Source organism: Molossus molossus, unplaced genomic scaffold (genome assembly GCF_014108415.1).
Source record: "Molossus molossus isolate mMolMol1 unplaced genomic scaffold, mMolMol1.p scaffold_m16_p_19, whole genome shotgun sequence".
NCBI lineage: Eukaryota > Metazoa > Chordata > Mammalia > Chiroptera > Molossidae > Molossus > Molossus molossus.
The window spans coordinates 30,505,244-30,573,170 of record NW_023425354.1 but is presented as its reverse complement, the minus strand read 5'-3'; the positions used below and the strand labels follow the sequence as shown (position 1 = coordinate 30,573,170).

Genomic DNA, 67,927 nt, shown 5'->3' with positions numbered 1-67,927 from the left:
CTGTGTGTGTGTGTTTCTCAGACGGAGGAGCTGAACCAGCAGGTGGTGTCCAGCTCGGAGCAGCTGCAGACCTGCCAGGCGGAGATCATCGAGCTGAGACGCACGGTCAACGCCCTGGAGATCGAGCTGCAGGCCCAGCAGAGCATGGTGAGTCCCGAGGCTGCTGAGGACCAAACCTAGCGGCACATGAGCCCCCGACTTCCATGCTCTGCCCATACAGGCAGGCTCTAGTGGTTCAAATTCTCAAGCGCCAGGGATTTTCTGTGCAGAGAAACGGGAATGAGGGCCCAGCCCCCATTCACACATGCCCCAGTGATTAAAGGCCGGAGGCCTGTGCCAACCGACATGTCCAGGCAGCAGCTCCTGTATTTGTGCACGTAGATTCTTTCTGAGTAATTATCAGTTACTCAGAGATATCATTTTTAGGGTTAGATTCTTGAGACCCAGATGGCTACAGGAGCTAATTGGCTCATCCGAAGTGAGAAGTCTGGTTGTGGTTCATCAAAGTGATTCTTTGAGCTTCTGTTCTTGGATTCTGAGACCTCAGTAAAACCCAGATCGATTAGTTGCATCTTTCTTGCTCCTTCTCTGATCTCTAACCATCCTCCTCCCTATATAATCCTTGTTCTCACAGAGAGATGCTTTGGAATCCACCCTGGCGGAGACGGAGGCCCGCTACAGCTCCCAGCTGGCCCAGATGCAGTGCCTGATCGGCAATGTTGAGGCCCAGCTGGCGGAGATCCGGGCCGACCTGGAGCGGCAGAACCAGGAGTACCAGGTGCTGCTGGACGTGCGGGCCCGGCTGGAGTCAGAGATCGCCACGTACCGGGGCCTGCTGGACAGCGAGGACTGCAAGTGAGTACCGGTGCCCTCTTCTCTTCTGAACGCAATCTACAAAGTTCTGGGGAGACAGCGCGGTGCCTGGGCAGAGCCCAGCCAGGAGCCCTGCATTTTTGTTCTGGCCTCTGTTTCCCTCTTGGTAAAACAATGGGGCAGGACTAGACGATTCTTAAGTTGCTCAGAGTTACTGAAAACAGCAACTGGAAAATCATACTAATCTGATCTTTTCCTTTCTCCTAGGCTGCCTTGTAACCCGTGTGCCCCTGACCCCTCGCCCTCCAAGTCATGCCTCCCCTGTCTTCCCGTGGCCTCCTGTGGTCCTGGCGCAGCCCGCACCACCTGCAGCCCCCGCCCCATCTGTGTGCCCTGCCCGGGAGGCCGGTTCTGAGAATGCCGAGCCCAGAAAGCCAAGGTCATTGTGTCCAGGGCTTGGGTTTGGCCTCTGCCTCACCCTCACCCTCACCCCACCCCTTCTCTTCACGCAGAGCCTGGGCCTGGGCCTGGTCCTCAGAGGCCTTGCTGCAAATACTCGCCATCAAGTTTCTCAAAGCTTGTCACCAAAGCTGGCCGCTCCCGAGGGCCTCTGCTCCTCATCATTTCAAAGGGTGTCAGGGCCTCTGTTCTCGGCTGCCTCTTGGGCCAGGATTTTCTTCTGGGTGCTGTTTCAGTGGGTTCTGAAATGCTGTAGAGGGCTTTGGAACAATAAAGTACATTTGCTCTGGCTCCCGACGCCTACGTAGCACCATTCTGGACTGTTCATTCGTGTCTCTGCGTGTGAAGAGGGGTGACTCTTGGGCAGATGAACGGGAGATGTTTGACCATGTACGATGCTGGCGATGATGGGGCCCTATGCTCCTTGTTGGGGTGGGTAGAGGTCTACAGGGGGGCTTTGCGCTCAGCGTTCCTAATGAAGACCTTTCTCTAAGAGTCCAGTGTGGTGACAGATGTCACCAGGCGCCCTGTACTATTTAGTGTCCATGCACCTGGGATCCCAGAGGGGGATGGAGAAATGCGGGACCAGTGCAACAGGAAGCATCTTAGGCCACTTATTAGCGCATGTCTGTGGTCCTCCTAACAGCAGCTGTAGGAAGTCCCACAGCAGGGCACCGTTAGGAGTGTGCTTACCTCCACCCCACCTGTCCACTCAGGCCTCCCCGTCCAGCAAGCTCCCTGAAAACCCACCCTCCATCAAAAGCAGGAGATGTGCGAGTGAGCCGGCCATCATGACTTCCACCCACAATTCAGAGATTCTGGTCCTTAAGAGGCTCATCATGTCTTTTGTGCCCTTGACATCTGACAGGGCACACAGTGACTTGGGTACCAAAGCATTTCACGAAAGTGGGAGCCCCCAGTGTCTTTCCCAAAGGCTCTCACTTCTGTCTGGAACGTCCTCCCCCAACAGACCAGGCAAATGCCAGTTCCGTCATCCCAGTGGGACGTGAGAAGGATGAAGGCAGGACTTGCCGAGAGGGGAAGGCAGGTGTGTTGTCCCCAGATGGCCATGTGCTCTGAGTAAGATGCCAGGAGCACATGCTAAGGGGCTTCAGTGACGGTAAGAGAGTTATAACAACACCCAAGGTGACAAACAGACTGAGGAAGATGCCTGCTGAGGTGACCCTGAGACCCCCCACCTCTCAAGCGTGCCCAGCGCAGCTCAGTCTGACTGAGTTTAGATCCCCCCCTTTCCAATGCCCTGTAAAGGAGGGCCTGGGCCTTTGGTTTCTCCCGGCCCCCTCGCCCTGGCATTCCGCACCACCTCGGCTCCGGGTTCCTTGGACCACCTTGGCCGGTTTGGCTGAGGCCCAGACACCCCAAGCGGACGGTGGTCTCAGGATCATCCAGTTCATTAAACACTGAGCACCTTCCTGGGCCAGGCACTGTGTTAGGTGCCGGGGACAGGATCGACCCTCGTCAGAGGGAGGCCTTGGGCTGGAACAGGAAGGGGCCCATTCTTGGCTTCTTTCCCTTCCTAACTCGGTGGCAGGAGGAAGCCAGCTAAAGGGGGCCATGGCATTCCAATGATGAACATGGGCTCCAAACAGGAGTCCCACTGACCCGCATTCAAATCTCGGCCCCACCTACTGCCTGTGGGAGCTTTAGCAGGTGGTAGGTCTTCAGTTTCATCATCAATAAAAACAAACACGACATTTACTGTGCTGGAAGGTCCCTAAGGCTATGCTGAGCATTTGAAAACTGGTCACTATTGTGGACTCTATTCTAGCTGGGTGCCAGGATTGCTCAGATGGTGGGCATCCACCTTCTTCCTGCCCGTGGCTTCATGGCTGAGGCTTCCTTCCCAGCAGCAATGCCCAGGGTAAATCAGGCCAGCCAAAGTCGATACGTAGTTACACGTCTTATTAGCTAAGTCTGACTCAGGGCAGTGAGTGGGAGAAGCCACAGTCAGCTAGCAGTGCACGCATGCTCTCTTGAGCACCCAGCTCGGTTAACTGTTTTAGATAAACCACACTCTTCCTCTTTACGGTGTTCTTTGTGGTACAAGGCCCTTCCACACCTGCCCTAACTCTCTCCAAGACAGAGCAAACCAGATCTTGTGCAGCCCTGCCTCGAATTACTAGTTAATTTGTTTCTTGTGCTTTTTAATTGTAACGCTGTTTCCATCTGGCGAGAGGTCCTCAGCCTTGGCTGAACATAGAAGGACCCTGAGAGCTTTAAAAAACACCGAAGCCTGGTCTGCAATCCTGAAATCCTGACTTTGTGGGTCTGGAATAGGCTTGGTGGGGGGGTTTTTCAAAGCTCTCCAAGTGATTTCACTGTGCAGCCGGGGTTGAGAGCCCTTCTGGCAAGGAGTTTGGGGCTTGGCAACTCTGATGTCAACCTTAGTATCACCTGCTCCCTGTGTTGTACTTGTTTCTTTATTTTTTATTTACAATATGTTTTTATTTATTGTGTTTTTTATTAGAGAGAGAGGAAGGGGGAGAGAGAGAGAAACATCGATGGGAGAGAGATCCTCCTGCATGCCCCCCACTGGGGATCGAGCCCACAACCCGGCATGTGCCCTGACCTGGAATTGAATCAGCCCATGGGACAATGCTCAGTCCACTGAGCCACACCAGGGGGGGCCCCCGCCTTGTACTTGTGACTATTCTTGGTTCTGGCTTTTCCTCCCTCTCCTTTAATTTCAAACATCTGAATTTTTCATTGCAGTTATCATATATTTAATTCCGAAGAGCTATTTTTAATTCTCTGTTCCTCTTTTATACCAGCCAGCTCTTATTTCAAGGAGGTAACTGCTCTACTTATTTCTGGGGTTATAAAAAGTATATATATATATATATCTCTTAATAGAGTGTTTTAGAGTCTGCATTGTTTTTATTTTCCCCCAAATTCCTCGTTGCTGTTTTGTTTGTTTAGTCTGTTTTTAATGTTGGAAATCTTCAACTGTCTGTCCGGTGATCCTTCTGGTTATATTTAATGACAGGGCATTAAAACATGATGGAAGCGGCCACGTGTATGGGCAGATGGGCAGACTGGCTAGTAGATGATGGAACCACCTAAATTCTGTTTTTATAGGTCTTTTCTCTAGGGTCATTCTGTTTTTTCCAAAGAACGGAGGGAAGGGGACAGTCTTGGGCCAGGCCCCTACATATAGCCTTTCTGTCCCTTGTTTATTTAACTAGGTCCTTCCTCCTGGATCTCCTTAGCCCCAGACACCAGCCTTTCTCCCGTTTCCTCCCATTTCCTTGGCTCTATCTGCATCACTCTCCCTTTTTTTTCCTATTAAACGTATTTGTCCAATAGTTTGCGTTGGCCTCAGAGAGGCTGGGGTACGGTGGAAAGTCTTTGGATTCAGATGGATCCGGGTTTGAAAACCCACTGTGCGCCCTCTTTCCTGGAGCCACCGTTCCCGGCCCCACTCCCTCACTGTGAACCCGACCCAGGTCTGGCGCACTGGCTGGAACCCTGGGCTGCTGTGGCTTTGAATGCTCTGCTCTCCTCTATTGCATCTGAATGTAGGGGCTTTGCAGAAGACCCCCTGGAGACCGCAGGGTGGGACTGCATCCCAGTGCCTCTTGGCACCTTCCTGGTGCCTCTCCCCTAGCTCCATCCCCCTCTCCTCCCACCCCTTCCTGGGAACTTCAAACCCTTCTCCCCTTTCTCCCTCTGATGCCTTGCCAGCCCATATCAAAGCTTGGGGTCTCACCTTTTACCCCAAGAACTTCTTAATGTATTTTTTCACGTAAACACACTTTTATTTTTTTCTGCAAGAGGAACCCTGGTGGCAGGTGTTAAGACATATATGCTCTTGTACTTCAGCAGTTCTCACACCTGCCTGGAGGGCCTATTTAACACAGAGGGCGGGGCCCACGCTCAGAGTTTCAGCTCGTCTGGAGTGGACCTGAGACATGGCATGTCTAACGTGTTCCCGAGGGATGTGGATGCTACTGGTCTGAGACCACACTGAGAACCTTCGCCACACCTTATTACACTTCTAACGATCTTTCAGTCCTTTTACTATAACAGGCAAATTAATGCCAAGCACTCAGCACAGTGCCTGGTACTTGTATACTTTCAACATGTGTTGGTGATGATTGGAAGCTCGATCCGATGAGTCTCACTCCATGTCGCTGGGCTTGCCATGACACCCCTCCATCTGACTCCGCTGTCTTCTCTAAACAGTTCATCCAGACCGAGCGTCTGGAGACCAAATGGAGAGACCATCTAATCTAACCTCTTTGATTTGCAGGAGGAAACTGAGGCCCAGAGAGGTCACACAGCAAGTGAGAAGGTAACATCTCTATCTTGACTGTTCTTAAGCAATACATTTCTGGGAATAGGGCTGGGTAGAGTTTTCTCTTCCCTGCCTCTTCACCAACATTTCTAGAAATGTGTGAAAAACGAGACACGTGCTTGCATTCCAATATTATGTTGAGATTAGTAAGGCGTGGCTAGATAACACACACATTAAACATGGAGTGTGTGAGCTGGCAAGTACTTCAGACAAGGACTGAACACCACTGGGCTTGCCTTTTGCTTTCTTTTTTAAAATTTTTATTTAATTTTTTTTATCCTCACTTGAGGACATTTTTGCATTTATCTTCAGATAGGGTGGGAGGGAGAGAGGAAGGAAGAGAGAGAGAGAGAAACATCGATGTGAGAGAGACACATCGAGTGGTTGCCACCCACACGACCTCAACCGGGGCCAGGGACAAACTGCAACCAAGGTACGTGCCCTTAGCAGGAATCGAACCTGGGACTCTCTGTCCGCGGGCCGACGCTCTAACCACTGAGCCGAACCGGCCAGGGCGCCTGTTGCTTTCTGAAGGAATGCCCACGGCTCCTGAAATCGAAGATACCTGCTCTGGGTCTCCTGGCTTGGTTCATCCCGGGGCTGCACGGTGTCGCTTCTCCAGGGGCTGATTCACACTGCTTCCTGTCTCCGAGGTCCCGAGCAGCCTCCCTGCCCACCACTGCAGCAGTGTCCTCACCTGTCCCACTTCGGTCTCGGCAAACAAGGCTCGGACCTGACAACTCTGCATGTGGAGCAGTGAGAAGTGAAGGGGAGGATCCAGAGACGGTCAGGAGAGAGCATCTCCCCTCGGAGGTGTTCACGACTTGACTTCCTTTTCCCAGAGCGAGGTCCTCACCTCGCTGTCTCAGCCGGGTCCTGCTGAAAACATGTCCTTGGTTCTTAGGCTTTCTGCCTGTGCCCTGAGCTTGTTCTCGTCGCTCAGGTATTTCTGCCCCGGGTAGGAAGATGATTCATGCTGAGAAGCCTCAGAAGTTCTCTTTCCTATCTCTGCGATTTCCAGCACTGCCCGATGCATGCAGCTTCTGTCACCCACACACTTCCTCCCTCGGGGGCCAGGCCTCTCCCCACGGGGATGCTCTCATTAAAAGGAGCTGCTGCGGCCCCACAGACCTGCGGCCTTTCTCAGGGCCGGAGCGGGCGGGGGCGCGGAGGGCAAGGCCGTTGGCAGCACAGGCCCGGGCCCCGTGGTCTCCCGGCGGCCCCACCCTGGTAATGAGGGGCCAGGCACGGAGTTGATCCTTTGAAGTTGTGTCGGGAAACTCTCCCCTGGTGATCAATGACAGGAGCCCAGAGTCCTGTTTTAGCCAAATGACAAGCTTGGCCTCTTTTATGAGGAAAGGAACTCCTTATTGGAAACCAAATTACAAATTAATTAGCAGCTTCCTCTGAGGCTGAGTGTAAACATCAACACCACCCTCCAATGACTTTCTAGTGTGAGCCCCCTCACTCCAAGGGTATAAAAAGGCCTGAGCGGGATTCGGCCTGTAGGTGCTGGCCATCCAGGTAGCTGCAGCCGAGGAGAAAGGGCCTCCCCAGCATGACATCCAGCTGCTCACCCGCCTCCGTCAAGGGCTGCCCCCGGCCCTCCTCTGTGTGCTCCAGCGGCATGAGCTGCCGGCCCGAGCTGTGCCTGGGTTATGTCTGCCCGCCCATGACCTGTGTGCCTTCCGTCATGCCCAACACCTACCGGCCGGCCAGCTGCCTCTCCAAGACCTACTTATCCAGCTCCTGCCGACCCAGCAGCTGCCGGCCGACTGGCGGCATCTCCAGCTCCATGGGTACCTGCGGCTGGTTCTGCGAGGGCTCCTTCAATGGCAACGAGAAGGAGACCATGCAGTTCCTGAACGACCGTCTGGCCAACTACCTGGAGAAGGTGCGGCAGCTGGAGCAGGAGAATGCCAACCTGGAGAGCAAGATCCAAGAGGCCTGCCAGTCTCAAGTGCCCGTCATGTGTCCTGACTACCAGTCTTATTTCAGGGTCATCGAGGAACTGCAGCAGAAGGTGAGGGCAAGCGGTGAACAGTCTCACTGGGAGGCAACGGGAATGGCCGGCATTCTAGATTTGAATCTCACAATTTGCTAAGCTATGTTCAGGGAAAAGAGACTTCCCTAGGGCATAGAATTATCTCATAATTGGAACATTCAGCCAGAGCCCTTAATGTGGAAAGAGGCCTGGGATGCAGTCTTCATTGCATGACTTTGGGAGGTCCCTTTCCTTCCCTAGGTCTCAGTTTCCTCATCTGTAGAATGGGGATAATAATGGTCCTCACCTAATGGGGCTGCCAAGAGAATTCCATGGGTTGATGCAGGTAAAGTGCTTAGCACAGCTCCTGGAACATGGTGCGTTTTCAGTAAATGTTAGCGCTTATTAAGGACCTTTCTAACTGTCACATGAACGACTCCAGACTTCATAAGATTCTTTCCTTCCTTGTTGCTCATTGCATCCAAAATGCGGCATTTGGATTTTTGAAGACCCAAGTGCTTAAAAAATAAAAATCATGTCACCAAGGACGAGAAGTTCACTGAGTATTCCCCAGAGTTCCAGGGAAGAGGGGCTTCTGTAGGGATGGCTGCAAGGCCGTCGAGTCTGATCAGCTACCGTCTTCTCCTCACTTGGGTCCTTTACCCTTCCTATCCTGGACTGACCCCCGCTGTGCGCTTTGGCCTCCAGGTTCTGTGCACCAAGGCAGAGAATGCCAGGATGGTCGTGCAGATTGATAATGCCAAGCTGGCTGCCGATGACTTCAGGACCAAGTGAGTCTGGCCAGGGGATGGGGTGGGGTGGGGTGGCGGTGGGGGCTCTCTCCCTGCACCTGCTTGGGACAGCTTCCCTTTACTTTCATAGAGAGTTGGAAAAGCGTCTGTATTCAGTTTCTCCCCTCACTGTTGACCCTGCCCTTGTGCAGGTACGAGACGGAGCTGGCCCTGCGGCAGCTGGTGGAGGCTGACACCAACGGCCTGCGCAGGATCCTGGATGATCTGACCCTGTGCAAGGCCAACCTGGAGGCCCAGGTGGAGTCCCTGAAGGAGGAGCTGCTCTGTCTCAAGAAGAACCACGAGGAGGTGAGCCCTGAAGTCTGGCTAAGGTGGGGTTTTGGGTTGGTTAGACGTGGGTTGGAATTCCCAGGCCTGCCACACAGTGTTCCCGTGACCGCCCACTTTATTTAACATTTCTGAGCCTCCTTATCTGTAAAATGGGAACAATACTATCAGATAGGGTGGCTTGGAGAATTAAATGAGGTCTGGGGTTTGAAACACCGGTCCCTTGGTCCTCTCAGAAATGCTAGCATTTCCTGGACTCGTGTGACTGCCAAAGTTTTCCCCACGAGAGCCGAGAGCCAGGGCAGAGGGGCGCGCTGGAGCCACGTGGGCTGGGTTCCGGAACTCACACCTGTGCGTCTAGGCTGGACTGCTGGGGTGACCCCCGACTTCTAAGGGGGGACTGTGGTGGCTTCCTTCTTTTTCTGTCCCCATCCTCATCTCCCTTCCTCTCTTCTGTTTGCATATAATATACTTAATCCAGGGGCCCCAGGTCAACCCTTTATGTCCTCACCTCTCCTCCTCTCCTGCAGGTCCTTGGAGGGACCCCCCCCACCCCGGGCACCTGTGTGCTGCACCGCCCACCTGGGCTCTGGTGGTGTTTCCTCCTTCCCTGGCTTGACTCTCCACCTCTTGACTTGGCACTTGAAAGAACAAGTGTCTGAATCCTGGCTGGGTTTCCTTAGGCTTAGTAACAATCAGTCACCACATATTTGCCAAGTGCCCGAAGGTACCTGACTCATCTCACCTAATCAGAGAACTGGTCCCTGAAGGAGAAACCACTAATGAGGTGCTATCGCACACTCCAGAGCCTCGGTGACAACTTTCTCTCTTTGGCAGCCAAGCCCGTGGAGGCGCCAAACTTGACCTTGAACCAAGTGGAGCCAGGCTTCTGCTGCCCTTCCCAGATGAACACGGGCAGGGAAGGTGGCCGGGGACACGGGCAAGGCTTCCCCATCTTAGCTTAAATGGACGAAACGAATCCTAGACGCGGCTGCTCTGGATTTCTGCTGACGTGGCCGGAAGTGTTTAGCTGGAGTGCCTCTCCCAGCACGAGGTGTCCAGTTGGGGCTGGAAGACAGTCAGGATACTACAGAGCCGACTGCAGTCCTCAAAGGCCCCCTTTAACGTAGAGATCTCTAGGTCTTGTGCTCTGTCTTTTCACATCACCCGGGGAGATGAGGCCCAGAGTCTGCCACTTCACACTTGCCTGGGGCTCTCGTTCCTCTTCAGGAAGTCAGCGCCCTCCGATGCCAGCTGGGGGACCGCCTTAACATCGAGGTGGACGCTGCGCCCCCTGTGGACCTGAACAGGATGCTGGAAGAGATGCGATGTCAGTACGAGACCGTGGTGGAGACCAACCGCCGGGACGTGGAGCAGTGGTTCAACATGCAGGTGAGCCTCTGGCGGGGGACCGGCCTCCCCGGTGGCCCTGAGGAGGCACTCCGGCCTCTCCTGTCTCCCCCATTGCAGATGGAGGAGCTGAACCAGCAGGTGGCCACGAGCTCGGAGCAGCTGCAGACCTACCAGTCGGACATCATTGATCTGAGACGCACCGTCAACACGCTGGAGATCGAGCTGCAGGCCCAGCACAGCCTGGTGGGTGCACCGCGTGGGCCCCTCTTCCACAGCCCTGACTCCGGGTGGCGCCAAGCGTAGGTGCGGGACTCCCAGAAAGAGGACAGGGAGGAGGCCCGGATTCAGCCACCACGGAGGCCCGCCGACCTTTCTTGGAGGAAGGTTTCTCCCAAGACCCAGCTCAGAGATAAAACGGGCGCCCCAAGTCTGTCGTGGCCACTTAGGTGGCCACTGTCAAACATGACTCCCCAAGAATGCTTGTTCTCTGCTTAGCCTGCCCTTAAACCCATGCTTTCCCACCCACCTGTGGAGATTTAAAAGACCCCACACTCAGGTTCCTCCCCAGGAGAATGAAATCAGAGTCTTGGTGGGGCTTGGGCGGTTTTTCTTGTGTGTTTGTTTTTCTTATCCTCACCCAAGGTCATTTTTGAATTTATCTTCAGATAGAGTGGGAGCAGGGTGGGGGAAGGGGGGAGAGAGAGAGAAACATTGACGTGAGAGAGACACATCGAGGGGTCACCACCCACACGACCCCAACCAGGGCTGGGGACAAACTGCATCCGAGGCACGTGCCCTTAGCAGGAACTGAACCCGGGTCTCTCTGGACCACAGGCCGACGCTCTAACCGCTGAGCCAAACCGGCCAGGGCTTGGGTGTTTATTTAAAGGTGCCGATGTGACTGTAACAAGCAGCCAGGGTTAGAGACCACTGCTCTCCGTGATGCCAGAGGGAAGGAGCCTGGTGAAGCTCAGCTCCATAGCCCGAAGCCGGACTGAGGCTGGAGAAGGAATAAAGGATTTAGGATCTCACAGATCTGTGTTCACAGCCTGGTCTGTCACTTTCCAGCTGTTTAACCTTGAACAGGTCACTCGACCTCTTTGGGCTTTAGCTTCCAGTGATTTAGGTAGGGAGGGGTCATTCTCAATCGCAAAGAGAGACTTGGCTCTTTGTGAATCAGGCCATGGAAAATAGATCTGTTCCTCGGAGTTCTTTCGTCTTTTCCGTTTGCCTAGAGAGACTCGCTGGAGAACATGCTGACGGAGACGGAGGCCCGCTACAGCGCCCAGCTGGCTCAGATGCAGTGCATGATCGGCAACGTGGAGGCCCAGCTGGCCGAGATCCGGGCCGACCTGGAGCGGCAGAACCAGGAGTACAAGGTGCTGCTGGACGTGCGGGCCCGGCTGGAGTGCGAGATCAACACGTACCGGGGCCTGCTGGACAGCGAGGACTGCAAGTACGTGGGCGCAGCTGAGATTGTTCAGGGAGATGTGTGGGAGGGCTGGGGAAGCCATAGGAAGAAGCCGGATCTGCGAGAAGGTAGAACCCTAGCGTAATGAAGAAGCGATGAGGAAGCTGATAGGATCTGGAGAAAGGCAGGCAGGTATTCGTGCTGCCATCCCTGAACCTGGCCCACGGAAGATCATTGTGTTTCATCCCAAGTAAACTCCTTCCAAGGGCCTGGCGTGTGCCAGGCGCCAGGGGCAAAGCCGAGATGGTGAGGATAAAGCATCTCTCTCCAGTGGTTCCCATCTGCTTAGAGAGGCAGGCAGACCGGCGGCTGGAGATCGTGCTGGGAGGACTGTTTTCAGCACTCAGGAGGGAGGACAATGACTGGCTTCATGTGATGAGCTGGGGAGGAGAGCAGGACAGGAAGGGCCGGCGGGCGCCCATTCATGGACAACCATGGAGACCATGCTGGGGAGGCGGGGCTTTACTTTATAGGCAATTAGGGGCCTTGCTTTTTTTTTGAGGAGAAAAATGATGGAATTTGCTTAACTGCCAATCTTCCCCATCGACTGGTTGCTTCCTGTACCGGCCCCAACTGAGAATGAAACCTGCAACCTTTGGGTGTATGTGACAATGCTCCCACCAACTGAGCCATCTGGCCAGGGCTGGATTTCTTTTAAATGTTAAATTCTCTTGAATTTGCAATATTTTGAACAAATTTAAGAAAAAGCACAGCCCCAGCCAAATGAAACACATGCCCCGCTGGATGTGGTGCTGGGCTGCCGGTCTAGTCTCTGGGCCACTTGGTGTCCGTCCAACATCCAGTGTGTTGTTTCTGGTTTTGAGCCACACCTGTCAGTCTCTGAGATCATCCTTTTCCCTCTTGTCATGTGTTTCTTCTCTATTCATTGATTAATCCATCTTTTGTCAATACACTCTTATTAAGAGGCTGCTCTAGGCTAGGTGTGCAGGCGGGCATGTGTCCATGGCTGCTGACTTCACTGCCCAGTGGGGGAGAGGTCAGGATAAACAATCACAGACCCCTCTGGAAGGAGGTACATGGTACCTTGCGGGGTTTGACACAGGGAGATCCAGGGGCGCTTCAAGGAGGGTGTGACAGTTGAGTTGAAGGAAGCTGCTCTTCATCCTGAGTACAACTGGGAGCCACAGAAGGTCTTAGCCAGGGGAAGGCGATGATTAGATGTGTGTTTGTCAAAGATCACTCTGGCCACCAAGTTGAGGCTGGTTAGGGGGGACCAGCAGGGGGTTGGGAGACCCGTTAGGAGGCCACTGGGGTCACACAGGTGAAGACGATGCAGGCTGGGACCAGGGAAGTAAGTGGAGAAGGTGGGCAGTGGGTGACTTTGGGAGGCAGGGGCAGAACCAGCTGAACGTGTTGCCCACTCCAGCTTCTTTAATCCCTTCATGTGCCTTTCTTCCACAGGTTGCCCTGTAACCCATGCTCCACTCCCTCATGTCCCCCCTGTGTGCCCTCCCCAAATGTGCCCCACACGGTCTGTGTGCCCCACATGGTCTGTGTGCCTTGCATGCCCTGCCCCCCGGGCCGCTACTGAAGTCCCTCAGTGCTGGTGGATGGATCCTGGAGGGACCAGAGCTGGGCAGCTGGTGCCTCCCCAGGTCGCGCTTGACCTCAGTTCAGTGGCCACCGAGACGGCGGGGCCGGCGGGGCCAGCAAAGAAGGCTGAGCAGGGCCAGGTGGGCTGTCTGTCTGCAAGGTGCTCTGACACTGCGGGGGCGCCCTGGGCCCCATCTCTTATTTTCATGGGCGAATGGTCTTTGCTGATGTTTCCAGTTCTCTGCTGCCTCAAGAGCTTGTGTTCTTAGCCAAACTGCAAATAAAGCCTCATTCAGTGGCCCTGCAAACATCTCTTTCTCTCTTTGTCGTTGGCTGTGTCCACCAGCCAAGACCATTACTCAGTTGGCCTCAAGAGGCACGTGGCCGAATTCTGTTTGTTTTATGCCCTTCTTCTTGCATAGAAGCTTGAGAGGCTTTTGCCTAAAAGGCCCACATGCTGGAAACCAGTTAAAACCAGGCAATTGGTTCAGAGCCAGGTAATAAAATCATAAAAAGAGGAGGGAGATGATTATGCCAGAAATCTAGGCCTAACAACTGCAAATGAGGATATTACTATGATAACCCCACCCCTATCCCTCATTGCAGCTGGTACAATGGGATCATTCATTCATAATATTCTTACTGATTGCCAGGAGGTATAGGTTCTACCTCATGGGCTAGTTAACCCAGGTGACAGTCCCCTAGACACCTTGTTAATGCTCCAGTAATTCCTTGCAATAATCTATGAAAAAGGGACTATTATTCTCTCCACTTTACAAATGAGGAAAGAGAACCAGAGAGGTTAAGAAACTTGCTCAAGATCACACAGTAAGTGGTGGGCCCGGGACTCAAATATAAGCCTTCAGGCTCCAAGAAGCTCAAACAATTCACATTCTGAGTCCTCATTATTTGAAAACTACAGCTGGGTGCAAGAGAATACCAAAAATGTAAGGGAACCCACCATTAAAATGCTTCTAATTAGAGAGAAGCTAAGACCAGTGTTCAAGGAATTTCCCTCAATAAGGGCCTAATAGTAAAATAATCATAATAACCATTTCTGTCCCCTACTGAGCACGTGTGAAGCCCCTGGCATTGTGTTGAGCATATCACGTAAATGAACTTCTGCAGTTTCCACGAACACCTTGTAAGGTAGGAATTGTGCCCACCTTATAGATGGGAAACTGAGGTGCAGAGAATGGTTTCGTCAGGTGCCCAAAGTTACACGCAAAGATTTGGACCCAGATCTAGCTGCTTCCACTGTGGCGTTATACTAACCACTGTGCTATACTGTCAACTTCCAGAGTATACACACTGACAAAGACTGGGAGAAAGTACTGGCTTGGGGAGAGCAGAGGAGGCTTCATGTAGCTGGTGGCATTTGAGATTAACTTGGAAGGCTGAATAAGATGTCTAAGGAGCCAAAGAGGTGTGTGGGGGAGTCCCGCAGGAAAGTAGAAGTCATGCCTGGGGGGTCGTGAGTGGTCCTGCTGGTGGAGCAGTAGGTTCCTGGGAAAGGCTGGTGGAAATATAGCTGAAATGGTAAGAAGGTGTCATGGGGGGCCTTGGTTACCCCACAAGGAGCCTGGACTCGATCCTGGAGGTAGTGGGAGGGCTGCTACAGGACTTGAGCCCAAGGATGACTTGACCGGCGGGGTATTTTAGAAAGTTTCACAAAGGCGTGTGGACAGGATGGCTGAGAGGCAGGGAGAAAGCTGGGGAACTGTGTGGAGGAAGCTGAAGGGGCCTCAGCTAAGGCGAGGACAGTGGGAATGGCGAAATGGGGCCAATCTGGGGGACTCCGTGAAGGACCCAACTTGGCAATGGCAGCTGAGGAGGAGAAAGCCGGGAACAGGAATCTTGAACACCTTTTTGAACCTCACCCTCCAAATACATAATTCTTCCTTAATGAGCTGAGTGATGTTTCTACTAAGGATCTGTCCTTTGGACCTGCCAAGAAATTATGAGAAATGAATTGGATCCTGAAATTGCCTGGGGCAGTTCAGACATGATTCCACATGCCTGGCAGACAGGGTCATGAGCCTGACTGGAGACACAAACACGTTGCTTAGTGCCTGTGGTTTCTGTGTGTGTGTGTGTGTGTGTGTGTGTGTGTGTGTGTGTGTAAGTTTCAATGAGCTGGAATGCCATGGCGGGGGTGGAGGGGCTCCTGGCTAACGGGGTGTTCTAGTAACTGACTGCAAACCAGCAGCCCCTAATTTCAACCCGTGTGCAAAACTAGTCTAGAATGTGCTTAGCTTGATAAACACAGTAGACTAAACAGAACCAAATCTTTGGTTCTAGACTCCTAGGACCAGTCTGTCCAATATGGCAGCCACTAACTACATGGGGCTATTTAATTTGTAATGAAATAAAATGAAGCAAGATTGGACACTTGGGTTGCTCGGTGGCACCAGCCACAGCTCCAGTGTTCAAGGCCGGCGTGTGGCCGGCGGCGCACCGGGCTGTGCGGATGGGGAGGCTTTCCACCACTGTAGGGGTCTATTGCATGATGCTGTCCAAACTGTCAGAATCCAAAGGAGCCACGGATGGTCTGGCCCAGCCTCTCCATTTGCAGATGAGGAGTCCCAAGGCCCAGGCTGATGGAAAGATGTGCTCACAGACTCACAACCCACGGGGGGTGGGGGACTGGAGCCCGGTGTCCTGACGCCAGGCCTAGCGGTCTCTCCGAGCTTGTTAAGCTTTCTCCAAGCACCCTGGTTTATTATTCTTGCAGGCTGATACATATTTCCTCTTTCCCCCTCTTCCATGTCCCTAAGAGTAGAGACATCCTCGCTGAGATGCGGGCACTCTTTCCCGGGACTGTAATTCCCTTTTAAATACCAACTAGCAACCTCCAGACTCAGAAGCTCCTCATCCTCTGAGCATTTGGCTCAGGAAGAGCACAGATGTCAGGCCGTGGCCAGAGCTGCCGCAGGAACAATCACACCGGAGGTGCGGGTGGGGCGTCCCGGCCCCTGGACCCCATGTGGGCTTCTGCAGGCTCCTTTCTCCCCAGCACATGTTGTCCTGTCCAACCTGGCCCTTGTTCCCACACCTGGGTGTCACTCCGACTTGCCAAGACCTGTCTGACCATCCAAATGCCTGTTAAAACTTTTTATGTGAAACTAAAGCCCACAGCCCAGGGCCAGGAGTGCCGCCCCCTGCTGGGCAGGGGTGGCCATCTTCCGTGTGGGATGGTACTTCCGAGCTAGAGACGGCTCGAGCAACCCTCCTGCTAGCCCATCTCTCTTATTTGACAGATGAGGAAGCTGTGGCATAGACTTTGGAAAATATGTCCACCAGCACCAGGACCTCCGGGAAACCGGACCCAGGGCTACACACTTGGGGGATCCTCAAAGGAACTGTGTCTTCAGATCAAAGCATTTGGCTTTAATTAATGCCGGTTTATAGGAAAACGTGGGCAGGGCTACGGTAAAGTAATAAAACCTCTGGCATATTTGATGTTTGGGAGAAACTCCCACAGATAGCCGGATCCTCTCCAAGGGGGACTGGGAAAGAAAAGAACCTGGATTTCAAAGGCACAACTTTCCCCGAGGCCATTAAAGAGTCTGGGCCGCATGCCTGCCCCTCACTGTCCGAGAGTGAGTCCCCCTTCGGAGCCTGGAGAGGGGCCGCTGGGCAGCCTCCAGGAAGTCGGGGCAGGGGGACAGGTCCGGCAGCGAGGCAGAGTGACTGGGAGATGGTGCACTGTGGAGTGCAATGCACTGAATGAATCCCACCCACCACATTGGGAACACTTACAACATGACCAGAAAAGGATGTGCCAGGAGATAACTGGGAAAATCATCAACAATAAAACAATTCTCTTTCTGGGTTTCATGCATTTTAGCACATGAATACAACAATCTCAATTTTGCTAAACAGAAAGTTCCTACAATCATTTGATGACTTATCTTTTTGAACCATTGGTTGAGATACACTTATTTCCAAATAGTCCCCCCCCCACCCCCCCAGCCATAGTAACTAACCGAGCACACTGGCGAGCATCCTGCCTTAATGGGAACCATCAGTGCTGTTGGCTTCAGAAGACCCGGGCTGGAGCCCCAAGTCTACCTGCAAACACACTGTGTGATTTGGGCAGATCCCCTAACCTCTGTGGGTCTCAGTCTCCCCCCCTTTGGAAAAGAGGAGAATTCTCCCTCCCTCCCAGAGTCGTCAGGGTAGAATGCATCTGCAGTGCCCATCGCAATGCCAGTCTGTTGTAAGTGCTCCATGCGTGGTTGGTTAAGGAAAATCGGCTTTGGTGACAAGAACCTCGTCTTCTGATTCTCCCCAATGACTATGGTAGCTGAGTCGCTTTTCTGAGCTATTTGAAGCTCAAGTTTCAGAAATAACAGCTCTAGTAACAAACAACACAGGCAGCTCTGCTTTGCTCCAAGGTTACAGAACATCTGGCTAGACCTCTGGTCTTGGTCTAAATGCTTCGGTAAAGTGGAGGGTCTAGTCTGAGGCCCAGAGCCCAGGGCTGGAGTCTCCGGGTGCTGCCTTCTCTCTGGCTCCAGAGCCGGCTAAAGCTCTCCCCTCGTGCTCTGAGGGGTCCCGTTTTTAGGCCCCGTTCACTGTGCTGTGTAGAGTGGTGGTCAGCAAACCACGGCTCACAGGTCAAATGCGGCTGCTGCCTGTTTTGGCAAATGCAATTCTACTGGAACACAGCCACAGCCATCGCTCGCATGTTGTCGGTGCCACGAGAGCAGAGTTGAGCAGCTGTAGAGCAAAGAGACAGCCTGGCCTGCAAAGCTGAAAATATTTACCACTTGGCTTCGTACCAGAAAGGGTTTGATGCAGGGGAGAGAGGATGTGCTGGTCAGGAGCCCCAGGCCGCAGTCCTGGCCTTGTGGCTGACTTGCCCTCTGCCCGGAGGAGCTTTCAGGCCCCCCCTTTTCTTCAGCGGAAGCAAGAAGGGGTTGCATTAGCTCTTGGGGTTTAGTTCTAACACCTTAGCCTCCTTTCATTCTACGCCCAGTCTCTCTGGGGCTTCTGCCCTGAGACTAGAGGACCCCTTGCTCAGTGAGCTCTACTCTTCGAGAGGACTGTTTCTTTAAGGCCACGCCACCCAAGAGAGACACCAGATGAAGAGAACTTCTCAATGGGGTGTCTTTAAAGACATGCAACATCCCTTTAGCAACAGAGGGCAGTAATGAGTCCAAAGTGGTTACCTTTCTCTTTTACGCGGTGGGGAGCTACTTATGGAGACTGCATAACTGCCGAACGGCTGTTCTGATGGCAGTGGACATGAGGACATCACGGGGCACTTCTAGGTTGCTCCTGCACCCAGAGTAGGTGGATAAAAGTTCTGGGCAAGGAAACAGTTTCACACTTGGGTGCTTGGCCCCGGTAACAACCTACAACTCAGCTTTCTAGGACCATGGCTTCTAGCTGTAGCAAAAACTGTTGTTCTTCAAGTTCTGCGAAGTCTGTTTGAAGGCTCCTAGCTCCAGGCAGGCTGTGGCAAGCAGCTGCCACAGGACCTCTGTGCCCAGGGGCTGCCCAGCCTCCAGCACTGCACGGGGCCCACCCGGAAGAGAGCAGCCAATCAGCAGCCATCTTCCCAGAGCCTGTGGTCCACGGCTTGTCCAGCCTGGCCCTTCCTGCGGCCACCCAGCTTGTCCTCTGCTAGGGGCCAACATAGGCACCTGTAACTGGCTCACTGAAAGCTCCTCAATAAGCAAGAAGAGACCAGACCGTTCCTAAGGGATCACCTGGCCGACCACCTGCAGGGGGTGCGGCAGGGGGAGCAGGAGAATGGGGAGCTGGGGCGAGACGCAGCAGTGGAGCACATGGCAGGTCCCCCGCATGAGCTGCAATCACTGCCCACACTTTGAGGCCATTCAGGAGCTGCCACGGGAGGTAAGGTGAGGCCTGGAGCTCCGGCATCTATGAGGGGTGAGCACTGGAGTAAGAGAAACGGAGGGCTTGCCTGGGGGACGGGCTCCCATTAATGTCCATGGAGATGAGCTGCAGATGCCAGAAATAAACTCTGGTGTCTGAGGCCCTACCACTTGGTTCTATCTCCAGTTCCACTCCGCAAGTAGCACTGCTGATGACTGTGATGAGAGGACTCTGATCAGGACCTGGGCTTCCTTCACAATCCGACCTGCCTCGTGTAAGGACTTGCCAGCATCCGTTCCCTAGAGAGTGAGCATCAGCTATCGGCGAGGCGCCGCGGGGCCCGCACCGCCTACAGACCGAAGCCTCCCTCTTTGGCTTGGCGTTCGAAGCTGCCATGTTCCAGTCCTCACTTCCCTTTGTAGCTCCCCTCCCTCTTATCTTCTGCACACACCCTGTGCTTCTGCTAAAATGCTTGGCCACTCTCAAACGTTTGCTCACAGGTGTAATGTTATCTTTCTCATCTTTGCATATGCAAGTTCTAGCTGGGTTTCCCGACCCAGGTGCGATGTCAGCACCCCCTGGAAGCCTTTGTAGAGGCGATCTCCATGGGGAGGGTCTCAGCTCCCTTTGAACAACCCTCACCCTTGTATTTGGACCTCTCTTATGGCATTTTCATCTTTCTGTTCTGCTTTGGATGGCGAGAAGGATGAAATACCGAACTTCACTTGAGAAAAACATGAATCACATGTGTTTGGTAGTTTTCTCTTCTGCTGGTTTTCAGCAGGACGCCCCGGCCTCTCCCTGTGGTTGTTTCCACCAGCTCTCCCCTGCTGCCGGCAGTGGTTACAACGTTCCTGTCACCCTTGATTCTGCCAGATGTCCAGGCTGGGCTGGGAATTTTCTCATACGTGATTCCTCTGAACACTTTCAACCCCCCAGGTGGATATTATTGTTTCTATTTTATCTAAAAAACAAGTGCACCTTTATGGAGAGCTTACCAGGTGTCAGAAGCTTTGCTGAGCATTTATGCTTGGTTGCACTCAATCCTTACAATGTTTCTACGAGACAGATAGAATCACTATTTCCATTTTACAAATGAAAAGATTTTAAGCATGACAGAGTTAGTAGCTGAGCCTAAAGTTAAAGAGCTGAGAAGCTGCTGAGCTGTGACACAGGGCCACTTAAATACTGCGTGGGTGCGGATGAGGAAGTGGATGAGGAGGCAAAGGGAGGTCAAGTGGACCAGGCTCAGGGTCACGTGCATGACTATGCAGACAGGGTCACGTGCATGCCTGTGCAGACAGGGTTTCTGTGCATGATTGTGCAGACAGGATCACATGCCTGACTGTACAGATAGGATCACATGCATGGCTGTGCAGACAGAGTTCTCATGCATGACTGTGCAGATAGGATCACATGCATGGCTGTGCAGACAGAGTTCTCATGCATGACTGTGCAGATAGAATCACATGCATGGCTGTGCAGATAGGATCACATGCATTGCTGTGCAGATAGGATCACATGCATTGCTGTGCAGACAGGATTCCCGTGCAAGGCACTTTCCCCTTGACCACCCCACTGCTGCCCAGACCCCACCAAGGCAGCTCTGTCACTCTCCTTCCACGCAGATCTGTGGCAGAATGAGATATGGCACCCCACCTGAATTTGCACAGTTGCAGGCTCAGCCTGTTCCAGTGCAGACATAAATGTAAGACGTGAAGCCATAAAACTCCCAGGAGTAAACAGAATATAAGCTCTTTGACATGGGTTTTGGCAATGATGTTTTTGGATACGACACCTAAAGCACAAACAACCAATACAAAATAAACAAGTGGACCCATAACAGGCTGAAAGGGAGCACGCATTCATGTGCAGGCCAGGGCGGAAGGAGGTTTACAGCTGTGAGGACACAAAACAGTTTATTCTTGTCTCAGTTTTTATTAATTCTTGTATTATTTTCCATATGAACAACTGTAAACTTACTTTCGCCCCAGCCTGTATTTATAAGCCATTCCTATTTTTACTTTTTTTTTTTGAAAACATGAAGCTTTTTCAAGGGGGTGATAGTGATGGTCAGAGACCCTGCAGAAGAAGGGAGCTGGCATTTATTAAGTGCCTACCGTGAGCTGGGCACTATGTTGGGAGTTCCACCCATCTGGTACCCTTCACTCTCACCAGCAGCCCCGTGTGTGGATATTACTGTAAATGCCCCGAGGAGAAAAGAAGTGTATTTAAAGGCTGCATATTTGTTTGAGGTCAGGCAGCGCAGACATCAAGGTGTTGGTATTTTCTATATCCGTTGCTGTGCAATAATAGGGAAACAAATGAATGTATCAGCCTCTCTCCCAGTTTCCGGCAGTTTCCTAGGTGATGGGAACACCGGGAGCACCTTTGTTCCAATATTTGGTCTCTGACTCAGGGCTCCTGACACCCTTGGAATTTCCTGGGTGATAGGATTGTCTTTTGTTCTAATGAGGCCGCTTTTGGTGGGCCCCCAGCTGGGGGCTGGTCACAGGAAAGATCAAGCTGTAATTAGACGATTGGGAACTTCCCCCTCGTTCCCCATCCTCCAGGAGGGAGAGCGGCAGAGGCTGAGTTCATGGTCGACCATGTCCAGTGATGAAGCCTCCGGGAAGACCCAGCACCTTCCCACATAGCTTCATCTGGCTTCTCATCGGTATCCTTTGACATAACCCAGTATAGGTAAGTGATTCCCTGAGTTCGTGGAGCCATTCTACCAAATTATCAAACTCAGGGCGGGGACTGTGGGAGCCCTGATTTACAGCCAGTCAGTCAGAAGTGTAGGTGACAACCTGGGCATTGCAATAGGTGTCTGAAGTGGGGACAGTTTTGTGGGACTGAGCCCTCAACGTGTGGAATCTGATGCTAACTCCAGGCGGACACGGTAGAATTCTAGGGCATTCAGATGGTGTCACGGAGACTTGCTTGTTGTGGGGGAAGCCCATACCTCTGGCGTCGGAAGTACTGTGAGTGTAAGAGTAAAGCGAAAAACAGGAGTGTTTTTCCTAGACAGTTGCAAAGAAAAACTAGTTTCAACTGTGACCTGCTCTTGGGCCACCAACAGGGTAATGGAAAGGAAGATGGTGACAAGTCTAAAGACCTCACAGGCCCAGGATGGAGCTTTGTCACAGACGTCTCCTCCATGCTAAGGCAGAGACTGTGTCTTTTCTAGATGTACCCCTAGTGTCATGGGAGGTAGAAAAATAACATTGATAGTGAATGAACTTTGTGGATTATAGAGCTGGATCTAGGAAATGAGATGGTAAAAGCCTATCTGATTTGCAAGAAAAGGTGCCTTTTCCGTTCACCAAAGCTTCAAGAGTCGCATACCTCGAACAAGAAATTGATTTGCTCAGCCTCTTCTCTGAAGAATCTCTGTGGTTTTCTTAACCTATCAATGTTTTCTTTTTCTTAAAAATGTTTTTATTTTTATTTTTTGTAGAGAGAGGAAGGGAGAGAGAGAGAGAAGCATTGATGTGAGAGAGAAACATTGATTGGCTGCTTCCTGCACGCCCCCTACTGGGGATCGAGCCAATAATCCGGGCACGTGTCCTGACTGGGAATCAACCGGGACCTCTCAGTCCATGGGATGACACCCAATCCACTGAGCCACACTGGCCCGGCTTGACCTACGATTTTCTTTGGCACCATTTCCTAACACCTAGGAGACATGGCAGTAGGAGTTGTCTTCAATCCCACTGCAATGTGTGAGGTGTGATGTTCCCACACAGGGCACACACCCCTGGATGCTGCAGTGCATCGTCCTGCAGCACAGAAAACATCGGCGTAGGCACAATTTTCAGGTGTGAGCCTGCAACACCACACCTTTCTCTCCCACTGGTGGAGATACACCCAAAGGTAAAACACCACGTTTGAAAATAGCATCTCAAGACCACCGTTCCCTACTTTTTTTACGGTAGATGTCCTGCCTCTGGAGATTGGTATTTCTAAAGCCAGAATCAGGCTAGAGAACTTTGTGCACTCAGGCGAACAAAGGAGGGCTCAAGGATTTTATCCATCTCTCACGCTGTCCTCACCACTGGCTCCTGTTTGGTCACCAAGGGCCACAGCGACTCTTTAAAGGGTTAGGAAGAAAGGCAGTCTTAGGCAGGAGGGCAAGGATCTGCACCACACACTCACCTCCTTTGAGACAAATGCAAATCGGTGGAAACAAACGAGCTTACAAAGGGACATGCAACACCAGTGTCATTATGCAAAGCAGCACACTCAGTAGAAGCCCAAGCCAGGCTCATAACCGAGCTTCCGTGGAGAGGCGCATCATCCAAACTTATAAAGCTTCCGCAGTGATGTTATAAAGTAACAAGTATTATTTAGGTCGAGATGGAAGAAACCATGGACTTTAGCCATGAATAATCAAAAGATGAATTCTATTGAGCAAGTCAAAAGAAACGCCTTTAAGAGTCAAGTTCTCTAGGTCACAGAGAAGCGTGATGCTCTGTGATGAGGTGGAGGAGAGTGGCACAGGGTGTTTGAAGGTGTAACCTATGCAGATTGCACCCAGAAGCCGCTGAAGGATGATGGGGGGGGCCTCGCCTGGGAATGACTCCCAGTCATGGTGTCTGTAAAGGGTTACTCGTGGGTGAGCTCTGAGTAACCCTAGGCCTTTCCTTGAAAACCCAATTTGAATAGAATTCTCAAATTCTGTATTTCTTCTTGATAGAACTCTAGTAGCCTATGTTTCACATACACAGAACTGGTCCCTACAGAGATGTCTGCTCAGCTTTTGTTCAATGCTCAAAGTACCGGCAAATATTCATTGTTTTCAAAGATCTTTTATAACCACTTTGTGTGTATGGAGTCTTACTCCATATTAGGTGTTGTTCAGTCTTAGGTCCCTATCTACCTCCTGTCACAAATTTTGAGAGGAGGCTTTTGGGACCTTAACCAGTCAGCGATCTTGGCTCCCTGGTACCAAGAGCTAGGATGTAGTATACAAATTTTGGAACTAGGACTTTCTCCTGAGCATCTTCCTGCACGATTCTTGGAGAAACATTGCCCTATTGCTTTGGTACCCCAACATCTGTATTTTCTGAGACAATGACACAGTTGTTCTCCTGTTGGGGTGGGGAATGGGCTGGTGGTCAAGTTGAAGAGGAAAAGAATAGGTTCTGGAGTCGAGAGAAACTGATATTGAGATCAGGCCTTGCCACTTCATAATAGGGTTGATCTTAGAAAAATGACGTGACAGCCCAGCCAGTGTGGCTCAGTGGTTGAGCATCAGCCCATGGACCAAGCAGTCCCAGTTCGATTCCTGGTCAGGGCACATGCCTGGTTGCAGTCTCAATCCCTAGTAGGGGGTGTGCAGGAGGCAGCCAACTGATGTTTCCCTCTCACATCAATGTTTCTATTTCTCTGTCCCTCTCCCTTCTCTCTCTCTAAAAAATCAATAAAACATATTTTAAAAAAGAAGAAAGAAAGAAAAAAAGAAAAGAAAAATGACATCACATTTCTGGTCCTCAGGACCCATTTCATTCTTTCTTTTATTAAATTCAGATAGTAATACACACCTTTCAGGACGATAAGAAGGATTAAACAATACTACTGATCAGTCCCTTCCTGCATACTGTAGGTGCTTGATAACAGACTTTAGAATCAAGGGAGCAGGGCAGGAAGAGGACTCCCTGTGACTCTGATAACTCAATGTCCTTTGTTTCATGGCCAAGTTCCTATTTGGGATTAGGAAGATTACTGTTCATTTTTGTTTGTCTCTGGCTCCTTGAGCTCACTTTCTTGGTCCAGACGTGGTTTTCAGGGTCACTCTGAGACCTCCATGGCTCTCCTCACTGCGGTTCTTCCTGATGGACTTCACGCCAGGTGTGCGGCTCAGCGCCCGGCACGTGGATGGGCCAGCAGGTGCAGGTTGAATGAATGGACTGACTGAAGTCTTACTGCCCCTCAAGTGAGTGTGAAAGGCAAACAGCTAAAGAAAGAAGAAATGTAGGACCTGTTACTAACAAAAATCCTAACAGCTACGACCGAGAACCAGTGTAGGGAAGGCTGCTGGAGTCTAACCCACAGAGTGCCACTGCAGTCACAGGGTTTGTCTCTTCTGCTACGCCAGTGACCAACAGGAACAGGCAGGCTTAGAGTGGGCAACTCAACAAGGAGGCCAGCCCTGGTCAAGGTATAGACATCTGGTGGCTAAGAGACTTTAGTTCTTTGAAGAAGAATAAAAACTTCTGACCTCCCACCAACAGACAAGCTGATATCAAAGAGCACCTCAGATCATCCACGTTCCTTTAACGAGGGAGGAAGTCTTAATGTGAGGAGCTCTTAACAGCTGAGTAACAGGATGGCGGTACAACACAGCACAGGATCCAGGCAGTGAGGTCAAAGCCCGAGCCACACCCCCCTGGGAGGGTATAAAGGGCCTAGGGAGGAAGGGGGTTCTCAGACTCGGTGTCCTGGCCTCTCCAGCTGTTCTGAACCTCCCGTGCACCTCAGCCCACACCATGGCTTCCTTCTACATCAGCCCGTGCAAGACTCCTGGAGACAGAGACGTCTGCGTCTCCTCCCTTGATGTTGGGCCCGCGATGGAGGCAAACGCTGCCTGCCTGGGCCTCTCGGCCAGCCTGGCACATGCCAGCCGCGTCCGTGTGGGGACGACCCCCCTGGGCCGACCCAACCTCTGTCTGCCCCACAGCTGCCTCACCGCCTGCCCCTTGCCAGGGACCTGCCACATTCCTGGCAACATCGGGAGCTGTGGGACCTACGGGGAGGGCACCCTGAACGGCCACGAGAAGGAGACCATGCAGTTCCTGAACGACCGCCTGGCCAGCTACCTGGAGAAGGTGCGGCAGCTGGAGCGGGAGAACGCGGAGCTGGAGACCAGGATCCGAGAGTGGAGCCAGTGCCACGAGACCACCGTGTGCCCCAACTACCAGGGCTACTTCCGGAGCATCGAGGAGCTGCAGCAGAAGGTGAGGCTGGAGCAGCCGGGCACGCGGGGCCGAGGGGGAGGAGCGAGGACACCGCGCGGAGGGCTGAGCCCAGTGCGACGCTCGCGTGGGAACGGCTTTCTGTTCTGCCTCAGATCCTGTGCAGCAAGGCCGAGAACGCCAGGCTGATTACCCAAATCGACAACGCCAAGCTGGCTGCCGATGACTTCAGGATCAAGTAAGTCAGGCCAGAAGGGGGCCGACAGTGACTCCGCCCTCCACCTGCGTCCCAATGTCCAAATATTTGTTGAATGAGTGAATGACTGTTCTGTTTCTTCCTTCCTAAATCCCCAAATTAAAAACAACTAATAGGAGATAGAGGAGAAAAAACACCATTAAGTCAAGCATGTATGGTATAGCCCAGTGTTAATCTTACGTCATTTTTTTCCCGAAAATGTAATATCAGGCTGCCTGAGCTCATTACCCAAGAACAAAATAAGGTGATTTCAAGAATAAACCGAGTACAGATAGCCACTGAATTTCATATATCCGTTGGAAGAGCCACTTACAGATGGGTCAGGGTCCAGCTTTACCTATGAAACCCTCAGGTACCAGGCATTTCCACTAAATAAAGGTGAGAGATGAACACATAGAATACAAAGAGAGATGAACACAAAGAATAAGGGAGCAAATCAAGGTGCAGGTGCCTGGCTGTGGCATGTCCTACTTGACGACAGCCCACGCAGTGGAGTGAGCCCTGTACCCGGTCCTAACATACATGTTCTCAGGCAAGTCAGTTACTCTTTCTGAACCACAGGTGCTTCAGTGCACAATGATAAAAATAAAATTGCCATGACTGCTCACAGGACCACGAGCCCTTGGAGAGGAGGGGCTGTGGCTATTCATCTCTGAGGCCAGAGACTAAGCACAGTGAGCGCATGGGGATCCAAGGTGGCGAGGACGTGGGAACAGGAGTCCGCCCACAGGGGTTCTCCTCGGCATTGGTTGACCCTACATCTCTTGTGACGAAGGCACGAGAGTGAGCACGCCCTGCGCCTGCTGGTGGAGGCGGACATGTGCGGGATGCACAAGCTCCTGGATGACCTGAGCCTGGCCAAGGCCGACCTGGAGGCCCAGCAGGAGTCCCTGAAGGAGGAGCAGCTCTGCCTCAAGAGCAACCATGAGCAGGTCTGCCCCGTGGCTGCAGACTCACGGGGAGGGTGTTGGGCAGAAAAGGGAGCACCTCCACCCTGTGGCTCTAGGATTGGAACCTGGGCTCAGGCGGCATCAGGAGAATGGGTTGACCTGGGTGTGAGTCAGGATGACCTCGGGATGTGGCAGGCGGGAGTTTCTTCTCTGCAGATTTCCTTGTGAGTTTCGGAAGGTCTCCAGACGGGCTCTCCCCGTTGGCCCGGCAACGAGACCTTTCACATCAGCGCGTGTGTGAGGTCACCCCTGACGCTGCTTGTCAGGAGAGGGGTTCAGGAGCTGCCGTCTCTGCCAAAAGCCCGTTTTTCATGTAGGAAGTCGGCTCTTCTGTCCCTGCAGGAAGTGAACATTCTGAAGTGCCAGCTGGGGGACAAGCTGCGGATTGAGCTGGACACGGAGCCCACCGTGGACCTGAGCAGGGTGCTGGACAACATGCGGTGCCAGTACGAGGCCATGGTGGAGACCAACCGCCGAGATGTGGAGCAGTGGTTCCAAGCCCAGGTGAGGGTGCTGCAGGGCAGGGGCAGGGCAGCCGGCTGCCACCTGGGCTGGAGGCCATCCCGTCTGTGTGCTTCAGTCGGAAGGCATCAGCCTGCAGGCCACGTCCTGCTGCGAGGAGCTGCAGTGCTGCCAGTCGGAGATCCTGGAGCTGAGGTGCACGGTGAACGCCCTGGAGGTGGAGCGCCAAGCCCAGCACCACCTGGTACGGGTCCTCGTCCCCCACCGCACTGGGCCCACCGCCACGGGCTGCCAGGGTTCTATGTTGGAGGTGTCACTACTCAGGTCCTTTCACCTGCATACCCATTGCTGTCAATTTCCTCTTTTTAAATATTTCTTGTCAAGATCAGCTCAAACTCAGAAACATACCTTAAAAAGTCAACTTCTCTCTAAAAATATGTAGTTTAGGCATTGATTGCCCCCAAATTTATTGACTCCCAACTTTTCATCAGTTGCTGGAGATCTAAGCATGAAAATTATGCAGCCAATTAAACTTTAAGTCAGTACTCTTTTGGCAAAAGTCTTGTTCACAGTTTGATTTATCGAGAGCTCTGGGGTATGAGTTTCTGAGATTTTCCGTGTGCCTGGCTTGTGCCCATATTGTGGCAGTTCTGGACACGGTATCACTGCTAAGATTCGGGGGCTGTAGCTGTGCCCTGGGGCCTTACCCTCTATTTCCCATCACAGAAGGACTGTCTGCAGAACTCCCTGTGTGAGTCCGAGGCCCGCTTCGGCACCGAGCTGGCCCAGATGCAGTGCCTGATCAGCACCGTGGAGGCCCAGCTGGCCGAGATCCGGGCCGACCTGGAGCGGCAGAACCAGGAGTACCAGGTGCTGCTGGACATCCGGGCCCGGCTGGAGGGCGAGATCGCCACGTACCGGCACCTCCTGGAGAGCGAGGACTGCAAGTAGGTGTCATCTAGGCAATTCAAGGCCCAATCATGTAGCCATTGCTCATGAGCCCCTCTGGGTAGCAGAAGTGCTGTCTCCATAGCACCAGGCTCTCTGTGCTCCTGCTGAGGGACACACCGCCTGTCCTACAGCCTCTGTGTCATAGAGAGAGGGTACAGGGACTGTCCGTCCATTCGGAGGAGGCTGTCATTTACCAGGTCTCTTGGCATACATTTGATCCAGCAGGTTTTTGGGACTTGCTTTCCATTTAAAAAATCTTTCCTAGTATTTTTTTTTTTTTTTAAGTTTTTATTGATTTTTTGAGAGGGGGAGAGAGATAGAAACGTTGATGTGAGAGAGATACACCAATTGACTGCCTCCTGCACGCCCCCTACTGGGGATCGAGCCCACAACGCAGGCATGTGCCCTGACCGGAAATTGAACCAGGACCTCTCGGTTCTTGGGATGATGCTCAATCCACTGAGCCACACCAGCCGGATTTTCCTAGTATTTTACATCCTGCAGGATAGAACCTGGCTCTCATGTACAAAACCTAATTCTGGCAGGCGTTTGAGAGCTCACCCTGTCGAACCCTCGGGGAGCATAGTATGGGTCAATGGCCAGAGAGCTTCCGTTGAGTTCCGGTCCTGTGGTTTTGGGTGAGGACCCCTTCCTCATGCTCCACACACACGTCAGTGAGCCCTCTATTCATTTCCCGTCCCTAACTTCGCCTGCCTTTCCCCTCTCTCTGCAGACTGCCCTGCAACCCCTGCTCCACGCCTGCCTCCTGTGTGCCCGCCCCCTGTGCCCCTCGACCGAGCTGTGCCCCCTACACTGCCTGTGGGCCCAGCTCAGCCTGCGCAGCCAGCGCTGGGAGCCGGTTCTAGATGTCTGTGGCCCGGCAGAGGCGGTGAAGGCGAGGGGACACAGAAATGTTCATCAGACATTCAGGAAATCTGGCTTCATACTGTCGCTGACTTTCCCATGCATAGGCCCGTCCAAATATACCAGGAAGAGTGGACTCTTGATGGGGTGCCCTTCTTCCCAGCTCCTGACTCTCCCAGAGGAGCTCCACACCCCACTGGCTGGGTCGCGACTACTGGTGGTGGCTCAGAATATCTGTCCTGGAGACACTCGGGGGTGGGGTCCGGTTGAAGGAGTATGTTGGGGTGAGTCTGGGGCATGACTTGAAGTTGGGTTTGCATGTCAAGGACACCAATTTTAACTTGAAAAATGTACCAAGTAACACGAATTCGTCTGTGACCAGGGGCGTGAGGAACAGACTTCACTGTTGAGGGTCCCCCCACCCCCCAGTTGATGGTTTCTAAAATCTCCAGCCCCAGCTAGCAGCCGCAGAGGGAAATACAGAGCCAGAAACTGCACGTTTGACCACTTCTTCATCCCCTTCCTTTCTCCGGCCTCCCTGCCCAGGAAGCTGGTTCCGTGTCCCCGCTGGGTGAGGTGGGCACTTCCTCGTGTCACACCTGAGTTCTCTCCACTCAGGATTCCTGCCTTTGACACGGGACCAGGCTTGCCTCTTGGTATTGTAGAGGGAACTTTCCCATTAAGGAATCCCTCTTCTCTCTATAAATACTGACTCTCACAACTATTGTCTGGCTATACCCCTCTCTTCATAGAATTTTACAGTAAAATTTCAACGACTTTATTTTTTCTAGCACGTCCCCCTGAAGTATTAAAAGCTATTGATTCAACCGGGAGAGGGCGGCGGGCTCCAATGGTTGAAGGGTGATGGAAAACATATCGCTACAATATGTTCAAAACGTTTATGTTGCTTCCTTCCTATGCTTCCACTATTCCCCCTCCTCACCGCGATCCCGCCACGGCGGCCTTTCTGTTCTGGGACAGCCAGGAGACCTGTCCCTGTCCCCCCCCCCCCAAGAAAGCTTCCCCCCTTTCTGGTTATTCAGGCGGAAGCATCACTTCTCCTAAAGCGCCATCAATCGTCAGTACTCGTCACTCCCTGTCCTGTTTGCTTTCATCATAGTATCTCTTGACAGCTGAGTGCTTGCTTAGCTATTATTTTCTCATTAAAATGCTCACTCGAGGTGAGCATGTGTCTGCTGCTGCTTCCCCAGGGCCGAGCCCGCCACGTGGCACAGAGTAGATGCTCAATAAACATCTGGTGAAAGAACGAATGCTCTGGACCTGACTGGATCATCGACTAGGGGTGGGCTGGAGAATCATCACCTAACACATCTGAGCCTCAGTGTGTTGTTTTTTTTAAAATTTTTTTTATTTCCTGCTATAAAATGGGGCTAATGTTATCTTTCCTACTTACATCCTAGACCTGTCGTGGATTCTAAGTGAGACGGCAGAATTAAAAACAACACTCTGGAAGGGAGAGAGCCCCATACGAACCTCTCCAGAGCCAATATCATGCAATGACTAGGAGTGTGGGTCCTGGGGCAGACTGGTCAGGGTTACAGCTTGCCCACGGCCTCCGGCCTTTCCCTCTAGGCAGCTAACTTTAATTTCCTTTAGCAGTGAAAATCAACCAGAAACAAAATGGTACACTTCATCACTCGCTCTCCAGAGCAAACTGTATTTGCATCGGTCCAAAGCACGAGAAAACTTTGCTTTGCGGAGCAGAAACTTCTGGGCAACTCCCTTGTACTGAGTTCGTCCAGGAGAGGCTTACCCTGCAGGGCATCCCTGTCACAGGCAGAGTCCCCAGAAATAACAGAGAACAGATACTCAAGCACTGGGATACAACTGCTTTGCAGCCAGAGCGATCTAGTCCAAATTCTGGCTCAGCCTCAGTCAAGGAGAGGGGACCCAGTTATTATGGGTGATCTTGTCTCCTCTGTCCCCCATAGGCTCCACCAGGGTTAAAGTGATGGGAGAACATACCTTAGTCCCATGAGGCACTCAGGAACCCCGCGAATGACCCCTTTAGAACTCCATTTTAGGAGAATGCGGATGACCTCTGTTTGTAGTCTTGATTCCTAAATGTGGTTACCAGATGGTTGGGAAAACAGCTCATCTCAGCCTCACAGCATGTCCTACCTGGTGGTTTCATAAGAGCAAAGGAGACATGGAGACATGGAGAAGGGACGCTGCCACCGATCAGAGCAGAGGCGGGCATGCTTCAGGGTGACCTTGTCTTCACGGGGCAGGAACTGCCCCTTTGCATTTGGGCCCGGTGGTGAGGGGTGTCCTGGAAGAACCTCTCATGTTCCCAAGTCATCATTTGTCTGAAATTGATTGACTGGGCTGGGCTAAGGGGCAGGAACGTGAGTTTTTCCAGAAACCGGCTTGTTTCCCTCACTATGGTCTGAGCTTTGAAAAGCTCCCCCTGCAGGGTTGACACCTTCCTGAGAAGAGTCCCGCTGTGTGTGCCCAGCTGGGGGCGCTGCCTCTGGGGAGAGCTCCGTCTCCGGCCGGGCTGGAGGACTGCCTTCCTCACTGACCAGCAGCAGCTGCGCCACACGCCTGCTTTGCTCTCTTCCCATGACTGTTAAACATTCGACCACAACCACACAACTTTAAATGGCGTTTTCTACGGCGGTGCGTTCCTCCTGCCTGGTGTTAAGCGCCGTGGCTTCTCTCCAAGCTCAGAACGCTGCCCTCGCACTCCGAGCGGACACGTAACCGCTTAAAATCATGAGCGGCGGGGCTCACGGAAGCTCAATAACTTGACTGAGGCTGAGCCAGAATTTGGACCTAGATCGCTCTGGCTGCAAAGCAATTGTATCACAGTGCTTGAGTATCTGTTATTTCTGGGGACTCTGCCTGTGACAGGGACGCCCTGCAGGGTAAGCCTTGGATGGCCCTGTTTCTCACACTCAGGGTCACCGACACCGTGTAACTTGGAAAGTGGCTAGACCTTGATTTACTGAGCACAAACCTCACAGGACAGCGCGTCAGCCAGCTCCCTGACCCAGCTAGTCTGTACACCAGCTCACTGCTGTCTACAACCTTTAAAATGCCTTGTCTATGCTGAACACTTCATGGGTCAATATCAGTGTCTGAGAAGGGGCAGAGGGGGACTCTTGGGGGGAGAGTATGTCATTGCAGAGGAGGGCTAGTCCCTGTGATGTAAAACCAAACCAGTTGTCTGCCATTAACTACTTCTATTCTTTTCACAAAAGAACATGGGTTAAATGCATAAATCAATGTGGTCAAGTTTAAATGCTCTGTAGGACTTTTCATATAAATATAATCCTAAATGAAAACAAATCTTATCCTGATCTGATTTGATTCAGGATCACAGGGTTTACAAGTCAAGAATTTTTTTTCGTTGGCACAACACGTAATTGTCTGGCTTTATACTTTGTCTCTTCACTAATTAACTAGCTAATTAATTAGCTAATTAATTAATTAAGCCATTCATTCATTGCACATTTACTGAGCATCGCCATACTCCAGGCACTGTGGAGGGTAACACGGAGCATGATTTGCTCTGTAGCTGAGCTCACGTGGTCATTTCTTTCATCTTTCCATTGACGGAGCCTTTTCTACACGTCGGCCTATGCTGGAATTACAGAGATGAATAAGACAAAAGTAACAAGATGAAAATCCCTGATTCCGAGGGTCCTCCAAGTAATCCGACAGCAGAGTGCACTGCGAGGAGGGCTTGGTTACTGCTAACCTAGGGGTTCAGTGTGAGTGGAGAAGAGGGACTGACCGAACACCAGGTGACGCTGGAGAAGCTTCCACCGGAAGACAGCGCTCGAGAAAAATGAACGCTTCGGGATAGTCTTGACCTTCAGAAATCAGGGTATTTAATACTAGATTTTTAAAAATTTTATTTTCATTTATTGACTTTTTAGAGAGAGAGGAAGGAAAAGGGAGAGAGAGATAGAAACATCGATGAGAGAGAACATCAACTGGCCGCCTCCTGCACGCCCCCCACTGGGGATCGGGCCCACAACCTGGGCATGTGCCCTGACCGGGAATCGAACTGGTGACCTCTTGGTGCATGGGTCGACACTCAACCACTGAGCCACATTGGCTGGGCTAATAATAGATTTTTAATGTGCGAAATGAAGCAGTCGTCAATCTTTCTCTGTTTTTACTGCACACAGTTTGTGAAGTGGGCCAAATAAATAGTTCCGCAATGACTTGTTCAGCTCGTATGTTCGCAACTTCCTACATCATTCACTCTTCAAGCTCCCACAACTTATTTTTCTCCTTTCCACTCAGTGCACCTTTGCTGCAGGGCGATCTCCAGCCAGCTCCGCAAGAGTGTTACTAGCTGAACACCCACAGGAAATGAGAAGCCCAGAGTAATGGACAAAATAGCACCCGGAAGCTTATGGGGACAGGACAGAGGGGTTCCTGGTCCAATGCCCCAGGGACCTCACCAGCCAGGCTCGTCACTCAAAGATGACGGTGTGAAGGGCAAAGGGGATCTGAACACTGGGCAGAAACACTGTAACCCAACTGATTCAGCACAAAAGTCAGACTCCTGAAATGGGAAATGGAGCCCAAGGCTGTTCAGACTCTTGACAAAATACCAAGTTTATTTCTTATTTTTGTTTGTACAAAGGTCTCTTAAAAATAACTTACAGCCCTGGCCAGTTTGGCTCAGCGGTTAGAGCATCGGCCTGCGGTCCTGAGAGACCCGGGTTCGGTTCCCGCTAAGGGCACGTACCTCGGTTGCAGTTTGTCCTCGGCCCTGGTTGGGTCGTGCGGGTGGCAGCCACTCGATGTGTCCCTTTCACATCGATGTTTCTCTCTCTCTCTCTCCCTCCCTCTCTATCTGAACAAAATATTGAGAAGTGTCCTCGGGTGAGGATAAAAAAAAAAAAAAAAACCCAACAAAAAAACAATTTAAAAAAAAAAAAAAAAAAAAAAAAATAACTTACAAAAATGATACAAGTAGAACATAAATACTGTCAAAACGTGAAACATAACAAAAGGCTCTCACATGAAAAGAATCCTCCTCTTCCAGTTAGCTTCTATATACAAGCGAGTGAGGTGGGTTCTTTGATGGACTAATGTCCCCCGTCTCATTGTCCTCCCTTTGAACCACGACCCTTCTGACGAAAGCTGTAGCCGAGCCCACTCAGTGGTTTGGGTAAGGGGTGGCCTAGCGGGAGGAAGGGAAGAGGACTTTGAGGGTTCATGACCAAGCCCTGAGTGGACAACAGCAAGGACTTGTTTGAAATGAGTAGGGCAAGGGTCCTGCTGTCGTTAGATGAGGGCAGTTTGGATCAGGGGATGAAGAGGAGGGGAAGGGAAGAGAATTGAGATGCTGGTAGGTCCTCTGCTTGTCCGACCCCTTCTCCCTGACTGGGATGCGGAGTCAAGGGCAGGAGGATAACAGAGACCCAGACAGGTTTGGGTATTTCAGAGCAGGGGGACCTGTTTTCCCTTCCCCAGGTGGAACCTGGAGAGGCACCAAGACCCCAGAGGAGAGATGGTTCAGGGGAGTCTGAGAAGACGAACCATCACAGAGAATCCCGGGGCCGAGGGAGGCACAGCAGCTGAAAGGGGACCCTGTGTGTCAGAGAGCCGCATGATGTAAGCGAGGCAGTCCTGGGGCTCAAGGGCACTGTGCATGAGGACGGACGTTCTGACACTGAGAACCAGGCAGGAGGGTCCAGTGGCCCCCTTGGCTGAGTGTGGATGAACGAAAATGCAAAGACATCCCGGCCCGTGTGGCTCAGAGGTTGAGCATCAACCCATGTACCAAGAGGTTGCTGGTTTGGTTCCTGGTCAGGGCACATGCCCAGGTTGTGAGTCAAATCCCCAGTTGGGGGAATATAGGAGGCACCCAATTGATGTTCTCTCTCATCGATGTTTCTGTCTCTCTCTCCCTCTTCCTTCCCCTCTCTCTAAAATCAATAAAGAAAAAAAAAAAAATGCCAAGGACACATCCCTGCCATCCTCCTCTCTGCCAAAACACTGGAAAACAGGCCTCTGGAATTTGGGGTAAACCCTTCAAAAGGGGTCCTTCAAATAACTGAGATTAAGGTTCTGTCCTTTGGTGTAATATGGGATGAAGATGAAAAGTGCCATTTAGTTCAAGTATCAGAAAATTATATATATTTTCATACCTGACTTTATGGTCTTGCTATAAATTTACATCTACATAGATGTTCTTTCTGGTAATTATAAAAAGTAGCACGCTAGGTATCTTGCTGTGCACCTGAATTTTTTTTCCCACTTAAACTTACATCATAGGTGTCATTTCTGTGTTTGCACATATAGATCTATCTCATTGTTTGTAACAGCTGCAAGCTTTCTGCTCCGGGGCTGACCGACAATTCATTTCACCAGGCTCCTGCTGGTGTATTTAGTTCCTTCCTGGCCGCCAAGGCTCCCGAGCTGTTGCTGTGACGATCCCTGTTGGCCTTGCACATCTGTCTGTGTGAGTGTGTCTGTAGGAGAAACCCCTAAAAGTGGAGTGACTGGGTCATAGGGTAGTGCAGCTGTATTTTAACAGACGGTGCTGAGCTGCCTGCAGAGAGGGTGTGTGTCTCACTCTGCCCTCCACAGTGCGTGACAGTGCCAACACTGTAATGCTAACTTAAAAAAAAAAACACTTTCCCCCCCTTTATTGATGTTAGAGAGAGAGAGGGAGATGGAAACATTGATGAGAGAGAACATCGACTGGCCGCCTCCTCCATGCCCCTGACTAGGGACTTGGCCCACAACCTGGACATGTGTCCTGACCGGGAATTGAACCGGTGACCTCTTGGTGCATGGGTCGACGCTCAACCACTGAGCCACACCAGCTGTGTGTAACATTAACCTTTTAAAAATGTATTGTTGACACAATTGCAGGTGTCCCACATTTCCTCCCCTTTTTGATCTTTGCTAACTTAAATAGGTACAAATGGTAATTTAATAAGCATTTTTGAATTATAAATCATGTGAGCATCTAAACCATGATTAAAAGCTGTCTGAAAAAGTAATGGCTCACACATATCTAGTGCTTCCTAGGCCTTGTGCCGACATGCTTTTAAATGACTTCTAGACACCGACTTCTTTAATACTCAGATCTATGACTGAGTGGCTACTGCTGCTTCCACCGTTTGCATGCAGGAACCACGGCACAGAGAGATCAAGCCACCAGGCCAAGGTCACACAGCTAGTAAATGGTAGAACCAGAGTCTGAATCCAAGCAGGCCGGCTCCAGAGTTCTTTGCCTTAACCACTATACTATGATGCATTAAAAGGCTTTGTTCTTATTTTTATTTTTTTAAAAATGTTTTTATTGATTTTTTTAGGGAGAGAGGAAGGGAGAGAGAGAAAGAGAAACATTGATGTGAGAGAGAAACACTGATCAGCTTCCCCTACTGGGGATTGAGTCCGCAACCTGGGCAGGTGCCTTGACCAGGAATTGAACTGGGACCTCTCAGTCCATGGGATGACACTCAACCCACTGAGCCACACCGGCCAGGTGCATTAAAAGACTGTAATGGGCCCTAGCAGAAGGTAAAGAGGTGAATGTCTGGTGCCAGAATGAAGATAAAGGAACCCTGTGATCAAGGAGAAGGGAAAGGGGAAGTAAAATATTCCTTTTTTTTTTTATCCTTACCCAAAGACATCTTTTCATTTTTTGTTCAGGTAGAGTGGGAGGGAAAGAGAGAGAGTAAGAAAAACATCGACGTGAAAGGGACACATAGAGTGGCTGCCACCCGCACGACCCAACCAGGGCCGGGGACAAACTGCAACCGAGGTACACGCCCTTAGTGGGACCCGAACCCGGGTCTCCCTGGACCGCAGGCCGACGCTCTAACCGCTGAGCCAAACCGGCCAGGGCAAAATATTTTTTATAACGAGGCGTCTCTGATGAACTGAAGACTTGGGACAAGAATAAAGCAGAATAATACAATTAAAATCCCTTAAAAATCAAACTAGGTTCCCAAGTAACACAAGTATAAAATCTCACGTAAGAGAAAAAAAAACCGGCAACGTTTGCTGTTTTGAAGCCTCTCAAGATGAACTTTTGAAACCAGAAAGCTCCCTCAGGGTGTCTGTCCCTCCTCAGACTCTGACCCCCTTGGCCAGCACGTCCGAGGGCACCTCAGGCCCAGCCGTGCCCGGATCGCAAAGTTCCTTCTGGTGCAGCACACACCGTGGGCAACGCGTCGTCTTCAGAACCTCCCGCCGGCGGCAGTAGACGAGGCAGCTGCGGCTTCGCCCCGGCCCCGCGGGCTGCTCCGACCCCATCGCTCTCCCTCTCCCCCGAGATGCTTCGGTATGGTCCCAGTGCCGTGGCACTGACCGACGCCGCTCTGGACCCCGGGTCCCAGCTCCCCCCGACGACAGATGGTACCTCAAACCTCTGACCCCCGAAGAGAGAAGAGGTGGCCCCTGTGGACGAAGGAATGTAGGACGACCTCTCTTCACTCCTTGTCGCCAGCACTTCTCTTCCTGGGGCCTGGCTCATGTTGTTCTCAGGGGCCAGGGACTGTTTTCACAGGGCAGTGAAGGGGGCAGTCTGTGGTGTCCAGGATGGGACCCTCCTCCCCCACACAGCTGAGGGCATCTCAGACCCCTGCCTCACGCCTTCACTTCCTGCCAGTTCTTTGGAGGCAAAAGGAAAGCAGCAGAATCCACCGCCCTACAGATCGCGCCATCCTGCGGCACAGCTGTGCGGAGCCCACGCCGGGGGCGCAGGTCCAGCCTTAGAGAGGGGTGTCCGCCAGAGAGGCGAACCTTCAGCTGCGATGTCGAGAAATAACACCTGGCCTGCGCTCTCAGACGGGAGGAACCATGGTTTTCGTCCATGGGACTGGGCATAGGGTCAAAAGATGGAGCCTATTTAGCAAATCAAAGGAAAGCATTTTTATGGTCCAATCCTCTGGATTATAGTGATGCTACGAGATGAGACGGGAGAGAGAAACAAGCAGGTGTTTGAAGATGGAACGTATGCAGATTGTGCTCAGAGGCCTCTGAAGGAGGCCCGGCTGGGAGAGGTCCTCCAAGGACGGTGGCAGTCGAGAGTCACGCATCTGTGGCCTCAGGGTGACGGGGAGGGGCACCGCTGAGCCAGGGCAGTTTTTCTTTTGAGAATTCCAGTTTTCTTGATTTTATTTCTTCCCGAGAGAATTCCAAGAGCCCAGGTTTCACCAATACTCATCCCCACTGCTTCCCATTTGGTTTCCATGGGGATGCTTATTCCTGAACTGCGCTTAGAGAAGAGACCTATTTATGCCCTTCCAGGGTCCTGTGCCTTTGGGTCTGGCTCAGTCCTCAGGTCCCGCTACTTTCCCTCGGACTTTGGAGGGGCAGCTCCTGGTCCCACAGCAGTTGGTTGCAATGGCCCCTCAGCTCTGGTGAAACTCTTTGAAATCTGAGATATGCTACAGGCTCTCATTTTTAAGTATGACTTTTCTATGTGCATTTTATTGTCCTCCCTGCCTCAGTATCTGAACATCTTCCTGTGCTGGAACACAAGGGCCCTCGGTAATGCTCTCTCTTCACTCCAGCTTCCTGTCCAATAACGAAGTCTTGTGCACTGGCCCGAGCACTGATGTGCGCAGCGGCACAGGGTGCTCCCCCTGGGGGTTGTGGCGAGGTGGGGAGAGAATGGGCTCTACAGACATGAGGCTGAACCGAGCCCTTGCCAGCTTATCAACTCTGTGAATCAGAAAATGAACTTGACTCCAGTTTCCTCATCTGCACATTGAGGCGAGAAACAGCCACCTCACAGGTGGGAAGGACTCAACAGGAAAGACGACAGTAGAATGGCTCGCACACCTGGGTCCTCCTCCCATGATAGTTCCTGAAATTTTACCTCAACGTCCCTTGAGATCTGTGCCCAGTTTCCCTTTTCTGGATTAAATAAGGTTGTTTCTGTTTTTTGTGAGTGGCTTTTCTCTAGATACATCTTTGGACAGGACCATGAATTCTCTGTCTTTCGCTAACTCTCATTGATCTATGGTGCTCATTCACGTTTGTTTAAGACCCCGTATGGTTTCTGTGACACTGTTTTCTCCTGAAGACTGGGAGCCACTGACTGTCCAGGAACCTGCCTGAGCTATGGGAGGGTGTTCAGGAAACACTGAACAGTGAATGGACGGACGCTGATGCTGACTAGTCAACCGAAACCGAATCAGCACCAACGCTTCTGGGTGCACTGATGCTCCGCAAGGGGGTGTGCAACGTAAAAGAGGAGAGAAAAAAACAAGTGGGAGCCTCTCAATATTCAAATATAAGCAGACTTGCTAGTTTTATAAACTGTCATTTCTCTGGAAAGGAAACTTGGTTGAGTCCAAGCATCCACAGGAAGACCAGTCCAGCCCAGAGTGAGGACATCTGGGGCTGCATTAACTGTTGGTGGTGGTTGAGTAGGAATATAAACCTCTGACCTCTGGTCAACCAACAACCTGGTATCAAAGAGCCAAGAGGCACCTCAGATCATCAACATTCCTTTAATGAGTGAGGAGCTCTTAACAGCTGAGTAACAGGATGGCGGTACAACACAGCACAGAATCCAGGCAGTGAGGTCAAAGCCCCGAGCCACACCCCCCTGGGAGGGTATAAAGGGCCTAGGGAGGAAGGGGGTTCTCAGACTCGGTGTCCTGGCCTCTCCAGCTGCTCTGAACCTCCCGTGCACCTCAGCCCACACCATGGCTTCCTTCTACATCAGCCCGTGCAAGACTCCTGGAGACAGAGACGTCTGCGTCTCCTCCCTTGATGTTGGGCCCGCGATGGAGGCAAACGCTGCCTGCCTGGGCCTCTCGGCCAGCCTGGCACATGCCAGCCGCGTCCGTGTGGGGACGACCCCTCTGGGCCGACCCAACCTCTGTCTGCCCCACAGCTGCCTCACCGCCTGCCCCTTGCCAGGGACCTGCCACATTCCTGGCAGCGTCGGAAGCTGTGGGACCTACGGGGAGGGCACCCTGAACGGCCACGAGAAGGAGACCATGCAGTTCCTGAACGACCGCCTGGCCAACTACCTGGAGAAGGTGCGGCAGCTGGAGCGGGAGAACGCGGAGCTGGAGACCAGGATCCGAGAGTGGAGCCAGTGCCACGAGACCACCGTGTGCCCCAACTACCAGGGCTACTTCCGGAGCATCGAGGAGCTGCAGCAGAAGGTGAGGCTGGAGCAGCCGGGGCACGCGGGGCCGAGGGGGGAGGAGCGAGGACACCGCACGGAGGGCTGAGCCCAGTGTGACGCTCGCGTGTGAACGGCTTTCTGTTCTGCCTCAGATCCTGTGCAGCAAGGCCGAGAACGCCAGGCTCATTACCCAAATCGACAACGCCAAGCTGGCTGCCGATGACTTCAGGATCAAGTAAGTCAGGCCAGAAGGGGGCCGACAGTGACCCCTCTGGTCGGTTCTATTTCTAAGTGCCCACTGGAGTAGTTGGCCCAAAGTAGGGGTTCAAAAATATTTGTTGACGAGAAGAAGGAATGAATCAATGACTACGTGTCCCCTTTCTTCCTCTCCAAACCATAATTTAATCTGTTTCTAGGAATGGTCATGATATAGAATGGAAGAGAACAAAAGCATTTGGTCAGATCTATGTCATTTTCTCCTCAAAACCTCCACATAAGAGGGTTTTGTGTCATAACCAGAAGCAAAATCAAGTCATTGCCAGAATAAACCTTCAGTGCGTGTAGGTCGTTGACAGACTCACATGCCCTTGGCCTAATCCATCAGTGGGAGGAATCATTATCGTAGCTTCTTGTATCAAGAGTTGCAATGGGATGAATGAGAAAAACAGCGAGAAATAATGAACCCAGTGGGTGATGAAGCAAACTGTAGGTTCAGAGAGCCGATTGTTAGGCCATTCTTCCTGGCGAAATGACTCCCTTACAGCAGAAGGAATACTGCATGTGATGTTTGAGCACTTAGGTTGAGCCCATGATTTACGATTAATCAAGGTATGTAATCCTAGATATCTACTTATTTTATTTTTTTAATGAATTAATTTTTGTTACAGATGTTTCTCCTTTTTACCCCATTGACACCTTCCTCCCGATCCCGCCCCCCACTTATTCTTTCTGAGACTCAGCTTCCATCTAGCCAATGGGCATGACCATAATGGTCCTGACCATGAGCTCTGTAGCTATAGGGTCCAACACAGTGATTGCTGGTCACGTCAGCAAAGGAGGATCCAAGGTGGCGAGGACGCGGGAACAGGGCTCAGCCCACAGGGGCTCTCCTCGGCATTGGTTGACCCTACATCTCTTGTGACGAAGGCACGAGAGTGAGCACGCCCTGCGCCTGCTGGTGGAGGCGGACATGTGCGGGATGCACAAGCTCCTGGATGACCTGAGCCTGGCCAAGGCCGACCTGGAGGCCCAGCAGGAGTCCCTGAAGGAGGAGCAGCTCTGCCTCAAGAGCAACCACGAGCAGGTCTGCCCCGTGGCTGCAGACTCACGGGGAGGGTGCTGGGCAGAAAAGGGAGCCCCTCCACCCTGTGGCTCTAGGATTGGAACCTGGGCTCAGGCGGCATCAGGAGAATGGGTTGACTGGGTGTGAGTCAGGATGACCTCGGGATGTGGCAGGCGGGAGTTTCTTCTCTGCAGATTTCCTTGTGAGTTTTGGAAGGTCTCCAGACGGGCTCTCCCCATTGGCCCGGCAACGAGACCTTTCACATCAGCGCGTGTGTGAGGTCACCCCTGACGCTGCTTGTCAGGAGAGGGGTTCAGGAGCTGCCGTCTCTGCCAAAAGCCCGTTTTTCATGTAGGAAGTCGGCTCTTCTGTCCCTGCAGGAAGTGAACATTCTGAAGTGCCAGCTGGGGGACAAGCTGCGGATTGAGCTGGACACGGAGCCCACCGTGGACCTGAGCAGGGTGCTGGACAACATGCGGTGCCAGTACGAGGCCATGGTGGAGACCAACCGCCGAGATGTGGAGCAGTGGTTCCAAGCGCAGGTGAGGCGGCGCTGCAGGGCGGGGGCAGGGCAGCCGGCTGCCACCTGGGCTGGAGGCCATCCCGTCTGTGTGCTTCAGTCGGAAGGCATCAGCCTGCAGGCCACGTCCTGCTGCGAGGAGCTGCAGTGCTGCCAGTCGGAGATCCTGGAGCTGAGGTGCACGGTGAACGCCCTGGAGGTGGAGCGCCAAGCCCAGCACCACCTGGTACGGGTCCTCGTCCCCCACCGCACTGGGCCCACCGCCACGGGCTGCCAGCAGCATCTCTGAAAAGTGTCCCTACTCAGTTCCGCTAACATTGAGCTAGAGCTCTATCTGGGTCCCTCTCTCCTTGGTGCAGATGACTTGCTGTTAAGGCTAGTTTGACCCAGAAAAATGATTCCCAATAACTCCATTTCTTTCAAAATAAGGTGTGCAAATTCAGGCACTCATTTTACAAGATTTTACTGGGAGTCTGCTTCACGTCAGGTATTGAAGACACTAGGGGGGAACGCGACACGGTTCAAGTTAGATTTTTTTGGGTGTAAAATACCATCGATGGTGACTTCTTCAGAGCTCTGGGAATGCCCTGACTTCTTGGAATTTGCTCCCTGCCTGCTGAGTTCAGCCATGATTGTCACTGCTGAGTTTTTCGTCCCCTGGAAATCTTCCCCCATCATTTCCCATCACAGAAGGACTGTCTGCAGAACTCCCTGTGTGAGTCCGAGGCCCGCTTCGGCACCGAGCTGGCCCAGATGCAGTGCCTGATCAGCACCGTGGAGGAGCAGCTGGCCGAGATCCGGGCCGACCTGGAGCGGCAGAACCAGGAGTACCAGGTGCTGCTGGACATCCGGGCCCGGCTGGAGGGCGAGATCGCCACGTACCGGCACCTCCTGGAGAGCGAGGACTGCAAGTAGGTGTCATCTAGGCAATTCCTGGCCAGGCCACCTACCTGACGTGCGCGTGCAGACTGCACTGTTGATAGAATGGGTCACATATGGTAGCCGGGTCCCTAAGCCAAGTCCCTGAGGACATGGAAAGACACCGCCGGGTGTGAACATGGGTCTGACGGAAGCGGTTCTGTTGGGCTGTGTGACTTGTCTGTGGCAGACCTTCCCCACACCATTTTGGTCTGACCTCTCCTGTCTCCATCACTGAGACATCGTTTTATTTCCCACGTCTAACTCTTTTCCTCTGCCTCCCTGCAGACTCCCCTGCAATCCCTGCTCCACTCCGGCCTCCTGTACCCTTCGTCCCAGCTGTGCTCCCCCGGCCTGCGCGTCTTCCTGAGAACCCACGCGGAAGGCCTGAGTTTCGGTGCAGGGACCGGGGCCGTTGGCGCGGGGGCTGGGATTGCCCTGTCCTTGCTGTCTTCCTCTGGAAACACCAAACCCACTGGCGGCGTTTTCACGGAAGCAAAGGGCAGCAGACACTGCTACATAGCGGCTTCCTGTTTGTGCCTTAGGCTGATTTTTAGAAACGTTGTATTGTCTTCCACTGAAACTATGGCTTTTTGCCCCAGTCTGTCTTCTGGGATTTTGGTTCTACTCCAGTGCTTCAGCATCTTCTACAATGTAACTGGGCTCCTGTGTTACATGGTCAATAAACCCCCTTCCTGTGTCAAGCACCCGCTTCCTGTGTCAAGCACCCCCTTCCTGTGTCTGGCACCCCCTTCCTGTGTCTGGCAGTACATGTGGATGAGAAGGAGCCCCGGCCCTCGAGCCCCTGGGTGGTCTCTGGCCCTCACATGTGGCTTCCAGGATCTCTCGGGGCACTGGGGTCCGAGCCTCGGGATGAAGGGCCTTCGCTGACTTTGGACACGTCTCTGCCTTGCCCATCGATCCCCACAGATCGGTGAAAGGCAGTGGTGTCGGTTGCCAAGTTCGAATTCCTTCCAGACCGCTCAGAACGAACATGTCCCTCCTGTACTTTTGGCCTCTTCAGCCTCTTGGTATTTTGTTCCCGAGCAAAATCGCACAGATTAGAGTTCCGGTCCAGTCAGAGGGAGGTCATGCTGAGGACTGCCCTGGCCAAGTGGCCAAGTTATTTTTCTCATTCAAACCGGGCCCCTCATGGGGGCGTGGAATTTCCTCCTGGGCCCCGGGGACAGCTGTGTCGGTCCTGGCCCACTTCTGGGATGTGGTTTTCTCTAGAGAGATGTCGCCACTGGGGTGTCTCCCGTTCCCTGGCCAATCACACGCTGAATGAACTCTAACTGGGGGACCCACGGCTACTCGGCACGCAGGAATGGCTTCTCAGGCCCAGGAGGGACTGCGGGTTAGGGAGGCTGGCAGGGGGCTGGCCCAGGGCACGCGGACATGAGGGTTCACTCACAGCCATGCGGGCTCAGGGCTCCCTCGGGTACCAGCTCCAAGCACTGATTCCTCAGGGCGACTGTCCCATCCGCACGCCATGCCCCCTCCGTGCCCTGCTGCATCGTGATGCCCTCGCAGACTCGTCCGAGGCGTGGCGATCTGGCACCAAGTAACTTCAGCCAGACTGATTACTTTCCGCCTCCTGAGGCTCTTGCAGCACTGGCTTGAGATCTGAGCCAGTTAATCTCCCGTTAACCAGAGTGGTGCACTGGCTTGTAACATTTCTTCCCGGGCGGGCCTCTTCGGGCCCCTCCACCCACCATCTTTTTTCCAACTCCAAATGCCGTTTTCCTCGAATCCCAGCAAAGGGGAAGGGTAGGGGGCTGGCCGCGGGCCCCTGGGGGCAGAGGCTGGCGGCCACAGAGAGGGCTGTGGGAAGGGACCCCACTTCTGCTCCCACCGCTGTCCACCGGGAAGCAGGGACATCGAGGTGGAATCCTGGACTGTCCAGAACAGGAGCACGTTAAACTTAGGTACTCGTTTGTCCTGTGGTCCATCCTGTGCGACACCCGAGGCCCTGCCTCGTCCTCTCCTCCTGTCTTCCTAGGAACAGAACCAAATGCCTCCCTTCTGAGGAGCACTTACAGTAATCTTCACGAGCTCATCTTGTTGCATCACTTTTCTTTGTCTTTTTCCATCGAATTCAGTGTTTCCCAACCCTTTTCTCATCTATGGCTTTTTATTTAATGAATATTAAAAAAAAAACCCTCATCTTTCCCCTTAATGTTGTTTTGACTTTCAAAAATAGAAACACCAAACTCGTTTTATGACTAGAAGACAGGTCATTTGGTACCTGGGTTGTCCTTGTTTTCCAACGACACTCCCTCCATCCAAAATATCTTCCCCACCACCCGTGTTGGAGATTCCAAACGCCGCTCCCTCAGGGAGGGACATTCTCCAGGGAGGGAGGGAGGGACATTCTCCAGGGAGGGAGGGAGGGAGCGTCAGGGCTCCCGCTGGGCTCGGAGCCTGGGCTGGCTCAGCCGCTCCCCCTGCCTGCCCGGGGCAGGCAGCCTCAGCAGCTCAGGAGTTTCCCGGTGGGTGTGTCCCAACAACCCAGGCTGCCGGCCCCGCCCAGCCTTCAGCTCTGACCCCCTGGTGGGCAGTCCTACGCCCTCCACTGCACACCCTCCAAACTCGTCAGCTTGTCCCCCTTTAGCCAACTCTTTGCGTTGACTTCGCAGCTTCCCTTCCCAACACATTGTCCCAGGAGCCCGGGGGCGACCTCAGGGACATTTTGGTGTCCCTCCCGCCTTTGAGCTCCCATGTACAGCAAACTGCTCAGCCTTACAGAGTCCTGTGGTAACATCTCTGTCCTCCGCCCTTCCTGCCTTTGGCACTGCCGGCGGCTGGGACTGGTTTCCCTCGCCGCGGCCAGGGTGCTTGTCAGAGCCTCTCCTGTCCGTCCACCCGGTTCCAGATCGAGTCTCTGACCTCCACATCTGTGACCTCTCCCTCCTGAGTTACATGGTCTGTCTCGACTGCTCTCAGTTTTCTGAGGAGTGGGAAGTTCTCTGATTCATCTCCGCACCCCCACAGTACCTGGAGAGGGTGTCGCTGTGCCAGGAGCTCATGAATATTGGATCACTTAAGGTAGGTCCCTCGGACAAGGTCACTGATGGCGCTAACCCCTGACTTGGTGAATTTGCCCACATCTGTACACCTCTGTACACATCTACTGGCAGCCTCTTAATCCAAACTCATCAGAAATTCTAAGACCCTCCACTTAAGGGTGATGGAACTACAGGGAATGTATTCAGAGGAATACACTCAGGAGGGCAGCCAAGGGGGCAGAGAACATGCTGAATAAAGCGCCAGGAATCACACAGCCGTCGCAAAGAGCTTCAGGTCTGCTGTGGGGAAGAATGACTGGGCTAATCCTCTCTGGGACTCTCTGGGTAGAACGAGAAAGTGAATTAACTGAAGGGCAAATTCTCTGACTTACTTGCTAGTGTATCACCAGCGTCCAGCTCCAGTATCTGTTTGGCACAGGTAGGCACTCAATAAATATTTGTTGAATGAATGAATAAAAGAACAAATGATAACAATAGGTAGAAATAGCAGGGAGGTAGATTTGTTTCTGATTAAAGAATTTTCTAATAAACTTTATGTGGCAAAGTTAGCTGCTGTTCTCTCTCTTTTTGTTGTTAATCTTTACCCAAGGGTATTTTTCCTTTTCTTTTCTTTTTTTTATCCTCACCTGAGGACATTCTTTTTTGTTTGTTTGTTTTTTGTTCAGATAGAGTGGGAGGGAGAGAAAGATCAACGTGAAAGGGACACATCGAGTGGTTGCCACCCGCACGACCCAACCAGGGCCGGGGACAAACTGCAACCGAGGTACATGCCCTTAGCAGGAACTGAACCCGGGTCTCTCTGGACTGCAGGCCAATGCTCTAACTGCTGAGCCAAACCGGCCAGGGCCCAAGGATATTTTTCTATTGATTTTCAGATAGAGTAGAAGGGAGGGAAAGAGAGAGAGAGAGAGAGAGAGAGAGAGAGAGAGAGAAACATCAATGTGAGAGAGACACATCAATTGGTTGCCTCTTGCACAATCCCAACTGGGGCCCAGGATCCAACCTGCATCTCCTGACTGGGAATCGAGCCTGAGACCCTTTGGTCCGAGGGCCGATGCTTTCACCACTGAACCAAACTGGTGAAGGCTGTTATTTCTCTTGATTCCACTGTCTTGTACAAAGCCAGGATACTGTGAGCCACAGGGGCCAAGCTCGCCAATGATGGAATGAGTCATCCTGAAAAATGGTGGTCCCGGCAACTAGTTGGAGGGAGGTTATCAGAAGGGATTTAATGCCAAAGGATCTTAGACTAGGGGACTTTGCAATCCCTTTTGGCTTGGATAGTTTATGTTTTTCAGCTCTGACATATACAGCAGCCTCAAGGGCCCTCCTGGTGAATTCATTCCTCTCGAGAATGGGGTCAAAGTAGCGTCTTCGTTAGCATAGTCTGGATGCTGGCTGGCTGCCCTTTTCCAGGACTTATTAAACCACTGGCCACTGGCTTGTTTGTTTTAGGAATAGAGGAGGCCATAAAACTTCTGATGCTCTGAGTGTGTCTGAGGATTAAGGAAATTCAAATTTTGCTCTAGAGTCTCCTAAGTAATGGACAAGCAAGGTAGGTGCATTTCAAAGAAATAGAAGAAGTTTCAAAAGGTGAAAGATCAAAGTTCTGGAGTGTGTATCTTTTACAATATGGTGAGTGGGGACTCGGAGGATGAGAGGGTCATTGTCTGACAAGGAAAAATGCCCAGAAAGGATGGGGAGGTGCCTGAGAACAGACACCCTAACATATAAACCACTGCCCACCTCAGTTAGGCCGCAGACGCCAATACTCAGGAACATAAATCCATTTCTTGGCAATCACAGATCACCCAGTTTCATTCCCAAGTGTCCCCCCACTTCCAAAACGCTTATCTGCCTCATTCTGGCTCGAGGAGAGTCTTAACTGCCAAAATCAGTTTGATAATTTGTATTTTCATTTTAATTCAGTTCCAAGTACTTTAATTTCTCATTCGAGTTCTTCTTTGACCCATGGGTCATCGAAGTGTGTTTTTTAAATTTTTTTATTTTTTATCCTCACCCAAGGATGTTTTTGCATTTTTTGTTCAGGTAGAGTGGGAGGGAGAGAGAGGAACAGAGAGAAAGAGAGAGAGAGAAACATCGATGTGAAAGGAACACATCGAGTGGCTGCCACCCGCACAACCAACCAAGGCTGGGGACAAACTGCAACCGAGGTACATGCCCTTAGCGGGAACCGAACCCGGGTCTCTCAGGACCGCAGGCCGACGCTCTAACCGCTGAGCCAAACCAGCCAGGGCTCGAAGTGTGTTTTTTAAATTTTTTTATTTTTTATCTTCACCCGAGGATATTTTTGCATTTATCCTCAGATAAAGCGGGAGGGAGAAAGGGAGGAAGAGAGAGAGAGAAACATCGATGTGAGAGAGACACATTGACTAGTTGCCACCCACACAACCCCAACCAGGGCCAGGGACAAACTGAGGTACATGCCCTTAGCGGGATCTGAACCCGGGTCTCTCTGGACTGCGGGCCGACGCTCTAACCGCTGAGCCAAACCGGCCAAGGCCGAAGTGTGTTCTTTAGTTTTCCAACACCAAAATCAATTTAGAATGTAGGTTTCTCTTTCACTGTTCTGGACTCTGGTTCCCTAACACTTACACAGGAAACGTTCTTCGCTTTTCTGTTACTTCCCTTCGAAAGGAACCTGGTTATTTCCCCTCATATTTGAGGAAAGTCGGGGACCACCTTTATCGTTGGCTCACCTTTACCTGAGGACTATGCACGGGATGGTCCAGGCACTGTGTTTAGATCAGAGGGACCTCCCCACATCTGGACCAAACACAACTTTCCAGGGCTGGCATATACGTCTCCGCCGTCAATGCCAACACAGGCAGACTCTTTTCCACTCCCCACACATGTTCGATTCTGTTCACTGTGTTCTCTAAGAGCTGTTCTGTCCCCAGTCCCGCACGGAAGCCACACTCAAAACACGTTTCCAATGCTCCCTATTCCGTGGAGTCTTTTTCTGGTCTCTCAATATGCTCTCTTCTTAATTATTCACAGCTCTTTTACTAAAAAATATATATTTTTAGCACTCCTCTTATTACCTTTATAATATCAAGGCCATTTACTTTTTTTATCTCTCTTATTAAAATCTACCCCCACCCCACCCCCAAGCAGGCCAAGCAGCATCCCTCCCACCCCTGGAGAATTCCATACATATCTGTGAAATAAACTAACAGGGATTTTTCTTTCCTCAGTGTGCCTGATGGGCTATCTCAGACTTTGCCGTGATGAGAACATGCCGAGGTAGGAAAAGACTACAGGAGCGACAGGGATGTGGAGGGGCTTTTCGGGTCTCTGGGTCTGATGTCACAGACACAAGCCGGCAGCAGGGAAAGAATTCGCAGCCCAGGACGTGGGCAGCTCGAAGGAGAGCCGTCCCCCCTGTTTTCTAGGTTCTGCATCGAGGAGAAGCATCCCGTGAGGGCTTAGGCCTCTTTCGTAAACTCGTTAAGTCTTTATGGGAGACAAAACCACTGACTAACCGAGTGATCGTGTAACATTCAACATGAATATTAACGAGCAAAATGCCAGTTTTCTTGCACCAACTCCCACTACAGGCCTATATAAGGTCGAGAGGAGAAGGGAGGTTTTAGGCTCAAGCAAACCCAACCGTGGACAAAGCAGGAGTCCAGCCCTTTAGCATCATAACTTCCGACTGCGGTGGTTCGCCCCTCGGTGGGCAGGTTTCCGAGGCAAAGGCTGCCTGCCTGGGCCTCTCGGCCACCCTGGCACATGCCAGCCGCGTCCGTGTGGGGACGACCCCTCTGGGCCGACCCAACCTCTGTCTGCCCCTCTGTTGCCTCACCGCCTGCCCCTTGCCCCGACATTCCTGGCAACGTCGGAAGCTGTGGGACCTACGGGGAGGGCACCCTGAACGGCCACGAGAAGGTGACCATGCAGTTCCTGAACGACCGCCTGGCCAACTACCTGGAGAAGGTGCGGCAGCTGGAGCGGGAGAACGCGGAGCTGGAGACCAAGATCCGAGAGCGGAGCCAGTGCCACGAGACCACCGTGTGCCCCAACTACCAGGGCTACTTCCGGAGCATTGAGGAGCTCCCGCAGAAGGTGAGGCTGGTGGTGCTCCAGGTCACGGGTTGGCAAACGACGGCCAATCCGGCCTGCTGCCTGACTTGGTAAATAAAGTTTCGTTGGTGCAGCTGTACTCATTCATTGATGTGTGGCCTTTGGCTACCTTTGTGCTACAATGGCAGAGTTGAGTAGTTATGACAGAGATGCATGGTCTGCAAAGCCTAAAGTGTCTACTACCTGGCCCTTTGCGGGAGAAGATTACTGATCCTCGCACTCAGAGCCCGGGGCCTGGACTGGCCGCGGCAGCAGCGGCAGCGGGGATATCTTTCAGACTGTGGGAAGAGACTCTCTTGAGTGGAGGTCCATGGGGATGTGCAAAGGATGAGACGTAGGATTCGACTCTCCAGGATTCTGAGTTCATGCTTACTTAGGTTCCGTACCTACAATTCCTAAAATGCAGCTGCAAAAACAGTGCAACCTAACTCTTGTGCAGTGCAGGGGTCAGAGGAGATTGTTCTGAGGTCCTGCGTGAACCCGTGTAGACCTGTTTAGTAGCTCCAGCCTCTCATGCATGTCTGCTGTCCCGTCTGATAATCAAGTCAACGCTGCTTAAGGGCCTACGTCTTAGTTGTGAGGACAGGAAGACAAAGATGTCAGAATAGGGGCCACAGAAACCTGACTCGATTCAGAGACCTTAGGGGAGGTTGACCAACCGGTGCAAAGGACTTCTTCTTTTTTTTTTTTTTAAATGTGTTTACTGATTGTTTAGAGAGAGAGAGGAAGTGAGAGAGAGATAGAGACATCGATGAGAGAGAAATACTGATCAGCTACCTCCTACATATTCCCTATTGGGGATTGAGCCCCAAACCCGGGCACGTGCTCTGACCGGGAATCGAACTGGGACCTCTCAGTCGATGGGGCGACGCTCAGTTCACCAAGGCACGCCAGCTGGGCTAAAGGACTTCTTATTAGGAATGGATCCCACCTTATCTAAAACTCACATAACCAGCCATTGTTCTCTAGTCTAGACTCCAGATCTTCTTGTTTACATTTGGCTAAGCATCACATCTGGCGAAATAAAATTGTCTTCATTATATGTTCAGTTTGCCACTACCTTCCCTCTCTCAGTTCCCGGCCAAGCATCCTCGTGCACCCTCTTCCCCTCCCCACCCCATACGAGCATCTCTCACATGTTTGAGAGTTGGTGTTGTCCAAGGGGGTGCTGCAGTGTGAGCCCCAGCCGACGGGACTTCCTCTGACCTGAGGCCAGAGGTGGTCTGAGAACAGGGGCTCACTGAGTCCACTTTCTTTCCCCAGACCCTGTGCATCAAATCTGAGAACAGTAGGCGGGTCTCACAAATCGACAATGCCCAGCTGGCTGCTGACGACTTCAGGACCAAGTGAGCTGGGGTCGGACGGGGAGGGGGAGGAGCCAGATGCCCCTCCTGGCTTCTTCCCTCTTGTGATGCGGTTGGCATCAGAGGTGCAGTTGGCCAGGGCCCAAACCAACAGTTCCAGCAAGAGAAGACAAAGGGCATTAAGCCCAAGGTCTTGGAGGAACAACCCACCCTCCGCGTCATAATTGTTTAGCTTTTATAGTTTACGACATGATTGAGAGTCATCGGCCACTTGACTCTGTTGTAAGAAGAGCCTTGTGGGTGGGCAGGGCGGTGATGGCCTGTCCTTCCCGAGGACACAGAGGCTCAGAGCGCCGAAGGGACTTGCCAGAAGTCCCGCGTTCCTGGGAGGTAGAACTGGGACGTGGCCCCCACTTTCCCACCCGGAGGCCTTTTCCTGTGAGTCTCTGCTGCCTCGGCGAGGCTGTGACTGCACACGGCAGCTCGGCCGGTCCGTGAGCGCTGGCAGTGCACGATGCCACGGGAGCACGGGAGGCCACAGGGTCTCTAGCACCTGGAAGGTCCCGCCTGGGAGGGGGCAGGAAGGGGCATTACGCTGTGTTGTCCTTCTTCAGGGCACTGTGGGAGCCTCACCCTCCAGAGCCAAAGAGAGCCATTTCCTTCCTCTCCTTCTGGCAGTAGGCTTTTTAAATTTAAAAAATAGGTTTTTATTGATTATTTTTTTAGAGAGAGATAGAAACATCAACATCGATGTGAGAGGGAAACATCCATCGGCTGCCTCCTGCTGTTCCCACTGGGGATCGGGCCCGCGACCCGGGGCATGTGCCCCGACCAGGAATCGAACTGGGACGATGCTCAATCCACTGAGCCGGGCTGGCGGTAGGATTTTTTTTTTTTTAAATCCTCCCCTGAGGATATTTTTCTATTTATCTTCAGGTAGAGAGATAGGGAGAGACTGGGAGAGAGAGAGAAACATCGACGTGGGAGGGACACATTGACTGACTGCCTCCTGCACGACCCCGACCAGAGCAGGGGAAGAACCACAACTGAGGTCCGTGCCCTTGACCAGAATCGAACCCGGGACTCTGGTCCGCAGGCCGATGCTCTCCGACTGAGCCAAACCGGCCAGGGCTTTTTTTTTTTTGGCAGTAGGCTTTTAATCTGATAGATTCCAGGGTCCACCTCAGCGGGAAAAGGAAGGGGGGTCTGCCATGCTCACACCGCACTGTGATTGCTGAGAACACTGCTGTGTCCCCTCTGGCCAGCAGCCGCGCACCCAGCCATCCTCAGCACTGGCCGCTCCGCCTGGTTCATCTTAGGCGCTTCGTGTTGAGTGAGTGGGGAGCACCCTGTTGCTCTCTGTCTGTGAGCGCACTACGCAGGAAACGCCAACTCACAGTGAGACTGCAGACAGAAGCCAGTGAGGTGCTGGCTGTTAGCTGGGCCCTGGGCACTTCTGCTCTTGGACCCGACTCCTGTACCCGCCTGGTAAAGGTATCATCAGGTGGAGCACTCACTCCTCCGGCTGGTGGAGGCCGACTGTGTGGCCTGCACAGGGCCATGGATGACCTCACACTCGCCAAGGCCGACCTGGAGGCCCAGGTGGAGTCCCTGAAGAGGAGCTGCTCTGCCTCAAGAAGAACCACGAGCAGGTGGGTATCCTTTGTGAGAACGTGTGGACCCCTAGGGGGTGAATTCAGGCTCATATGTGGGCAGATATGAGGCTCTTCCTGCTCAGGATGGACGCGGGCCGGCCCTGCCTGGCGGGTGAGCCTCAGCAGCTATGAAGAGGGGCCCTGGCTTTCAGCGGGAGGGTGCTCCTCATCCACAGAGGAGCGCAGGGAACTCACTGGGGGTGACGGCCAGTGGGAGACCAAGGCTTTGGGGGGAAGGCAGCGGGGGCCTCATATACAGGATGTTCTTCTCCTGTGCCCACAGGAAGTCCGTACTCTGAAGTGCCAGCTGGGGGACAAGCTGCGGATTGAGCTGGACACGGAGCCCACCGTGGACCTGAGCAGGGTGCTGGACAACATGCGGTGCCAGTACGAGGCCATGGTGGAGACCAACCGCCGAGATGTGGAGCAGTGGTTCCAAGCGCAGGTGAGGCGGCGCTGCAGGGCGGGGGCAGGGCAGCAGGCCGCCACCTGGGCAGGAGGCCATCCCGTCTGTGTGCTTCAGTCGGAAGGCATCAGCCTGCAGGCCACGTCCTGCTGCGAGGAGCTGCAGTGCTGCCAGTCGGAGATCCTGGAGCTGAGGTGCACAGTGAACGCCCTGGAGGTGGAGCGCCAAGCCCAGCACCACCTCGTAAGCTCCTGTGCGCGCACAGAAGACCCAGCTTGGCTCCCACTCCCACGAGCAGGTCCCGGTTCAGTACACGCCTCCCTTCGAGACCAGGGCGCAGCTTAAACCTTGACCGCATCTCCTTTGCACTGAATGTCCTCCTGGGTGTGAATGGTGAGGGAATGAGGGAGGCTCTGCACACCCATCCGCAGGTCTGCGATAATCCAGCTGGTTGGTTCTCTGGGTCTGGCGACACCCGGGGTGTCATGGTCTGACGGCAGAGCCCGAGGGCAGGAATCCATGATTTTAACCTGCTTCTCATTTTCTTTGGCATCACAGAAGGACTGTCTGCAGAACTCCCTGTGTGAGTCCGAGGCTCGCTTCGGCACCGAGCTGGCCCAGACGCAGTGCCTGATCGGCACCGTGGAGGCCCAGCTGGCCGAGATCCGGGCCGACCTGGAGCGGCAGAACCAGGAGTACCAGGTGCTGCTGGACGTGCGGGCCCGGCTGGAGGGCGAGATCACCACGTACCGGTACCTCCTGGAGAGCACGGACTGCAAGTACGTCCTTGTGTCTGGGTCAATGTCACGTGCAAGGGCAGAACCTTTTATTGGCCGTGACCTAAGAGGAAGAGGGCCATTGCCCATGCAATCTTGGAAGACAGACTTGCTACCCAGTGAGCCTGGTGAGCGGCCGGGATGTAGAGGAGGGTGTGCAGGAGTTTTTACTCCAAGATGCCAGTCACTGCCCAGGGGCTACATACAGAGAACTCAGTGCACGTAGGTTTTCCTAAATTCTCCCTGGAAGAACTATTCCAACTGCAGGGATCTCCACACTCAGCATTAAAAAATATCGCGCAGGGCATTAGCACCTCTCTCATGTAGTTCCTCAGCAGGGTTGTGGAACCAGCGAGGTGGATACCACACTCCTCCAAGCGACAAGGAACAAGATTAGGGGCTGTGTACGAGCATGGCCGACGTCTGGCCTGCTCTTGGTCATCAGCCTTTCTGCCCTTCTGTCTGCCACTTGCCTGTCCCCACGGCAGGTAACGCTCGTCTTATACACGGTGCTCTGAGCTCGGGCGGCAGCTCCGCGGTGGACTCTGGGCAAGTCAGCCCTCTGCTCTAGAGGGACCTCTAATGTCTGAGATCCTGCTGGCTCCTGGGGTCCTGAAGCGCCTGTTTACTTTCACGAACTCCTGATGCCAACGTTACAAACAGCCCTTTTCTCTCCGCAGGCTGCCCTGCAAGCCATGCACCACCCGGCCTCCGGCCCCGCTGTGCAGGCCCTGCCGCCTGTGCCCCTGCCCTCCCTGCCCTTCCAGGCCGCCTCAGGCCTCCCGTGGGCCCTGCTCATCACCCCGGTGCTGACCTGTTCCTCCGCCGGAGGTACCAGAAAATGGCAAGTGTTCTTTAGGCTCTGCCGGGCCCGCCCTCCGAGCCTGATGTCCTCAGCCAGCCCAGGGCGGCTGGTGCCAGGCGGGAGGCGCTTCTCTGTTGGTGGGTTTTCCAGTCCAGCAGCTCAGCTCCGGCCCTGGGTTTGTGCTTCCTTTGCTCTCTCTGTTTCCTCTCTTCCACTGCCTCCCGGTTTCTCTGAGATGGGGCGGGTCACCTTGTTTTTATTTTACTAATAAACTTTACTTCTGCAGCATAAGGAGCCCAGTGCCCGCCAGGCTCAGTTTCCCCGTCCTACGCTGACAGCGCGGTGGGGAGTCCTCCAGCCGCTGTTCCCCGACAGCAGGGCTTGTGGCTCGCTCACCAGAGTGACTCTGGGAGAAGGCAAAGCCAGGGACAGCCGGGGTGAAACGGACTGCAGCAAAATGGCACAGGTGAGAGACACCTGGCTCTTGGCCTGACCAAGCCTAGTTGGAGCCAGATTCACAGAGCTTTTGAAGTCCATGCACTGAACAAATCCCACCGCTTTTATCTGGAGGAAGCAGCACGGCTCTTTGCAAAGGGAAAACTCCATCCAGTGGCTCTGCCCGGGCTCTGCACAGCGCCAGCGTTTGCGACCTCACGCTCATGACGAGCAAGGCCCTGTGCTGGGCTTGGCAGACGCGCGACCAGGGTCCCACAGAAACCCTGCGAGCCGGGAGCGCTGTTACTCTCAGCTGGTGGCTAAGACTTGAACCTCAGCCTCGTTGAACTAGATCCAGAACCCACTCTGGAAGCTTTGAAGAGGGAACAGATGAAACATGAGAAGGTTTAGGGTGGTGGTGTTTCAAGTGTGGTCCTCCACAGTAGCACCAGCATTACCTGGAAACTTGTTGAAAATTCAGACTGTTCAGCTGCACCCCAGACTTTCTGAATCAGTGGTCTGGCGTACCAAGACTTCCAGATGATGCTACGCTCTCTCATGTTTGAGAAGCACTGGGTTAGGGGCTTTATTTGGGGAGTGAGCCCCTGTCTGGCCAGATATTCTGCGGCAAGGTCGGCCTCGCTCTCCTGGTACGTCCCATGGGTGAGGAGTCCCTCAGGCAGCTGAGATGGTGCATTTCCCCTGCACGTTGTGAACCCTGGGCATGATGAAAGATGGCGACTGCGGAGCCTGTCAGACTCGCGGTTAGAGAGGGTCAAACTGACCCACCCACGCTCCTCAACAGGCTCCACTGGCAAGTCCTTGTGGCAACTGCTGGGCTTGAAAGGGGTAGGCCGTAGACACACGGGCCAGAGGCTCCATGGTCGAGAACAGCTTGTCTCTAGAAAGCAGCATTGCAACTGGCCAAAGACAGAAGCAGTGAGTTCCCCATCACTGGAGACATTCAAGCGGGGCCTTTGCAACCACCTGTTGGGGATGTTGAGGCAGGGACTCGGGTATCTGATGGGGCTGGATGAGATGACTGGAAAGGGTCCTCTAGCCCCCAAATTGTTTGACTCCCTGCTTTCGAGGTCTCATTTCTCAGTGAACCACGTGATAAAGTGGAGCCAAGGAACCGACCCCCTCGCTGCTCTGTGACTCTGCCATGAGGTCGCTTGCTCAGACATTTACCAAGTCCAGCTGATGGCTGTGGAATCCAGCCCTTCTGGTGCAGGAGTGACCACCGTCCCAAGCTCCAGGGGTGGAGAGAGCTGAGCCAGGACCTGGCTGCTCTGCCTGCACCTGCTCTCCAGCCCAGAGTCTCACCTGTTGGCTGCTGTCTGTGTAGACAGGACTGATTTGTTGGGCGGCATCAGAACTCCCAGCACAGGAAGCTTTGGAAGGGTCAGAGGTTCTCGCACACCCCTTCACCGTGCCTCAGCGTTTCCCCAAGCGGTGGAGGCGTTGGGGCATAGGTGACACACCCCCGAGGTCTCACCCAAGAGTGGGTCTCAATAAGAAAGAGCAATTTTGATTAGTCTTAGTTTAGCACCTGGCCCAAACACCTCCGCCTCCTCCTTTGTACTTAAATAGCTCGTTGCATCCAACAAGTTCAAAGCTGTCTAACAAAATAAACCTACTTATTCCTGCACATGACAGAGTAGGCAAGCATTGTTCTTCCCATTGAAGGAGAGGGAGAGAAGGTGAGTCGTTCAGTGGTTAAGGGATTCTTCTGGTGACACGAAATGAGTCAGTGGGGCCCCAGGGCAACTGACCCGTATGTCTTGAGTTCACATCCAATGCCCTGTCATTTGTAATTATAAGATTAGCTGTGATGAGACATTGTGTGTATGTGAGTATGTGAAATGGTTTGGGTTCCTGGGAAGAAATGCTGGGTTGAGAGGTCCATTATGCTTGGGGAGGTATAAAGAGCTTCCCTGGAAACCAAACAGCCCATCATGGACATCATCACATGACCACCACCACGATGGTCCTTGTCGTCATCGTCGTCGTCATCATCATCATCATCATCATCATCACACTGTAACTGAAGCTCACATCCATTGAGCTCGCACGATAAGCCAGGCACTAAGTTACAGATACGTTGACACACATAAACTCGTTTAATCCTTAGAGCAATTCTATGAGCCAATGCTTTTTCTATCCCCATTTTGCTGACGAGGAACCGAGCTCAGAGAGGTTATGCAACACACCCAAGATCACACAGCTAAGCCAGGATGCAGATCCAGGCAGCCTGCCTCCAGCTGCTGCTCTCGGCCTGTGCTTTGCAGAGGCCAAGTGTCAGACTGTGTCAGCAGCACCTTAATCACCCCAGTGTCTTTCCTTGCAGGAAAAGAGAGAGGGTTCATGCTAGAGGAACCATTCCTGAGGATTTACGTCACAAAAGGTGGCACGAGGAGTGAGATTCCTATAGCATCTCAAAATAGCTCGAGGACCCCGGCCCTCTTAATGCCTAGGATTTGCCAAAGAAGCTCATCCCACCCCCTGCCATTACTAAAACCACCTTGTCTATTGAGGAAGAGGAAGAGGAAGAGGAAGAGGAGAAAAAAACCACCATATATATATATATTCATCATTTCACCATTGACGAAGCACTTTCATGTGTGTTATTCAATGTGAGCCTCCGGCCGAACCCCAAGAGAGACAGAACAGGCATAACCACCCCCATTTTTCAGTGGGAGAAGGGCAGGGTCCGGGAGGTGAAGTGATCCCTGCCCCCTACGTTCTCACGGCTGGTCTCACCCAAGCCCAGGTTTCCCCAGGCAGTGCCCGTCCCTGCACTGCACCACCGAGGGCTCTGTTGCAGGGAGGTCCGGACGGCTAACACTTCATACTCAGACCTGCTCTCAGTGCTGGGAAGGGCGGCTGAGCTAAACTTACATCACAAACGTATTGCAAGGCCTGGGGTTCTCCCCAAGGATAATCTTCCTGGTTCTTTCTCCAACGCTGCAAGGTCCTCCTCACCCATTCAGACTGAGCTCTGGCCTTCGGCCGTCTCCTGGCCCCCCTCCGCTGAGGCTCCCCCTTCACGCTGGTTCTCGTACTTACATCGCCCCTGGCTCCCATCTCCCTTCTTCCTCCCTGGTTGTCCAACAGCCTCAACGTGAGACTCAGCCATTCACACTGGCCTCCAAGGACCCCCAGCACCTGCCTCCACGCTGCTGGAGGGCTCGGGTCCGAGGGTGCAGAGCTGTGTCTGCTCACCAGCAAGTGTCACCTCCATTTCTCCCCGCTGACCTCACTCCCTTCCTGCTCCCTCACTCCTGCACCCGCCTCTTTCACCTGCTTTGAAACCCATCTCAGCACCGACGGGAGGCTGCAGGGCTGAAGTGATGGGCAAACGTCACCACTCTGTGGTCTCCCAAACAACAAGAACCACATATCAAAATAATGCATTACCAGGCCTGGCTGAAGCCAAGATTCTTAAAGGGTTCGGAGTCTAATGAGATCGGTTGTTTGAACCCTACCTGACTCACCTAAAGAGTGGGGTCACCAATACACCTTTGGGAAACAGGTAAATCATCTGAGACGGCCTCAGCCCTCAGCCATGGCTGGGAACCGTGAACTGGGGTTTGGGGCAGGAATAGGTATGGGAAGAAGTGGCAAGGGGGAAGGAAGAAACTTTTGGGGGCAAAGGGCCCAATTATATTACCTTATACTAGAGTTAGTTGTGGACTGGTCTGTCTGCTCAGCAGGACTGACAGCTCACAGAGGAGCATTCATCCCCTTACTGTCCCCTGTCCTCCTGTCCCCAGCTCTGGGACTATGCCAGGTGCTTGGTGGATGTTCAACAGAGGACGTTTCCCTTAGCGTCATACATGAGGTCTTCTAATGACATTAAACACAACCCATTCCCAAGTGTCCAGCTCTCGCCTTTTAAATATCTCACCTCCTTACATTTTTGTAATTTCTCAAATACTTCTGGGACCCACATTAGCCTGAATGGCTCATACAAAGAGAATCCTCTACCGGAACTACGATTCTTCTGCCTCGCTTCAGTCCCACGCGCAGCACCGAGAAGCTGCTTGATAAACGCATTTTGAATAAAACTGAACTAAATGAAAAAAAAAAAGTGGGTCTGATGGTCCCTGGACTGCTCAGTTTCTCTCTGAATGAATAGAATTTGCAGCTATTTCAATTAGGAAATCAAGACAGTACATGAAGTCTGATCCTAACCTATGGGAGGTCGTGGAGAACTTACAACACCCGCCCCACTTCCCCTACGAATCCAAGCAACACATTCACTCAGCACTGTTGATACTTTGAAACCACCGCAAGAAAGAGGCTCGATTTACAAGGGATGGCAGCGAGTCTACTCACCAGCCAGCCCAGCTGCGTCTCCGTCCTGAATTCTCGCGCCGTTTCCCCTTCTGCAGGGAAAAGGGGGATCTCCAGGTACCACGGGTAACCTGTTCTTCCCGCATCTGCTGTGTGGCTGTTGATTAGCGTGAACTGACGCCCAGGCAGGTCTGACTCCCTCTGCTCCCTTCTCGTCTCCACAGTCCTTGTTCGTTCAGGAGCAGGGGCTTTGTCTCCCTTTGACGCGCGCCGTCTGCGTGTAGACCACAGTGTCTTTCTCAGCTGCAGACAAATCTCAGACTGGATCAGGGAGGTGATGCTCTGGTCCGGACACCTTGGAACAATGTCACTTCTTTCAGAGTCCCCAGAAGCTGTGGTCTCCTGGCTCCAGATGTTTTCTGAGTCACCGCCCCTTACACCTCACAGGGCACTCAGCAGGTGGGCCACTCGTCCGTCCCCCAGCTCAGGTCGCCCTGGTTCGTCCTCAGGGATGCCTCCTCCAGGTTCCCTCTTGTGAAGATGGGGTGGCTCTGTCGGCTACCCGTGTGGTTCTGTGGGTTCTTCTAGGTTTCCTCCTTCCTCTTCTTTACATTCTCACCTCTCCCCGTTTCCTTCTCTCTCCATTTCTCTGGTCTCTCTGCACTCTACACAAATTCTGTTTTGGCTTGCTTGTCAAACCAATCCTCGGATCTTCTTGTACGTAGAACCTGCACAGTCTCCTCTGACTAACGCCTCCACAGGGCTGAGGCTGGAGCACGGAGGATGCTGCAGGCACCGAGCCTGTGCTCAGGGAGACCTCCCTGGGGGCGAGGATGGCACGGCTGGGGAAGCAGCTCCTCGGGGGAAGCCAGTGCTGTGGGGCAGGCTGACGAGCGTCGGGGAGCAGGGGGCCCGGGCTGGTCTCTAGGAGCAGATGCTCCTCAGGACGATTCAAAGGCCTTTCTGCTTGTCCCAAGCCCCGATGAAGTGAGACAGGAGCTTCCCGGGCTGCGCCGTTGGGCCTTGCGTCTTCCCTCTGGAGAGTCTCGGGGATGCCTGCCCCGGGACCCATCTATTTCCCTCCCTTTAATTGCCTTGGAGGAAAACAAAGACATTCTGATTTTATTATAAGCCCAGGGCTTCTCTGGTGTGGTGGGACATCTTAATGGCATTATAATAAGTGGTGATAATGGCCCCGGAGAAGGTAGATGAAGGACCTGTGTCTGCGACTCAAGCGGACAGCCGCAAGAACAGTAGCATGAAAGCTCGGTGGGGAGAAGGACTCCGACCATTTGTCAATAAAACTGCCACCCTGGCTGGCTGCCAAAGCCACAGCGGACGTTGGGGTGCTGCTACCTAAGACGCAAGTGGTACCCGGTGATGCCTGTAATTATGCAGCTGACATATATATATTCAGAACTTGGGCCACCTCTTCCTCAGACCTTCTGATGCCGTCCTTCAGCCCTCACGTCAACCCCAAACCCTCCAGTCTTGCTTTGCTACGTCCCCTGCTTATGCCGTGTCTCAGCCTTTTCTCTCCCAGTGACCAGGTCCTTGGGCTCAGTTATACGACCATCCTTGGTACTTTTCAACCTGCAGCTCCTTAACCAGGTTATGTGTAAGCCAGTGAGGCTGGGGATGGGAAGAGCCCAGGACAGGATCAGTACATCCCTCTGGTGTATCGGTTTCACTTAGCTAATCGGGCAAAATGTTAGGCAGTTAAGATGGAAATTTTGGAACGGGTTTTTTATGTTAAAGTCAACATGGGTATATGATGGAATATAAAGTCAATTCACATGACGCTTTAAGATCGACTTCAAAGGTTTTCATGCTGTGGAGGCCGCTTGGGGCTGTCTCCCGACGGGAAAGTCGGTTCCTGGGCTCTGGATGCCTTCGTGGGACCGTCCTGCTTCCGGCCCCACCTGCCTTCAGACGTGCTTCCTCGGAGATTGAAATGCATTTGTGTGGCGCTCTCAGCTTGCATTTTTTTCAAATCCTGTTTCAAAATGATCTTTTCCTCCAGGAGCCTCCCTGATCTCTAACTATCAAAGCCTCTACCTTTAAAATTCCTCTACAATCCTTTTAAGTGGTAGACAGGTGGTGATACTCAGACAGCTGTCCACCTCCTCCACTGGTTCACATCCACCTCAAGGCTCCCAAAGCTTGGGTGCTACAGCGCCGAAGGCTTCTTCTCTTAAAGCAGATGGAAAGGTGCCCTTGACTCAGGCCCGTTCCCCTGACAGATGCCAGGCGGGCCATGAGATGGGTCTGATTATGGGTTTACAGGATCACAGGACACAACACAACATCGTTGGGTGGACTGACTCCCACTTAACAAGGGCAGTTACTCGGCTAGACGGTGTGGCCTCTTTGAAGATCCGCCACAGAGCGCAGATTTCATGGGTGTGCTGCCCGGGGAGGAGTCCTGACTTAGCAAGAAGCCCGAGTAAAGACTTTTATGGGACAAAGGACTCTTATGAGAAAGGCAAATAACAGACTGAAGGGAAGGGCATTTGAAAAGTAGTGAAGATGTAAAAAGAAAAAAGACTTTACACACGATGTCCACACCCTCTGTGGAGAGGGTATAAATGCTCCCAGAAGTGGGAGAGCCACACGCTCCTTGGAGAACTGGGACTCCGTCTTCGGCCGGCGCCTCGCTCCCTCCCGGCACCATGCCCTACAGCTGCTGCCTGCCCAACCTCAGCTGCCGCTCTGGCTGCCCGTCCCGGCCCTGCGTGGCCCCCAGCTGCCACAACATCCCCCTGCCCGGGGCCTGCAACATCCCCGCCAACGTGGGCAACTGCGGCTGGTTCTGCGAGGGCTCCTTCAATGGCAGCGAGAAGGAGACCATGCAGTTCCTGAACGACCGCCTGGCCAGCTACCTGGAGAAGGTGCGGCAGCTGGAGCGGGAGAACGCGGAGCTGGAGAGCCTCATCCAGGGGCGGTGCCAGCAGCAGGAGCCCCTGATGTGCCCCAGCTACCAGTCCTACTTCCGGACCATCGAGGAGCTGCAGCAGAAGGTGAGGGGCTTTGCTGTCCCCGCTAAGCAAGGGGAGTTTGCCACGATTCTCAGTCCGTGGTGAAGTGAGTTTCTTGCTTCTAGGTCATCAAGAAGGTGATGGTTTTATATTTGTTGTCAGTAATCACTAAGCAACCCCTCCTTCTCCAGATCCTGTGCACCAAGTCTGAGAATGCCCGGCTGGTGGTGCAGATTGACAACGCCAAGCTGGCCGCGGACGACTTCAGGACTAAGTGAGTTTGTTCAGAACGCACACTGGGGTTCACTTCTTCTGTTTAATCTCCAGTTAAAGACAATGGGTTCCTATAGCTTTACTGAACGATGGTTTGATCCATTGGTCATGAAGGATTCTGCAGAGATTGAGGGGAGCCTAGCAAAGGAATCACCAAAATAGATGAGGACTCAAATCAATCTGTAACTTTTTGGATCATACTGGGTCTTGGTAGCCTCCAGAACCCTCTGTCTCCCGGTTTCACTCATTGCAGAAAGTGGGAAGACAAGATGAATGGGGTTATAAGAAGTCATCCCTCTGAGTCTCGGAGGTCTGCCAGGTACTGGTCTGAGCCTACCCTTGTGCAGGTACGAGACGGAGCTGGGCCTGCGGCAGCTGGTGGAATCGGACATGAACAGCCTGCGCAGGATCCTGGACGAGCTGACCCTGTGCAAGTCCGACCTGGAGGCCCAGGTGGAGTCCCTGAAGGAGGAGCTGCTCTGCCTCAAGAGCAACCATGAGCAGGTGAGACCAGAAATGAGAAACGGAGAAACCCGACTTCAGGGTGAGGGTGATGTTAGTGATTTTGTGTGGCTAAATCAGGAGGATGACTTTATTAATTTCCTTTAAAAACACCAATACTTCGTAATGACAGAAAAAATGAAGAGATGGAACCCACCCGTGTTCCCCGATGTCTCTTTCACTCATAACTGGATTTCCCAGAGCTCCCGATAGCCTGTGATTGGTGACAGAGCTGTATGACCCCCTACATTGCTGTATTCGTGCTACGCAAAGCCATTGCTCACTCACAAAGGCCAAAAGATCAAGCCTGGTGGATCTGAATTTCCACCCTTTCATCTCGGTGAAGAATACTCTGGGGCCCCTTCTTCTCTCTTCTGGGATTAAACGATTTTCTTATGTAATGGCAAGAATTATTCCAGATACAATCTGAAATTGTACAGCCAAGTCTCATGAGGTCATCTGCAGTTAATCGGCCAGCTGAGAAAGCAGAGCATTTCTGCCCTTCAGTGGCATCTGAGCAAGTCCCTGGGATGTTTTTTTTTAAATTGTTGACCTTATTACAGATGTTCCCTATCCTCCCCCTTCACACTGTCATCTGTGTCCTTTGGCTTTGCATATATGCATATATGTTTTTTGGCTAATCTCTTCCAGTCCCCCCACCCTTCCCCTCTGAGATCTGTCAGTCTGTTCCATGTGTCCATGCCTCTGGTCATATTTTGTTCTTTGAATCCAAGCACAGTCATGGTGAGGAGGGAGCTGGGCCACATGGAGCACAGCTCACTTTGCCTTGAGCTGTCATCAAACCTTGTCCCACTAAGCTCTTTCCTAAGGAAATACACTAATGCTTTTTCTTTGAGTCTATTCTTCCCTGAGGACAGTCCCTCTTGCTTCTTCTGCATCTGCAGGAAGTCAACACCCTGCGCTGCCAGATTGGAGACCGCCTCAACGTGGAGGTGGACGCTGCGCCCACCGTGGACCTGAACCGCGTGCTCAATGAGACCCGCTGTCAGTATGAGGCCCTGGTGGAGACCAACCGCAGGGACGTGGAGGAATGGTACACCAACCAGGTGGGCACCTCAGCTCGTGGCCACGCAGGACCTTGGGGCCCTTGAGGCAGGGTCTGAGCCTGTCTCTTCCCTCTGGCGTTTCAGACCCAGGAGTTGAACAAGCAGGTGGTGTCCAGCTCGGAGCAGCTGCAGACCTGCCAGGCGGAGATCATCGAGCTGAGACGCACGGTCAACGCCCTGGAGATCGAGCTGCAGGCCCAGCACAACCTGGTGGGTCTCGTTCAGACCTCCTGGGGAGAGAGTGAGGTTGGGGAGTGAGTCCCTGGGCTGCCCCGTGGGTCCCAGTCTCCCTACTCTTGAAGCTCGTGACTTCCGTGGAACCCTACGGAGGGACGTGTTGAAGGAGCAGCTCTGTGACCTCGTTCATCCTCCCCACGCAGAGAGACTCGCTGGAGAACACGCTGACGGAGACGGAGGCGCGCTACAGCTCCCAGCTGGCCCAGGTGCAGTGCATGGTCACCAACGTGGAGTCCCAGCTGGCGGAGATCCGGGCCGACCTGGAGCGGCAGAACCAGGAGTACCAGGTGCTGCTGGACGTGCGGGCCCGGCTGGAGTGTGAGATCAACACGTACCGGGGCCTGCTGGACAGCGAGGACTGCAAGTGAGTACCTGGCTGGGGGTGTTGGATGAAACCATGCACACACACAAGCACACTTCTCCGTTGGACTCCAGGAAAAGATTGCACACCTTGGAAAGGAAATTATGCCTTCACACCAGACGTGCTCAGACAGAACCCAGGGAACACACTATGGCCATCATTAAAAACATAAAATGGCAAGAATTGGTGGATGTACACACTGAAATGGAACAGCCGATTCTTTGCATTCTACTGTGATAATATTGATGTCAGATCAAGGATATTTCTTACATGTCATAAAGCTGTATTTTGTGGAGGCACATTTCCACACCCCCCCTCATCTGGCCTTACCCACAGTTAAGACCAGGCTGGGCCAGCAGTGTCCCCACTCTAGGTGAGGAAACTGCGGCTGGAGAAGGTAAGGGGTTTTCCCAAGGCCACGAGCCAGGAACAGGCCGTGCTGGGAGCCACAGCCAGGGTTTCAGAGGTTCTGCTTAGAGTTGGCACCATATGAGAGGGAGACCATGAGAAATTTGAACGTGAGCTTTGCAGTAGCTGAGCCCGCCGCCTGTCTGTTACAGGTCAGGCCAAGTCCTGACAGGCGTTCCATTCTCGGGGTACTCCTGGTACACATTACAAACCTCCCTCAACTCACCTTTCCACGTCGTTCGTTTCCTTCAGGCTGCCCTGCAACCCCTGTGCCACCACCAATGCGTGCGGCAAGCCCATTGGGCCCTGCGTCTCCAACCCCTGCGCCCCTTGCACCCCCTGCGCTTCCTCTGCCCCCTGCACACCCTGCGCCCCCCGCCCCCGCTGCGGACCCTGCAGCTCCTTTGTGCGCTAGAGCCCAGGGGCTGCCAGAGGAGCGAGGAGCCAGGGCCCCGGGCTCCAGAGCTTCGACCTGGTTCGTTTGACACAAGGGCCTGAAGACACCATTTACATGGCCAGAAGCTCCCCAGGGGGTCAGCCAAGAAACTCGTGCAGCCTACTCCAGCTCATTCCCTGCCTGCCTCTCCTTCCCTGGAGCCTGTTCCCTCTTTGCCTGTCCAGAGGGCCCTCCCGAGCACCGGTGGCCTTCCCTTGGAGCCTCCTAATAAACTTCATTCCCCTGACAAAGCAGAGGCCTTTCTCATTGGTGTTCATTTCGCCACGCCCATCACTTGAGCGCTCTGTAAAAAACCATTTGAAAGTCAGGCCGTATGATGACCTGTCTCTTGGATACAGAGCCGTTCTATGCCTGGTGGGCAGAGGGCTGGCCTGGCACCCATGGGTGAGGCAGGGTGGCAGGAGGGAGGGCAGGGCACCTATGACTGTGGCCCCTTCTTCCCCTTGACCATTCCTGGATTTTTCCTCCACTCTCTCCTCTTGACCTGAACATCTCCTAGAGCTGATTGTATCCAAATCTGAAGGGAGGAGGCCTGAGCGGGGGGCCAGAAAGAGGCCCCGGAAAGCTCATCTTTTCTAGGCAGGAAGCAATGGGGTCGGCACTATATCACCTGGGTTTCTGGTGGCCCCAGCCGCTCAGGAACCTACCAAAGGGACCCTCTGACTTGCCTGCTGTGCCCAGAACTTCCTCCTGTGCGGGTGAATTATCAGCCTGGGCTCCAGCTGCTTACTTCCCCTCTAGGCTCTGGGGCTTAGAGACCCCTCAACTCTTCACTGATACTCCCACCTTCCTCAATTCAGTCCAGCCAGTACCCCTTGAACACCTACTCTGGGCAGACCCTGGATGGTGGGGAGGGGAGAGACACGTAAAGAAGAAACAGTCCTGGCTGCAAGTTATTTACAATTTGAAAGGGAAAAAACTCGTCCCCAAGCAGTGCTGTTACAAGCCATAGTGCCCAGCACCGTGAGCAGCTGGACAGGCACAGAGCGCAGAAGGTGACAGCATCATTCATCAGGAACGGTGTCTTTCTTTCATTCATGAACAGCCACGGAGTGATAAGCATTGACTTGCTAAAACCTCCGAGGACCATTCTGAAAGGAAGGGATCAGAGACCGCTCAGGTCTCTAATTTCTCCCACCAATTGGCCCATCCTACCAGGCCTCCTGTGGCTCCTCTTTGGTGAAAGGCAGTCTTATGTGCTGAAATAATAGAATGGATTGGAATTATATGTATTTTTTTGCTAAAGCAACTATTTATTCTTTCTACTATAACTTTCCCCTTGGTCCTTTCTCTCTCTTTTTTTAATCCTTATTTTTGAAGCTCAAATTACAGAATGGATTCAGATGTGTACATTTTGCTACGTGGCTTGTGAGAAGCCCCTGACCTGAACTTCCTTCTCGAATGTGGTTCGCCACCATGTCTGTGATTTCCTCCGAATCCACGGTCCAGTTCGGTTCAGAGGTCCTGCCTCATTTGGCCCGTTCCTCCACTGTACATCTTGCTTACGTGTATTATTTTACAATGATGCCGAAGTAATTCAGACAGCTCCTGTGGTAGGCAGAATAACTGCTCCCCTCTCCTGCAAAGGGGCCCATGTTCTAAGTCCTGGAACCTGGAACATGTTAATTTACACACAGAGGGAAACTAAGGTTGCAGATGAAATAAAAATTGCTGACCAGCCGACCTTACAATGAGGGGTTATCTGGGACTACCTGGTGGGCCCAATG

At 52.8% G+C, this 67,927-nt stretch overlaps 6 protein-coding genes across 6 annotated transcripts in view; all 6 read left to right on the top strand.

The window, feature by feature from the left end:
- KRT35 (keratin 35) overlaps positions 1-1,412 on the top strand; it is a 3,742-nt gene extending 2,330 nt beyond the window's left edge. Inside the window, exons 5-7 of the mRNA XM_036268323.1 lie at positions 22-147; positions 635-855; positions 1,081-1,412. Coding sequence (XP_036124216.1) covers positions 22-147; positions 635-855; positions 1,081-1,228 — 495 coding nt within the window. The 3' untranslated portion in view covers positions 1,229-1,412. The remainder of the gene's footprint in view (positions 1-21; positions 148-634; positions 856-1,080) is intronic.
- A 5,790-nt stretch (positions 1,413-7,202) lies between these two features.
- Positions 7,203-13,083, top strand: KRT32 (keratin 32). The gene is made up of 7 exons (XM_036268565.1): positions 7,203-7,613; positions 8,283-8,365; positions 8,518-8,674; positions 9,884-10,045; positions 10,124-10,249; positions 11,242-11,462; positions 12,900-13,083. Exons 1-7 carry the CDS (start codon positions 7,218-7,220, stop codon positions 13,027-13,029), a joined length of 1,275 nt encoding a protein of 424 aa, XP_036124458.1. The 5' UTR covers positions 7,203-7,217; the 3' UTR covers positions 13,030-13,083.
- Positions 13,084-25,375: 12,292 nt separating this feature from the next.
- LOC118634128 (keratin, type I cuticular Ha8-like) lies at positions 25,376-29,286 on the top strand. Its single transcript, XM_036268446.1, has 7 exons — positions 25,376-25,843; positions 25,957-26,039; positions 26,833-26,989; positions 27,350-27,511; positions 27,588-27,713; positions 28,196-28,416; positions 29,154-29,286. Exons 1-7 carry the CDS (start codon positions 25,376-25,378, stop codon positions 29,284-29,286), a joined length of 1,350 nt encoding a protein of 449 aa, XP_036124339.1.
- A 10,665-nt stretch (positions 29,287-39,951) lies between these two features.
- LOC118634126 (keratin, type I cuticular Ha7-like) lies at positions 39,952-46,192 on the top strand. The gene is made up of 9 exons (XM_036268443.1): positions 39,952-40,419; positions 40,535-40,617; positions 41,529-41,685; positions 42,045-42,206; positions 42,285-42,410; positions 42,875-43,095; positions 43,391-43,467; positions 45,543-45,655; positions 46,097-46,192. Exons 1-9 carry the CDS (start codon positions 39,952-39,954, stop codon positions 46,190-46,192), a joined length of 1,503 nt encoding a protein of 500 aa, XP_036124336.1.
- Positions 46,193-47,673: 1,481 nt separating this feature from the next.
- On the top strand, positions 47,674-57,666 carry LOC118634125 (keratin, type I cuticular Ha7-like). The gene is given in 13 exon segments (XM_036268442.1): positions 47,674-47,686; positions 49,780-49,975; positions 49,977-50,220; positions 51,502-51,584; positions 53,037-53,080; positions 53,083-53,154; positions 53,157-53,194; positions 53,481-53,642; positions 53,721-53,846; positions 54,162-54,382; positions 55,060-55,093; positions 55,147-55,210; positions 57,572-57,666. Coding segments are annotated over 13 exon segments (1,392 nt in total).
- Positions 57,667-62,587: 4,921 nt separating this feature from the next.
- On the top strand, positions 62,588-66,158 carry LOC118634110 (keratin, type I cuticular Ha1). Its single transcript, XM_036268426.1, has 7 exons — positions 62,588-62,938; positions 63,088-63,170; positions 63,517-63,673; positions 64,576-64,737; positions 64,822-64,947; positions 65,118-65,338; positions 65,996-66,158. The coding sequence occupies exons 1-7, from the start codon at positions 62,591-62,593 to the stop codon at positions 66,156-66,158; spliced, it is 1,260 nt and encodes a 419-aa protein (XP_036124319.1). The 5' UTR covers positions 62,588-62,590.
- Positions 66,159-67,927: the final 1,769 nt, after the last annotated feature.

Coding starts and splice junctions, on each gene's coding strand:
- LOC118634126 (XM_036268443.1), top strand. CDS start 39,952: ATGGCTTCCTTCTACATCAGCCCGTGCAAGACTCCTGGAGACAGAGAC. Junction 42,411..42,874: donor GCCAAGCCCAGCACCACCTG/GTACGGGTCCTC, acceptor TTCCCATCACAG/AAGGACTGTCTGCAGAACTC. Junction 43,096..43,390: donor CTGGAGAGCGAGGACTGCAA/GTAGGTGTCATC, acceptor GCCTCCCTGCAG/ACTCCCCTGCAATCCCTGCT.
- LOC118634128 (XM_036268446.1), top strand. CDS start 25,376: ATGGCTTCCTTCTACATCAGCCCGTGCAAGACTCCTGGAGACAGAGAC. Junction 26,040..26,832: donor GCCGATGACTTCAGGATCAA/GTAAGTCAGGCC, acceptor CTTGTGACGAAG/GCACGAGAGTGAGCACGCCC. Junction 27,512..27,587: donor AGCAGTGGTTCCAAGCCCAG/GTGAGGGTGCTG, acceptor TGTGTGCTTCAG/TCGGAAGGCATCAGCCTGCA.
- LOC118634110 (XM_036268426.1), top strand. CDS start 62,591: ATGCCCTACAGCTGCTGCCTGCCCAACCTCAGCTGCCGCTCTGGCTGC. Junction 64,738..64,821: donor AGGAATGGTACACCAACCAG/GTGGGCACCTCA, acceptor CTGGCGTTTCAG/ACCCAGGAGTTGAACAAGCA. Junction 65,339..65,995: donor CTGGACAGCGAGGACTGCAA/GTGAGTACCTGG, acceptor CGTTTCCTTCAG/GCTGCCCTGCAACCCCTGTG.
- KRT32 (XM_036268565.1), top strand. CDS start 7,218: ATGAGCTGCCGGCCCGAGCTGTGCCTGGGTTATGTCTGCCCGCCCATG. Junction 10,046..10,123: donor AGCAGTGGTTCAACATGCAG/GTGAGCCTCTGG, acceptor CCCCCATTGCAG/ATGGAGGAGCTGAACCAGCA. Junction 10,250..11,241: donor TGCAGGCCCAGCACAGCCTG/GTGGGTGCACCG, acceptor CCGTTTGCCTAG/AGAGACTCGCTGGAGAACAT.